This window comes from Ovis aries, chromosome 2 (genome assembly GCF_016772045.2).
Source record: "Ovis aries strain OAR_USU_Benz2616 breed Rambouillet chromosome 2, ARS-UI_Ramb_v3.0, whole genome shotgun sequence".
Lineage (NCBI taxonomy): Eukaryota > Metazoa > Chordata > Mammalia > Artiodactyla > Bovidae > Ovis > Ovis aries.
The window spans coordinates 90072556-90124844 of record NC_056055.1 but is presented as its reverse complement, the minus strand read 5'-3'; the positions used below and the strand labels follow the sequence as shown (position 1 = coordinate 90124844).

The following is a 52289-nucleotide window of genomic DNA, read 5'->3' as shown; positions in this document are numbered from 1 at the left end:
CACAGGCGCAGGGACCTCACAGCACATGTCATCCTCCCTGAGCGGGGCTGGGACCCAGGTCCCCTGCACTGGCAGGTGGGTTCTTAACCACTGGCCCGCCAGGGAAGTCCTAGACTTTAATCCTTTTGAATATAGCATTGACAGGCCCAATTACCTTGCCTTTTGGCCTCTAAGGACAAGTGTAGAATTGAAATTTGATTCAGATTAGATGGCCAGAAACTAATGAAGAATCAAAGGTTTCTCTGTTACATTGAGATTGTCTTTTTTTCCCTCTTGATCATCAATAAGGATTAAGCAACTTGCCCAACTAATTCTTCTTCTGAGTGAGCAAAAGACATGTAAGCATGTGATGAGGTGGTCAGCATCCGTGAGAAGGGAATACAGAGTCTACAATAGGAGACTGCCAAGGTCGCCTGCTACTGAGACTCACACAGTCTGTCATTTAGTGAGCAAGTATTTAGCAAATGTTTCTTAACCACTTCATGAACAAAAGAAGCAAATGCTGCCAATTTAGAGCGTGTCTTCCCACCTTCGAGCTGCGGCCTCGCTTTCAACCTCTCTCAGCACCTGAGGCTGAATCCGCCCAGGCTGGGGCTGCCCTGTGCTCACAGCCAACAGCTGGTGGGCCCAGAGCCCCTTCTCAGGCCTCCCACCTGGTATAGAGAGGGACAATGTGCAGAGCATCTAAGTGCTCCTGGTTGCAGTCTTCTCTCTTGCCCTTTCTCACACCCTGGACATCTTGTCAAAAGTCTTGGATTGACTCATGCAGTTTTTTTCTAGCTCACTTCAGGATGCAGCTGGAACTAGGACCTTGGCTGAAGGCCTCTTTGCCTAGCTCTCCTAACACCTCCAGAACATACCCAGACAGAAGATCCCACACTCTGCACCCCTGTCACTCTCAGAATGCTCCCATCGGAGGGTCAGTGGCCCAGGACCAGGCAAGAACAGCGCAGGCCTTGTTTTCACTGTTTGCTGCCAGGACCCGCTGCTGCTGGACACTCAGACTGGCCCTTTCAGAACATGCCCGTCTGCATCAAGCCTGCATTTACTTCAGATCCCAGGCCGTTCTCTGAGCTGGACTTTAATTGTCAAAATCACTATCAGGGGTGCAGTGAGTCAGGCTAACCCAAGGTTGAGAAAACGGTTAAAAGGGACAACACATTGGCTGCAGCTGCTGAACAAGCCTCAGAGGCCGCCCTCTGCTGACATGTGAGCAAGTCCCACTGTGTGGGTGCTGGGTTAGTTTCCTGTCTCTGAGGCAGTTTCTGAATCTTCCTTAAAGTGAAACAGCCCAAAGCAAAGCCATCTACATACTCAAAACCAACAAGTGCCTTGAGTTTTGTTACATCCTCAGAGATTGTGTCATGAACCCCAGAAGGCAAAAATAGCAAGGAAGTTGATGCAACAAGTGAAAAGGAAACTAAATGCAAGCTGCCAAAAGGGATTTCAGGATCCAGCCTGGGAATCCCCTCTGGCCTGGCCTCCTGGCTGAGTTGAGTGCTCAGAGCAGAGGATCCTCCTGACTGCCTGCCAGATGCTGTCTTCCTGACTGATTCTCTGAGGTCCTAAACTCTAGGAGGACCAAGAATCCAGTGAGGGTGGGGGTGAGTCTTGTGGACAGCTGGCCTGTGTGCCACACAGGAATGTTTCCGTCTTGAACTCTGGGTATTGTTGCAACCTTCTTGGCCTCCTCATCCCAGTGAATGGCTATTTCTCTTCTCACTCGGGGGTGGGTGAGCTGCAGAAATATGTCTCTGAACAGCTCTCTGGGAACTGCTTCATCTTCCTGACCACAGATCCAGAACCTCAGGAAATAATCTTCTAACCAGATTCAAATAAAAGAGTTAATATGTAAGGAGCACTTGGGAAGTGTCTGGTACCATTCTGAGCATGTGCTATAAATTAAGGCAATTAATCTTACCACACTTTCAAGACAAGTTATTATGATTATCTTAGTTTTGCAGTTAACACATAAGGCAGCAATTTATAACTAGCAATCCATTTTTATGTACTGCTGCTGCTAATGAAGAAAAATCTCAGAGATCTATTTGCAAGGGACCTGCCTCTTGAGAAACATATATGCAGGTCAGGAAGTAACAGTTAGAACTGGACATGAAACAACAGACTGGTTCCAAATAGGAAAAGGAGTGCATCAAGGCTGTATATTGTCACCCTGCTCATTTGACTTATATGCAGAGAACATCATGAGAAACGCTGGGCTGGAAGAAGCACAAGCTGGAATCAAGATTCCCGGGAGAAACATCAATAACCTCAGATATGCAGATGACACCACCCTTATGGCAGAAGGTGAAGAGGAACTAAAAAGCCTCTTGATGAAAGTGAAAGAGGAGAGTGAAAAAGTTGGCTTAAAACTCAGCATTCAGAATACAAAGATCATGGCATCTGGTCACATCACTTCATGGGAAATAGATGGGGAAAAAGTGGAAAGATTGTCAGACTTTACATTTTTGGGCTCCAAAATCACTGCAGATGGTGACTGCAGCCATGAAATTAAAAGATGCTTACTCCTCGGAAGGAAAGTTATGACCAACCTAGGTGGCATATTCAAAAGCAGAGACATTACTTTGCCAACAAAGGTCCGTCTAGTCAAGGCTATGGTTTATCCTGGGGTCATGTATGAATGTGAGTGTTGGACTGTGAAGAAGGCTGAGCGCCAAAGAATTGATGCTTTTGAACTGTGGTGTTGGAGAAGACTCTTGAGAGTCCCTTGGACTGCAAGAAGATCCAACCAGTCCATTCTGAAGGAGATCAGCCCTGGAATTTCTTTGGAGGGAATGATGCTGAAGCTGAAACTCTAGTACTTTGGCCACCTCATGCGAGGAGTTGACTCATTGGAAAAGACTCTGATGCTGGGAGGGATTGGGGGCAGGAGGAGAAGGGGATGACAGAGGATGAGATGGCTAGATGGCATCACTGACTCGATGGACATGAGTTTGAGTGAACTCCCAGAGCTGGTGATGGACAGGGAGGCCTGGCATGCTGCAGTTCACGGGATTGCAAAGAGTTGGACACGACTGAGCGACTGAACTGAACTGAACTGATAAATAAATGAGAAACTGAAGTATATGACAAATGGATACAAATGTATATTTCTTTGGTATACATTAGTATGTCCATATGTATAGATTTGTTAACTACATATGAAAATCTCTAGAAGGATACCCATTAAATTGTTAACGATATAGGATTACGGTGAATCCTCCTAGAAGTCAAGGGTAGGCATTCCTTTGTATGAATTATTTAAAAGTTTAGCGATGACATGTGTGTTTAATATATATAAATAAGCTTAAGAAACCCTTTTACTTCTTTAGAGTCATATTGATCATGGCAGCTACTGGTTCTCACATCTCTTAGCTGTCTCTGCATTCCCCAGCCTGCCTTGGTCTTCTTGCCTCCATTTGAACAGTTTAGGAAGACTCTTTTCTCAGGAGTGGCCAAGTGTAGAAAACTTCCTCTCCCTTCCTCACCCTACTCCAGGACCCTAGACTCCACACATGCAGATTGACCTCCCACGATATATGTGCTGCTGCTGCTGCTGCTAAGTTGCTTCAGTCATATCCGACTCTGTGAGACCCCATAGACGGCAGCCCACCAGGCTCCCCCATCGCCAGTGATTCTCACTGTCCTGATGATTTCTGCCAGGAGCGCTTGATGCCTCTTGTGTGATATGGACTCACTGAATCCAAACAGTAATTGTATGAAAACCACTCTTACTGTCCTCATATTAAAGATGAGGAAACTGACCTGTTGTGTTTGTGAGATTTTTCAGGGTCACACTGTTGGTAAATAGCAGAGCTGGGATTCAGAGGTTTTGGAATTTCTAGAACTCTCCTCTCACTTGGGCTCTCTTCCTGGGGCTTCCACTCTGACTACATCATGCAGCTAGAAACCAGCACAGAACAGAGCTCGTGTGTGGAGGCAGTGAAGTTACTGTGGAAGGGAATGAATTGCTCAGTAAGGCAGTCCTGAGGAGAAGGCGGGAGAGAGAGCAACAGGACTCAGGAGCAGCCAGTCAGCAGGGCATGTCCTCAGCTTTCCCGCAGAGGGTGACTGCTTCCCTCAGATACGTACATCAAGCATTCTTTAACGAGTGGGTATAAATTAGTTATGCCTGTGACATGGAGACTAGCCATTTTCTACAATTCATAATCTCCTTTCTACCTTTTTTCTCTTTGGCACCCTCCACAGCTTATAGGATCTCAGTTCCTCAACTAGGCTCCCTGGAGGAAAAACTCAGAGTCCTAAGAAGTGCACCACAGAAGAGTCTCAGAATTCCACCTTTTGACAGACATTTCTTAGAAAGTGATAGAACTGTTTCACCGTATAAAGTGAACAAATACCATTTTGTGATAGGTATTTGAAGACAAAATAAGGATTTAGGTTTTCAAAATAAAAACTCAGGAAATGTATCTTGATAACTATTTAATAAATAAACCAAATAACAATTTTAATAAAATAGAGAAATATATCTTCTAAATTTTAATACAATGTAAACATACACATTTTTATATGAAAATATAAATATAAAATATTCCATTACCTAAATAAATAAAGAATAAATAAATAACATCAGGGAGGTCATTGCTTATGGATTGATACCCCTGCAGTTGATTTCCTTTATATCTACGTGCTTATTACTACAGACATGTATTAGCTGAGTTAATTCAACAAATTTGGTGGCTAAAGCAGAATTCAGAGTCTTCTGAAATGACCCCAGGTGAGTTTCCAAGGATGACGGGGCATCTTCATCAGAAAGAGTCATGTCAAGGTGAGCTCAGATCTCCATCCATCATTCTTAACCTTTCTTGCAAGCTGACTGATGAAGACAAGGATCTCATGATTTCCACTCTGACGGTTTCCCAGGCACAGTCGCTGTATTCCTTCTCTTTCAGGTAGACATGGATGCCCTGGAAGTACCTCTTCAGAGCCAGGGTGGGTCCCCTCCTTCCCAGGGCAGAGTCTTCCTCTCCCATCACCTGCCCCAGGCAGGCGTCCAGGTCGTCCAGCTGCTGATGGAGTCCAGTGCGGAGCTGCTCCAGGAGGGTGGTGTCCCAGGCAGCAGAGGCGCGCTCTGTGTGGAAGAGGTTGAAGCTCTGCTGGAGCATCTCATGGAGCACAGAGATGGCCTGGGCCTCCTGGAGCTGGCCGCCCTCCACCATCTCCTGGGGGAAAGCGAAGTCTTTTCTGTCCTGCAGACACAAGCGAGGGAAGATTCTCCTCATTTGGCCCAGGAGTCTGAGGTTTTTCCTGCCAATGAGAACATGGTTCTGAGACAGGTCACAGCCCAGGGATCCTCCCGGGCCGTAGCTGACCAGCAGCAGGGCCATGAGTAGAGAGAGCACGAAGGCCATGGGGAAGACGCAGCTGCTGATGGCCTGGCTGAGACGGTGTCTGGTGGAACCTTGAGGTAGGTTCTCTGATGCCAGGTTTTCTAAGCAAGGCCATTAAATAGGGAACATGGTAATTTTCATTTTCTAGTCATTTCTATGCACTTTTACTTCCTTTTTTGGTTTTCTGTTATGTATTCTCAAGACAGTCAAAGAAATGTTCTTCATTCTAGACTATTAATTTTGCCTTTTCCTAGTCACTTCAGATGTGCCCATCCAAATGGATGTTTTTCAATCAAATGAGAAAGTCTTTCTCTTAAGTCAGAATTGATGGACATCTGTAATTACACACTTTATTGCCCTCCATCTCTCATGCATAAGTGTTGCTCTCCTCTCATCCAAGAACATATTTTTGGCTTGCTCTGAAGCTCCATTTTTCCCTCTTAGGTTCCTTAGGAAGCCAGGCTCTGTCTGCTCTATGGATTCCGTATATAAGGGATTTACCAGATCAGTCTGGCAGTTGAGCTCTTGGAAACAAATGATGAGTTTTCTTTAGTGTTTGATTTAGAGAAGAGGCTGATTATTATCAGTCCTTGAATTCCTCCCACATTTCTCTTCCTTCTAGAACATGTCCTGCAGATCCCTGCCCTTCAGGGAACCATGAGGGCAGCACTATTACAGACATCATCCTCTTTCCACCTTTTTCTTGCTGGAGACCTGTCGTCCTCCACAGACTGGGCCAATACCCCCACCAGAATCCTGGTTCTTCTCAGGGAACATGGGTGAGGAGACTCTGCATCCAGGATAACTGTATTTTCCCAGCAGCACCTCACTCACAAGGGAGAGATCACATGGAGCCACCCCTGTCCTCTGGAGTGACTGAGTCCCCTTCCTCACCTGCTGGACTCTCTCCCTCCCTGAGGGCAGGCTCACCACATCCTGAGGACTCGAAAACCTCCTTTCTGTGGAGGGCTTATTGACTGGTTGGGAAAATAAATTGTCTTCCCGAAACCCCAACCTCTCCCCTGGAGTTTTTGTGTGAAGGACCCTAGTGCTCAGTGGTGACCTCCTCTTCTCCTGACCCGTGTCCCCAGGTGTCTAAAGTGTCAGCAGTGCTCAGATGCTGAGGGCAGAAGTGTGTTTGTGCAAGTTAGTGGAGGAGTTTCCAGTTGCAATTATTTTCCTTTTAGTAGATCAATAATATTGGCTTTGCCAAGTATAGGTTTTATTATTCAACACGTTTACTTAAACTCTTCAACTCTTGTTCTGCTCAGAGTTTCTGAGCTGGAGGAAGGAGATTCAGTGATGGGGTTGTCTCTTATTGGAAGCTTATGTCTCAGAATCTAATGAGATTTGGTCATTGATTCAGGCAGTTGATTCTACTGGGCATCTCTGTTCCTCTGTTTCTGTCTCCTCTGAGATTGCAGGGCAGTGAGGTCCGGGGCACTAGATCAGAAGAAATAGCCTTCTTTCCTTTACTCGAGTGTAACTTTTCATTTAAACATTTTATATACACACTTAGTGACTTATTGGACAATGTTGGTATTCCTGCCTCTGCTCTGGTTCTATTTCATGATGAGGTGAGAACAAGAAAGGGAAGTAAAGAAGCCAGAGAGGCTGCATCTCTTTCACTTTCAAGACGTTAGATTTCTTTTTTGTTTCTCTTTGCAACTTTCCTAGAAAGTAAACTTCCACAGTTGTTTTGTGGGCAAGAAGAAAACAAGGGTGAGCCTCAATGTCCTGAGTATGAAAGAAGGGAAGGGGTTTTCCCCTGAGGTGATGATGTATTATTCTGAGTTAGCAAACTGCAGTGCAGCACAGCTGGGGAGCAGGCTGTGGCAGAGGGGAAGGATGAGGCCAACATGAACAACAGAAAGACTGGGACAGGGCTGCTTCTTACAGAAGCTCAATGAAGGCCAAGTCCTGAGTCAGTTGCCTGCTCTCAGCTTTGTAAGACCAGCTAGCTGATTTTCCTTTCCTTTAATCCACATGTCATCAGTATAAGCGGAGAAGGAAGAGAGACGGGCACTCAGAACCCCATTTGCTAGAACACAAACCCTTTCTGGCAGGGTTTAGGAGACCAGCCTTGCCTAGCATCTGTGTAGTTGATAAATCCATTTGGGTAATGAGAAGATGCTTCGAAAAAACTAGAATGACAGGGAATGAAATAATTCCAAAAGATCCTGATCTTAATCTGGGTAACAGGAAAATTATGATATTAAAAGTAATAGCTAATTTTATTGATTACTAAAATTGAAAGACGCTTACTCCTTGGAAGGAAATTTATGAGCAACCTAGATAGCATATTCAAAAGCACAGACATGACTTTGTCAACAAACGTCCGTCTAGTCAAGGCTATGGTTTTTCCAATAGTCATGTTTGGATGTGAGAGTTGGACTGTGAAGACAGCTGAGCGCCGAAGAATTGATACTTTTGAACTGTGGTGTTGGAGAAGACTCTTGTGAGTCCCATGGCCTGCAAGGAGATCCAACCAGTCCATTCTAAAGGAGATCATTCCTGGGTGTTCTTTGGAAGGAATGATGCTAAAGCTGAAACTCCAGTACTTTGGCCACCTCATGGGAAGAGTTGACTCATTGGAAAAGACTCTGATGCTGGGAGGAATTGGGGGCTGGAGGAGAAGGGGACGACAGAGGATGAGATGGCTGGATGGCATCACCAAGTCGATGGACATGAGTTTGAGTGAACTCCGGGAGTGGTGATGGAAAGGGAGGCCTGGCGTGCTGCAATTCATTGGGTCGCAAAGAGTCGGACACGACTGAGTGACTGAACTGAACTGAGCTGTACCCTAACAATCTCCCTAATATTCCAGTTTGTGATATGATCATATTGATGGGTTGGGTTTCTGTGGGTTTTTAAAAATTTTTTTTAATATTTATTTTATGTGCTTATTTGGCTGGGCCATGTCTTAGTTGAAGCATGCTGGATCTTGGATCTTCCTTGCTTCGTGCAGGATTTTTACTTGGGCCATGGGAAGTCTTGCTTGCCACATGCAGGATCTAGTTCCCTGACCAGAGATCCAACTCAGGCTCCCTGCTGTGGGAGCATGGAGTCCTGGCCACTGGACCATCAGGGAGTCTCGAGGGGGAGGGTTTCGATATATGAATTTGGGGAACACACACGCATTCATTCTGTGACATGGTAATAGGAAGATACCAAGGTATTGTGTTTATGGCAAGGATTCCTTAGGATGTATTTCATTCGTGGTATTTATTTGAGGAGAAAGAACACATTCCCTGATGCTACCCGCACTTTTTATGGCATATCCATCCTGGATTGTTTGCTCATTAAATGTTATAAATGTTATACTGTGAACCTAATTACCAAGGACCTACCAGGCTTCCCTGGTGGCTCAGATGGTAAAGAATCTGCCTGCAATGCAGGAGACCAGGGTTCAATCCCTGAGTCCGGGAGATCCCCTGGAGAAGGAAATGGTAACCCACTCCAGTATTCTTGCTTGGAGAATTCCATGGGCAGAGGAGCCTGACAGGTTACAGTTCATGGGGGTCACCAAATGTCAGACTCGACTGAGCCGCTAATACTTTCACCAGACAAATTCCACAGACACTCAGTCTTCATCAAAAATGACAGTGACAACAGCTACAAATTCCTTAGCCTCTAAAGGGACTCACTTAATCCTTCCAACATAGTGAAATGAGTTAATATTCTCCTTTCCAAGAGCTCCATGCTAAGACTTTATGTGAATGAACTAATCTAATAAGGAAGGTCAGATTCCAAACTCCCTATCCACAGCATAAACACCTGCGCCCACTGCATGTCCTGAACTCTCACTTATTTCCCTCTTTTGCCTCTAACACAAGCTGTCCCTTTATTGTTTCATACCTCAGTGTTACAAATCTCTTATTTCCATTAATGTCTCCCTCCAAATTCTCGATAAGCTGAGCGATTTACAAAGTATCCTGATTATTTTGTATAAGAAGCAAACTGAAATTATCAAGTGGTAGTTATTACTGAGAGTCTAACTGTGCTTGACAGAATTAATAATTCTAATAATTATAAAAGAATCGCATTTAACTGTCCAAGAGGACTCATAGATTGTCAAGTGATCCTCACCATAAAATTGAGATACATGATGGACAAGATCTTTGAGAGTGATGACCCCTGCTCAGATCGGATTACAAACGATTCAGTGAATCCTCTGTAGAAAACTCCAAGCTGATGGTATTTGTGGCTATAGGTAAAGCATACTTGCTGCTACCAAATTACCTGAATATGGGAAATGACTGGAAAAATAGAAGACGACGTCCGGACAGAAATCTGCCTGATACTGTGACCCTCCAGTGGGAAGGAAGACTTGGGGACAAGACTGAGGCTTAAAGGCGCCCCAAGGGAAAAGGAAAACTATTTCATTCACTATTAATATAAAAGGTAAATTTCTCCTGTAATGTTAATTGTCTGAAAAGTCTTTTAAAATATATACGTCTTAAACTCACATCAAGTTGAAATATTTTCCTTATGCCACAACAGTACTGGCTTTAAAGGAAGCAAAATCATCAGTACTGTTTTCAAAATTGCTACTTCGTATATATCTCTCTTCACTGAGGGAATGCCATATTTGACAAATTATGACACAGTCAGTTCATTTCAGTTCAGTTCAGTCGCTCAGTCATGTCCGACTCTTTGCGACCCCATGAATTGCAGCACTCCAGGCCTCCCTGTCCATCACCAACTCCCAGAGTTCACTCAAACTCACGTCCATTGAGTCAGCGAAGCTATCCAGCCATCTTATCCTCTGTCGTCCCCTTCTCCTCCAGCCCCAATCCCTCCCAGCATCAGAGTCTTTTGCAATGAGTCAGCTCTTCCCATGAGGTGGCCAAAGTACTGGAGCATTTAGCATCATTCCTTCCAAAGAACACCCAGGGCTGATCTCCTTCGGAATGGACTGGTTGGATCTCCTGCAGTCCATGGGACTCTCAAGAGTCTTCTCCAGCACCACAGTTCAAAATAATCAATTCTCCAGCACTCAGGTTTGTTCACAGTCCAGCTCTCACATCCATGCATGACAACTGGAAAAACCATAGCCTTGACTAGACGGACCTTTGTTGGCAAAGTAATGTCTCTGCTTTTGAATATGCCATCTAGGTTGGTCATAACTTTCCTTCCGAGGAGTAAGCATCTTTTAATTTCATGGCTGCAATCACCATCTGCAGTGATTTTGGAGCCCAAAAATGTAAAGTCTGACACTCTTTCCACTGTTTCCCATCTATTTCCCAGGAAGTGATGTGACCAGATGCCATGATCTTTGTTTTCTGAATGCTGAGTTTTAAGCCAACTTTTTCACTCTCCTCTTTCACTTTCATCAAGAGGCTTTTTAGTCCCTCTTCACTTTCTGCCATAAGGGTGGTGTCATCTGCATATCTGAGGTTATTGATATTTCTCTCAAATAACAAATCTCAACTAACAAATTCCTTTTTCCTCTCATGTCTTTTCATCAGGAATCATCTATCAAACATCCATTTTTTTATGTAGTCAGTTTTTCATTGGAGAGTTTCATTAACTTTTTTGAAATGTCAAATCATATGGATTAGTGGCTTAAACACGTGCAATCAAAATGCTTTTGATTTCAGCATAATGTGTGCTCAGTAGGTACCAGCTGTGAAATAGGCAGTTGGGGATATGATTCCAGCATGCATCTTCGAAAGGCATCACCATCAAGACAGATATTTAAAGCCCTGAAAACTAGAGCAGGTCATGACCTACTTCATGAGTTTGACCGGAAAACAGTTCTGGGCCCTGAACACAGGAAAACTACAAGTGTCTTTGTCACAAATGAAACTCAGACTGGATACCAACCAGATGGCAGGAGTGCAGTGTGAGTGTGGAGCCTGGGATCTGCTTGAGGACATTGCAATCTGTGTGTTTCTAGCTGGAGATCACGGAGTTTGAACATAAACGAACTATGAACTCCTTGGCTATTTCAAGTCCTGAAAGATGAATCTGTGAAAGTGCTGCACTCAATATGCCAGCAAATTGGGAAAACTCAGCAGTGGGCACGGGACCGAAAAGGTCAGTTTTCATTCCAATCCCAAAGAAAGGCAATGCCAAAGAATGTTCAAAGTACCAAACAGTTTTACTCATCTCACATGCTAGTAAAGTAATACTCAAAATTCTCCAATCCGGGCTTCAACAATATGTGAACTGTGAACTTCCTGATGTTCAAGCTGGTTTTAGAAAAGGCAGAGGAACCAGAGATCAAATTGCCAACATCCACTGGATCATCGAAAAAGCAAGAGAGTTCCAGAAAAACATCTATGTCTGTTTTATTGACTATGCCAAAGCCTTTGACTGTGTGGATCACAATAAACTGTGGAAAATTCTGAGAGAGATTGGAATACCAGACCACCTGACCTGCCTCCTGAGAAATCTGTATGCAGGTCAGGAAGCAACAGTTACAACTGGACATGGAACAAGAGACTGGTTCCAAGTAGGAAAAGGAGTACGTCAAGACTATGTATATTGTCACCCTTCTTATTTAACTTATATGCAGAGTTTCATCATGAGAAACGCTGGACTGGAAGAAACACAAGCTGGAATCAAGATTGCCAGGAGAAATATCAATAACCTCAGGTATGCATGACACCACCCTTATGGCAGAAAGTGAAGAGGAACTAAAGAGCCTCTTGATGAAAGTGAAAGAGGAGAGTGAAAAAGTTGGCTTAAAGCTCAACATTCAGAAAACGAAGATCATGGCATCCGGTCCCATCACTTCATGGGAAATAGATGGGGAAACAGTAGAAACAGTGTCAGACTTTATTTTTTGGGGGCTCCAAAATCACTGCAGATGGTGACTGCAGCCATGAAATTAAAGACACTTACACCTTGGAAGGAAAGTTATGACCAACCTAGATAGCGTATTCAAAAGCAGAGACATTACTTTGCTGACTAAGGTCCATCTAGTCAAGGCTATGGTTTTTCCTGTGGTCATGTATGGATGTGAAAGTTGGACTGTGAAGAAGGCTGAGCACCAAAAAATTGATGCTTTTGAACTGTGGTATTGGAGAAGACTCTTGAGAGTCCCTTGGACTGCAAGGAGGTCCAACCAGTCCATTCTGAAGGAGATCAGCCCTGGGATTTCTTTGGAAGGAAAGATGCTAAAGTGAAACTCCAGTACTTTGGCCACCTCATGTGAAGGGGTGACTCATTGGCAAAGACTCTGATGCTGGGAGGGATTGGGGGCAGGAGGAGAAGGGGACGACAGAGGATGAGATGTCTGGATGACATCACTGACTCGATGGAAGTGAGTGTGTGTGAACTCTGGGATTGGTGATGGACAGCGAGGCCTGGCGTGCTGCTATTCATGGGGTCGCAGAGAGTCAGACACGACTGAGCGACTGAACTAAACTGAACTGAACTTACCTGGGTAAAGTGACAATGCAAGAGCAGAGGGTTCATTGCCTATGGATCAGAAATTCACAGAAGAAACCTGCATTTCCAGTGGATATGACAGAGAAAGGCTGTCACCTCCTCTAGCGTCCTGGTCTTAAAATGAAAGTCTCAACTCCACAGCTCTTCTCACCTCTACTCTGGGATGCTGGGGCTCCAGTTGTTTTCAGTACAATTCTCCCTGCCTGCAGATTGCTTTTCTTTCAGAGTTCTCCGGACAGATTTCAAGAGATGGACGAGAAGGCTGGTGTATGACTGATGACAACCACCATCAATTAGGAAAAGGAAAACTAATGATTGCTGCTAGATGCTCTGTGTCACCAGTCAGATTGGCAAAAACTAAAAAGGATGATAAGATCCTGTTTTGGTCAATGTGTGAGAACATATAGGGACTTATATGGTCTTGAATATAGATTAATGTAGCCATTGTTATCATGGACAGCTGGCAGTATGCATGTGCAAGGTTTATGTGTTTTGACCAATAATATTGACTTCATGGCCCCTTGTTCAGAGAAAGACTCTCGCTTCCGTTATAAGACACCTGCATACACTTGTAGCAGTCTCTCCTCTAAAGGCACTGATTTCTGAGAAGGACCGACTCTAGGAGGTGACCCTGCCAGCACTTAGGGACTGAAGTCTTTATGGAAAACAACGAGGATCAAACCCAGGCCAGCCCAGGGCTGGAGAGCAGAACCTCACACTGCATGGCCCTTGCTCTTTTCTTCCTGCCTGTGCCTTGCTGCTGAAAGACGGACACCCAACAGAGAGTTGATTAGGTGATTTTAGAAATGTCTTCAAGAAGTAGTAGAGTAGTACTCACACTAAAGAAGCAAGAAACATGATTAAGGAGTAATGTGTGTGATTTTCTGCATTCATGGGAATGCAGAAATCTCTATGATTTCCCTATTATTCATTTTTATGGTAGATCAAAGCATTTTCTACTAATCCTTCTTTCTCAAAGAATTTCTGTGACTTCCTAAGAATACTTCTAGAAGTCTGAAACACAGAAATTGGAATTGTCTTCAGCATTGAGCACAGGAGAGTGCACACACTGAATATACTGTGAAACTAGCCCCCAAGTTAAATATTTTTACCAAAGACCTAGTATCTTTCCGGTATTGCCTTTCAGTCACTGCCTCAGGCCAGCGGACCAGTCTGCTCCCTGTGGGCAGCTACTCTGGGACTCTCACTGTCCTGATTATTTGTGCCAAGCACACTTTTTTGCTTCTTGTAATACGGACTTATTGATCCAAACAGTAGTCCTATGAAAAACTACTGTTATTTTCCCCATATTTCAGAAGAAGATCAAGACAGAATGCATGCCTGCATGCATGCTAAGTTGGTTCAGACAGGTCCAGCTCCTGTGACCCAGGGACTGTGGCCCACCAGGCTCCTCTGTCCATGGGATTGTCAAGAAAGAATACTGGAGGGGGTTGCCATATCCATCTCCTCAGTGTTTGTGATATTTTTCAGGGTCACACTGCTGTTAAACAGCAGAGCTGCATTCAAAGGTTTTGAAACTTCTAGAGCTCTCCTTTCCCTTGTGCTCTCTTCCAGTGATTTCCACTCAGAGAAACTTTGAAGCCAGAAACCATCACAGAACAGAGCTCCTGTGTTGGAGGCAGTGAAGATATGGTGTAAGGGAGTGGATTGTTCAGTAAAGCAGGACCGAGGAGAAGGTGGGAGGAAGAGTAACAGGTGTCAGGCTCAGCCACTCAGCACCACATGTTCTCAGCTTCCCTGTAGGAGGGGAGTCCTCCCCCCACATACTGACACCAACCATTCTCTGTTGATTGGGTATAAGCTAGTTATACTTGTGACTTCAGGACTACTCATCTACCACCGTTTCAGAGACTCCTTTCTACCTGTTTCTTTTGGGTGGAGGGGGCTGCACTCCACAGCTTGCAGGATCTTATTTCCCTGACCAGGTATCCATGGCACCTGAGCATCTCACACTGGAAGCATGGAGTCCGTCCACTGGACTGCCAGGGATCCAGAAATTCTACCTTTTGACAATCATTTCCTGAAAAGTGATACAACTATTCTGTAGTATAAATGGACAAATGCTATTCTACGATAGGTTTGTGTAGACCAAATAAGTATTTAGTTCTTCATAATGAAAACAGTAATTACTTTCATAAGAAATTAATAAATAAATTAGAAGATTAAGGAAATGAACATATTTTCTAAATTTTATTACAATGCAGAAAAACATTTGTACATGAAAATATAAATATGATGAGATAAAATAAATACATAAATAAACATAAATAACATCATGGCAGTCATCCCTTATGGACTGATCCCTGTGCAGTTGAATACTTTTTATATCTACTTGCTTATTGCTACTGAGAAAGTACTATTGATTGAATTCAGGAAACATGGTGGCTAAAACAGAAATCAGAGTCTTCTAAAATGACTTCAGGGGAGCGTACAAGGGTGATGTGGCATCTTAGTCACTGAGAGTCATATCAAGATGAGTTTAGGCCTCCATCCATCATTCTTAACCTTTCTTACAAGCTGGCTGATGAAGACAAGGATCTCATGATTTCCACTCTGACGGTTTCCCAGGCACAGTCGCTGTATTCCTTCTCTTTCAGGTAGACATGGATGCCCTGGAAGTACCTCTTCACAGCCAGGGTGGGGCCCGTCCTTCCCAGGGCAGAGTCTTCCTCTCCCATCACCTGCCCCAGGCAGGCCTCCAGGTCGTCCAGTTGCTGATGGAGTCCAGTGCGGAGCTGCTCCAGGAGGGTGGTGTCCCAGGCAGCAGAGGCGCGCTCTGTGTGGAAGAGGTTGAAGCTCTGCTGGAGCATCTCGTGGAGCACAGAGAAGGCCTGGGCCTCCTGGAGCTGGCCGCCCTCCACCATCTCCTGGGGGAAAGCGAAGTCTTTTCTGTCCTGCAGACAGAAGCGAGGGGAGATTCTCCTCATTTGGCCCAGGAGTCTGAGGTTCTTCCTGCCAAACAGCACGTGGTTCTGAGACAGGTGACAGCCTAGGGATCCTCCCGGGCCGTAGCTGACCAGCACCAGGGCCATGAGTAGAGAGAGCACGAAGGCCATGGGGAAGATGCGGCTGCTGCTGGGCTGGCTGAGACGGCGTCTGGTGGAACCTTGAGGTAGGTTCTCTGATGCCATGCTCTCTAAGCGAGGCCTTTAAATAGTGAACATGGTAATTTTCATTTTCTAATTGTTTTAATACACTTTCACTTCCTTTTTTGATTTTCATTTATGTATTCACAATATGATCAAAGAAAGTGTCATCAGTTTAAAGTATTAATTTTACCTATTTCCCAATAATTTCAAATGTACCCATCTGATTGTATATGTCAATTAAATGAGAGTGTTTTTATTATTCATCACTTTTATTTACACTGTTCAGCACTTTTCTGCTCAGAGGTTCAGAGCTGGAGGAAGGACATTCAGTGATGGTGTCTCTCACTGGAAACTTATGTCACAGAATCTAGTGAGTTTCAGTCATTCATTCAGGCAGTTGCTTCCACTGGGCATCTCTGTTCCTCTGTCTCTTTCTTCCTGTGAGAACGAAGGACGGTGAGAACCAGGCTACTCGTTCAGGTAATTCTATGGAATTGAATGAAAGGTTATTTAGAAAATAATTTGTTAATAAAATGGTATTTTTAGCAGTAATATCGGGATTTTTTTACTTGTTTAGGACCCTAATCCTCAAGAAGGTTTCCAAACCTCTCAATGTACTTAAACGTTCCCTGAGGGGCTTCCCTGGAGGCTCAGTGGTGAGGAGTCCACCTGCCAACAGGACCCCATGCGGTCCTAGAGGATGCGCGTGCTGCAGGACAGTGAGCCCGGGGGCACAGCTACCGCCCTGTGCTCTAGACCCCGGGCCGTCACCACCAAAGCCAAGTGCACTGGAGCCTGAGCTCCCCAACAAGAGAGGCTCCCACAGTGAGAAGCCTGTGCCCCACAACTAGAGAGGACCCACCTCTGCCACAACTAGAGAGAAGTCCGTGCGGCAGTGAAGACACAGCACAGTGAGAAATGAATAAATGGATAAAATTATTTCAAAAGTCCCTCTGACTTTACATATAGCTGCTGAGTGCGGTATGTCCCAACTGGAAAGAAGAGAAAGATGATTGATCCATCAATGTCCTGAAGATTGCCTACATTAAATACATGAATTTCCACAAAGATCTTTGTTGCTTTGAGAAATTGTATTCTTCCAGTGTTCACTTTACTAACATATGTCCTGTGAGGAAAGCTCTGTCCCCCTGTTGCTAAATGTATTAAATGTATTAAAAGCCCTGCACATGGAATAACTTAGGTGCACGGTCAGAGGAGCCCCTGGTGTCTCCACCATTGTTCACTGTGGGGCGGGGTTCCCTCTATTCACTATGTTTCTCTGGGAGGCTGGACAGTCTGGACCTGCAGTGCTTGGCAGGCAGAGCAGGTGAAGTCATAGGAGAGTGTCTGACAGAGCCAGAACTTTCACTCTGGTTCTGCTTTGAGTTGGTGGTTTGCAGTCGTAAGGGGAAATTGACAACCAGAAACCGTAATGGAGAAGGACACAGCTGTATGAATGGAGAGGACGCCTTCATGCAGAGTGAATGAGGAGAGCACGCTGGGGATTTCTGCACTGGGAGGAAGTGCTGAGGATTCCGGTGCATCCTCCTAGAAGTCAAGGGTACGCATTCCTTTGATTGAATTATTCAAAGTTTAGCAATGATATATGTGTTGAATATATATAAATAAGCTTGAGAAACCCTTTTACGTCTTTAGAGTCACATTTCTCATGGCAGCTACTGGTTCTGCATGGCCTCTCTTAGCTGTCTCTGCAGTCCCCAGCGTTCCTGTTTTTCTTGCCTCTGTTTGAAGAGTTCAGGAAGACTCTTTTCTCAGGAATGGCCAAGTGTAGAAAACTTCCTCTCCCTTCCTCATCCTACTCCAGGATCCTAGACTCCACATATGCAGATTGACCTCCCATGATGGATGTGCTGCTGCTGCTGCTAAGTTGCTTCAGTCGTGTCTGACTCTGTGCTACTCCATAGACGGCAGCCCACTAGCTCCACCGTCACTGGGATTCTCCAGGCATGCACACTGGAGTGGGTTGCCATTTCCTTCTCCAATGCATGAAAATGAAACGTGAAAGTGAAGCCACTCAGTCGTGTCCGACTCTTAGCGACCCCTGGACTGCAGCCTACCAGGCTTCCGTGTCGCTGAGATTCTCCAGGCAAGAGTACTGGAGTGGGGTGCCATTGCCTTCCCAGCATGATGTATGTGGTTCTCCACTAATCCTTGAAGGCGCTCCGGTTCTTCCAGGACCCAAGCAGGCACCTGAGTCCATGACCTGGGCTTTTCTCCACCCATCTCCCTCCCACCTCTAGTCTATGTCTCAAGAATCACATTCAATCCCCCCTCAAATTTTCCATTGTTCCTTCTATGACCCAGGGTGGGTGACCCTCTTCCCTCTTTATTAAGGTGAATTCAATGTAGGTTTAACTTGTAGGATCAGGCTTTGGGTCAGGTTTTATTCAAAGATGTGTGCAAGCCCGTTTGTTTTTTTTGAATTACTTTTATTTTCTCTACTGAAAAACAAGAGTAGTCTTGTACAAAACATAGTACAAAGCAAGTATCTTATGAATGATAAAGATTTAAACTCTATGAACATCCTAAATATTTCTGATAATTTAAATAAATAAATAAATATTACAACTTTTTATGATATGGAAAATGGATTCTTAAATCTGTTTTAAACAATTATGGTAACTAAACCTTTAACATACATTTAAATAAGCCCATATATTAGCTATTACTTATGTTTCATTGGACACAAAAATAGAGTTAAATGTTGCACTTTGAGTCTTAGAAAATAGCCATTTAGTTGACCAGATGAACTGTTTCAGATTCAACGCCTTCTTCATTTCCTGAGTTTTCTGATGAGCTTGTTGGCTAAGACCAAGCACCTTCTGATTTCCATGCTGACAGCCTCCCAGGCACAGCGGCTGTATTCTTTCTCTTTGAGATACACACTGATTCGCTGGAAGTAACCCTTCACAGCCAATCTGGAGTTCTCACTGCCTAGAGGTGACTGTTCCAGTGTCCTTCCCTCCCTCAGACATGCGTCCAGGTCCTCCAGCTGCTGATCAAGTCCCACGAGGAATCTGTCCAGGAGGCTCTCGTCCCGACCTGCAGAAGAGCCCGTGGTGCTGAAGAGCTGGAAGGTCTGCTGGAGCAACTCGTGCACAACAGCTGTGGCTTCTGTCTTCTCAGGCCTGGTCCCGTGCACCAGGGTCTGAGGAAATCTGAAGTCAGTCCTGTCCCTCAGACAGGACACAATGGGCACTCTCTCCATCTGACTCCAACGTGTGAAGCTTTCCAGATAGCCATGGCTGGCAGGCAGCTCGCAGCCCAGGGAGCACGTGGGGCTGGAGCCGAGGATCACCAGGGCCAGCAGCATGGAGACGGGAGGGCCACTGAGATGCTGGGGGCTTGCAGGACTGCCTGCAGGGAGGTCTAGGCAAGTTCTGAGGGCTTGGGGTGATGGGTGGCTCTTAAAGAGTGAGTAGAGAAACTTTCATTTTCTGGGGTTTTCCACATTTTTCCCTTTCCTTTCTTTTTCTACTCTTTGTAATGAAATTAATAAAAGCACTGATTTTTGCCATGAGTGCCTATTGGGGAACATCAAATCATGCGTGCCACTGTGGTTGATAGCTACACAGACATATATTATGCTTTTCTCACCTCCTTAGTTGCTTCTGGGAGAAGAGTCTGATCAAAGTCAGAGAAGGGACAAATATTCATACAATTGTGGCTTTTCCAGGTCACCAAGAAATGTTCAGTATGAAAACAGCTTATAAGAGAAGCTTTTGATATTTCTCATTTGTCCCTCATTCACCCTTTTCTCCCTTCTTTAAAAAATTTTGGTTCTGTATGTACCTTTATGATATCGCCTGAGTAGGCCTTAAGCTCCCTGGAGACATTATAGGGAACAATATCACCAATATCATTTGTTAAAAATGAGTTATTTTGCAACTATAATCCACAAGGCACTTTTTAAGGTGCTGGTTGTCCTAAACAACTCATGTTTGCCTGTGTTTATTTCTCTTTCTCCTCTACCACTGCAATATTTCAGAGGATATTTTGCTTCAGTCTTTGTGTGATCGTGCAGCTAATCTCATCTCCTTAGATATTTCACAGGGAAGTGATAATCTACCATGCACTCAGGGATACTGAGGTTGCAATTACATTTCTCCTTGTAATGCATGTCTTTACCAATTCTGTAAGGTACAGATAATTTTTAATAATATTAATGACAGAAATTTTTGCATGCAGCCTCTCAGCAAAGTGTTTTTAATAAACATGAATTAATCTTCACAGCTTTCCTATGAGATAATTAGTATAATTATTGACATGTTTGCAAATACTGCTGCTACTGCTGCTAAGTCGCTTCAGTCGTGTCCGACTCTGTGCGACCCCATGGATGGCAGCCCACCAGGCTCCCCCATCCCTGGGATTTTCCAGGCAAGAGTACTGGAGTGGGTTGCCATTGCCTTCTCCAGTTTGCAAATAAGGAAACTGAAAACTCAGAGAGATTACTTAACTTGCTAACAGTCAAGAATAACTGCATAAGTGGTACTTGACCACTGTACTCTTCAGCCTCCACATTATTCCTCATTAAACTTAAGCATTCTCCTTTAGCTACATAACATACAGTTGTAATTAAGTAATCCCTCGAATTATGTAACATTTGACTGCTGTGAGAGATTGTAAGCTCCCTAAAGGCAGTAATGGCACATGTGGAGAATCCAGGAAGGTGTCTGTCCCAGAGGAAGTGCACAGAGGGGTCTCTGTCCCATTGTTTTTCATCACTAAGGCATGTCCACTCTCTTTGATCCCACGGATTACAGCACGCCAGTCTTCCCTGTCCTTCTCTATCTCTCAGAGTTTGTTAAAATTCATGTTCATTGAGTCAATCCAATGCGATCGAATCATCTCATCCTCTGTTGTCCCCTTCTCGTCCTGCCCTCACTCTTTCCCAGCATCAGGGTCTGGGCTCTTCCCATCAGGCGGCCAAAGTATTGGAGCTTCAGCTCTGTCCCAGAAGTAGTTCTAAGAGAACTATCCACACCAAAGTTTGAGTAGACCTAGGATTTGAAGACTGTTTCAGAAAATGAAAATCTTCTGAAAACAAAGATAGAGAAATTTAAATGGATTTTTTAACTTTCTGGATAATTTCTCAAAATATTATCTCAGGTGGAGACTGAGACTCTCAGAGTTGTTGTTTAGTTGCCATAATCTGCCAGGCTCCTCTGTAGAGCTCAACAAAACACCACTTAACAATTGGAACTTACCAGGTGCAAAGGGAACTGTGTACTCAGCTGTCATCTGATGATTGTATCATCCCTGGGACGAGAGAATGGCACTCTTGTGACAATGAAGAATAGGAATTGGAAAGGAAGACCTTACTTAGTGTTCCTCTAAAATAGGAAGCACCTTGTCAGAGCAGACAGCTCGGCCCAGGGCATGAGACAGTGGACATGGGGCAAGATCCCTGGGTTGATGTCACAGCTCCAGCCTGCACTGCCTGTGTGACCTGCGGCACTATGGTTTCTCCTCTTAAATGGAACTGATCATCATAGAAGTTTCACTGGATTTTCTGAAGATTGTAGGACGTAACGTACTTCTGACAATGCTTGGACATATAAGCTTTCAGTGTCTGTTAACTGTTCCCACGAGGCAGAAAATTCGCACATCCATCTACGGAAACTGGACAGAATTTCCCTGAGATGACCTGCTTCCTTCCCTTAATGTTCAGCTCACCGGTCAACATTATCACATCTAATCTCATCTCTGGTGAACGTGGTGTGCTGTCCAAACACTACATCTAGTAGCTTCCAGGGAACAGCTGACCTCTCACGCATGAATAGGGGGACTGTGCACTCGGTATCCCAGTCTCTCCTCGGGGTGAGTTAATAGGTTTACATCCTCAGAATCCAATAACCTCGACGAAGAGTGAGAAATGTAAACAGACACGTAAAGATAAATAAATAGATACTGGGAGTTAGCAAAGCGGTCCACTATCCTTTTAGGTAACACTGTGCCTAAGAGCCTGCCACCCTCCTTGGCTCTGTCTGCAGCTAAACAGTGTCACATAAGCTGCTCTGAAATCTGTCATCTGTAGAGCTCTGCATCCCTGTTTGTGTAGTTAAGTGACATTTTGTCATTTGGCAGAGATGTCACTGTAGGTTTTTCAACTACATCAATTCATTTCTCTTTACCTTTGTGCATTACTTCTTCATTCACTGCTTACTTTTAATTTCTAGGAATGTTGAATGAGTGGAAAATTTGGATCTCTTGAAAAATCACGGAGGAAATACATTAACTGTTCCATTCATTTCTGTTTTCTGTTCCTGCTTTTGCAATAAACCTCAAAGTGGAAATAGAAAAGACTGTAGGAGCATTAGCACAGCTTTTACAAACTGAAATACAAATGACAAAGAAAAGGCAGCAATATGAAAACTGCATAAAAGTACCTAAGGAAAAAGCGGGTTCCCTGACGTGGCGGGACAGTGGCCTGGACTAAGAAGGCACATTCTAACCACTGAACACTTGGACAGCAGCGGTGGTTACACTTTATTTCCATGAGAGTGACTTTGGAGGACTCATCATCTTGGTATAAGCTTAGTTTGTAACCAGGAAGAGTTAATTTTGAATTTATACTGGTTCTGCTTCTGTGACTTCAACTCTTTTCATCCCAGAAATTCACATTTGGGAAGACCAGAATCACAGATAGATATGACATCCTTGTTGACATGACATGAGATGTTCCATTTCACACCACCCATGAAATGACTGTAAGGTAGTGCAATCAACACATCCTCCTACCTGGGGCTTGCTTGCTATTCTGGGAGATATTTTTGGGAACTAAAAGTCTTTTACTTTATTTCCTCACCTCCCGCCATCTCTGATTGAAAAGAGAGTCTGACATCCAGGATCCCCACAAGATGGTTAATTTGAGGCACTGGCCTTTCATCTTCTCAGTCAGCCACTTCCCGAATGAAGTCCTTTCCTGATCCCAACACCTCGTCTTGGATTCACTGATTTACCCTGCTGCAAGCAGAGCCACCTGGCCTCTGTAACAAGCTCAGCATAGTGATTGGCACCTAAGAAGTGTTTAGTAATTTTCTCAGTTATGGAGAGTAAATAAAACCAAAATTGGCAAATTAAAAGCTCTGCTGCAGAGAAGAAGGTGAGATCCGTGCATATAAAGTGAGATATTTTTCACATCTGATCAAATCCTTCAAGAGGAATATGCAGAGGAGCAAAAAAGATTTGAAAAAGAAGTCTAACAATGTTTCCCGAAAAGTTGATCTTAGTATCAGGAAGAAAGATCCAATAACTCTTAATATATCACTAGTTCAAAGTTACTGAGATGATAAGCATTCCATTGACTTAGAACGTCTACTTTTTAATGAATACATTTTACTTCAACGTAAGGATACAGAAGAGCAGACACTCATGACAGATTTCCAGGCTCTTGAAGTGAAAGGCAAGCCCAAAATGAGGTAGTTCATGAATCTGGGTAAACTCAGAATGTGAAAACTTTGGACTTCATATATAAGAGGCACACAGCAGAAGATCCTTAGATGAAATGAAGATGAAACAAAGCTCACAATCGCTCATCTCAACCGGAATGCTTCCTTGTGGAACTGACCAGTGGCTCTTCATCTCCTCAGTGGTGACACTCATGATGCTCGTCTCTACCTGCATCTCTTCCTCTGAGTCTATGAACTGCCTCAGAGCCTTGACTTGGAAAAGCAGGAGACCTTCACATTTGGATCAAATAAACACAATCTCTCTCTTTCCTGTCTGGGGTACAGGAAAGACTTCAGATTCCCTCAGGAGCAGGTGAGTGGCGGCCAGCTCCAGGAGGCCCAGGCCATCTCTGTGCTCCACGAGATCCTCCAGCAGAGCTTCAACCTCTTCCACACAGAGCGCCTCTGCTGCCTGGGACACCACCCTCCTGGAGCAGCTCCGCACTGGACTCCATCAGCAGCTGGACGACCTGGACGCCTGCCTGGGGCAGGAGATGGGAGAGGAAGACTCTGCCCTGGGAAGGACGGGCCCCACCCTGGCCATGAAGAGGTACTTCCAGGGCATCCATGTCTACCTGCAAGAGAAGGAATACAGCGACTGCGCCTGGGAAACTGGCAGAGTGGAAATCACGAGGCGATTTCTGTATCAACAAGTTCCTAAGAAAACTCAGGAAGTAGAAGGAACCTGATCCTCAGCGACTCGTGTCCTAGCTCAGACTCTTCATTGTTCAGTCATTTCCAAAACTCTAATTTCTGCCTCAGCTATGAAAGAGTGAATGACAATCGATATTGGCATTAATGTTGAGAATATCAATACCAGCTGCTTTTAGAATTAGAGGTAATATATCTGATGCCCTGCAGCTGAATCTTATGGAATAACATGTTTTTGTATGAATGTAACTCATTTATTTATATTCATTCATTTATTTTCATGGCACTTGCCTTTCTATGTTCTGTTTATTACATGCATGCGTGCTATGCATGCTAAGTCGTTCAGTCGTGTCCGACTCTATGCGACCCTATGGACAGCAGCCCAGCAGGCTCCTCTGTCCACAGGATTCTCTAGGCAGGAATACTGGAGTGGGTTGTCATTTCCTTCTCCAATTTGTTCCATAAGAATACATAATTTTCTTTAATAAAATGTACCTTTTACTTACTCATGACATTATCTGAAGACACGTTTCCTCCTCTTCCTTCTGGGTCTCTTCCCAGAGCCCGAATGCTGTGACGCGACAGAGAGAAGGTGCTGAGCCGCTCCTTCGTTTGTCTGCGGGCCTTGTGCAGAGAGTCTCGAGTGTGAGAGGCAGAGGCCCCGACCGCACAGAGCTCACACTGGAGCAAGGACACTGCCGTGAAAGAAGTAGGCGTAAGATAATTAGGTGTTTACATCTGGGCGCTGGGCTACACAGAAGAAGTATCAGATGCTGATGGCAGTGAGTATCCTGGGAAGCTCATTTAGACCACGTTTAAGCGACTTAGCAGCAGCAGCACCAGCCGTCTCCCTAGGGAAGTAATCCGAAGTATGAGACTTGAAGAATGAGCATGAATTTGCCAAGTAACTCATGAAGAGCAAAATAAGAAAACAATAATACACAACCAAGCACAGCACGTAGAGTGTCCCTGCAGCAGGAATGGCTCTGGTGCTTTTAAAGGCGTGAACAAGACCGGAGTCCGTAGACTGTACTGATGCCTGCAGGGGGTAGCATGGCATGGCCCTGGAGACATGGAAAAGGGCCCAGCGATAGACTTTTGAATGATGTCAGATTTTATCTTAGGAACCAAGGAAATTACTTGCGAATTTAAAGCTACAGAGCCACTGGGACCAAAGCAGAGGCAGGGAAATTCCTGAAACCAGCAGTTCGCAAAGTGTGGTCTGTGGGCCCCTGCAGATCCCCAGGACACTCTACAGGGATTCATGAGGTACAATAATTATTAGAGTGATATCAAGATCTTATTGTAGTGATATCAAGACTCCAGTGCTGTGGTGTGGATCAAAGCAGTGGCACTCAGTGCCTAGTGATTGTCCTGTTTTTCCCTATCATATACTTGAAGTTTTAAAAAAGGACAGTTTCACATAAGAAGATCCTTAGTGAAACAGCAAGATGATGAATTTTATGAAATCTTCACTTTGGAGTACACATTTGAAAAATCCTCTCCGTTGTAGTCTTGTTGACATGCTGTGTGGCAAGCACGTCCGCTGCATGCATGGTGACTGTTCTCAGGAGAAGCCCTTGGATGACGATTAGAGTTATGAGCTAAACTACCACTCCATTTTCTCTAAGGCAAACCATTCAATACCACAGTTATCCAAGTCTATACCCCAACCAGTAACGCTGAAGACAAAAAAGTTGAATGGTTCTCTGAAGACCTACAAGACCTTTTAGAACTAACATCCAAAAAAGATGTACTTTTCATTATAGGGGACTGGAATGCAAAAGTAGGAAATCAAGAAACACCTGGAGTAACAGGCAAATTTGGCCTTGGAATGTGGAATGAAGTAGGGCAAAGACGAATAGAGTTTTGCCAAGAAAATGCACTGGTCATAGCAAACAGCCTCTTACAACAACACAAGAGAAGACTCTACACATGGACATCACCAGATGGTCAACACCGAAATCAGATTGATTCTATTCTTTGCAGCCAAAGATGGAGAAGCTCTATACAGTTAACAAAAACAAGACCAGGAGCTGACTGTGGCTCAGATCATGAACTCCTTATTACCAAATTCAAACTGAAATTGAAGAAAGTAGGGAAAACCACTAGACCATTCAGGTACGACCTAAATAAAATCCCTTATGATTATACAGTGGAAGTGAGAAATAGATTTAAGGGCCTAGATCTGATAGAGTGCCTGATGAACTATGGAATGAGGTTGGTGACACTGTATAGGAGACAGGGATCAAGACCATCCCCATGGAAAAGAAATGTAAAAAAGCAAAATGGCTATCTGGGGAGGCCTTACAAATAGCTGCGAAAATAGAGAGGCGAAAAGCAAAGGAGAAAAGGAAAGATATACGCATCTGAATGCAGAGTTCCAGAGAATAGCAAGAAGAGATAAGAAAGCCTTCTTCAGCGATCAGTGCAAAGAAACAGAGGAAAAGAACAGAATGGGAAAGACTAGAGATCTCTCTAAGAAAATTAGAGATACCAAGGGAACATTTCATGCGAAGATGGGCTCGATAAAGGACAGAAATGGTACGGACCTAACAGAAGCAGAAGATATTAAGAAGAGGTGGCAAGAATACATAGAAGAACTGTACAAAAAGATCTTCATGACCCAGATAATCACGATGATGTGATCACTAATCTAGAGCCAGACATCCTGGAGTGTGAAGTCAAATGGGCTTTAGAAAGCATCACTACACATTTTGCCGGAGCCTGCGACCGAGTGGGAGTGGAGTGGAGCGGCCGTTGTTGCCGACTCTTTCCTCCTCCCCACGGCCCAGTCAGCGGGTTGATTAGGCCATCGGCCCTCAAGCCGAGACTTGTCTCTTATTTAGTTCTGGGGAGCGCCTGGCCGACATGAGTGATGTAGAGGAGAACAACTTCGAGGGCAGAGAGTCTCGCTCTCAGTCAAAATCTCCAACGGGAACTCCTGCTCGTGTAAAATCGGAGAGCAGGTCAGGATCTCGTAGTCCATCAAGGGTTTCCAAACACTCTGAATCCCATTCTCAATCAAGATCAAAATCCAGGTCAAGGTCAAGGAGGCATTCTCATAGACGTTACAGTCGATCCAGATCCCATTCTCACTCTCATAGGAGACGATCTCGAAGTAGGTCATATACACCCAGAATACCGGCGTCGAAGGAGCCGTCATTCTCCAATGTCTAACCGGAGAAGACATACAGGCAGCAGGGCAAATCCTGATCCCAATACTTGTCTAGAGTGTTTGGCCTCAGTTTGTACACAACAGAGAGATCTTGAAGTATTTTCTCGATATGGACCGTTGAGTGGTGTCAATGTGGTTTATGACCAGCGAACTGGACGGTCACGGGGATTTGCTTTTGTTTATTTCGAGAGAATAGATGACTCAAAGGAGGCTATGGAAAGGGCAAATGGAATGGAACTGGATGGTAGAAGAATTCGGGTGGATTATTCTATCACCAAGAGAGCACACACACCAACACCAGGCATATACATGGGCAGACCAGCTCATGGTGGTGGTGGCGGTGGCGGCGGTGGTGGAGGTGGGGAGGTGGCAGACGTCGAGATTCTTACTATGATCGAGGATATGATCGTGGGTACGACAGATATGAAGACTATGATTACCGGTACAGAAGAAGATCACCTTCTCCTTATTATAGTCGATACAGATCACGATCAAGATCTCGATCCTACAGCCCAAGACGCTATTAATAAGCAGAGCAGTTGCAGTTGAGGACATCTTTTTCTCTTTTTTAATTCTGGATTTCCCCAAGCTTCTAATCCTTTCTACTCCTCAAAAGAGCCCTTAAAAATCTTTGGTTTGTTTAGCATCTACACTTTCTCAATTGTATTGCTATTTTCCACCCCTTTTATTATATTCTTAAAGATGTAATTGTCATTTTGAGTAGTTAAACATCTTGAGTAAAAGGAACCCCCCCCCGTGTTATGCTTTGTAAATGATTTTTTGTTTGTTTTTTGCTTTTATGGAAAATTCACTCCTAGCTTATCAAAATGAGGAAAGAAATGATCTTTTTAAAGCTTCTTTTGTGTTAGATATTGTATTAGACATTGTATTAGAAGTCTGCATTTACTACAAACTCCTTTTTTAACTTTCTTTTGGGGAAGTTAGTAGTAGTTCAGTCAGGTCAAGTTTGTCTGGGGTGGCATGGAACAGTCAAATAGTTGAGTATAGAAAGTTTGAAGCTATAGAAGAAAATACTTACTTGGTCATTTCTTTTGAAGAACATAATTTTGAACCCTAAAAATTACTTCTTTTTTAGAAATGAAAAGCTTGTGGACTCCTATAAAACATGTTGTATTTAAAATACATTTGTTGAAACTTAAAAAAAAAAAAAAAGAAAGCATCACTACAAACAAAGCTAGTGGAGGTGATGGGATTCCAGTTGAGCTGTTTCAAATCCTGAAAGATGATGCTGTGAAAGTGCTGCACTCAATATACAAACAAATTTGGAAAACTCAGCAGTGGCCACAGGACTGGAAAAGGTCAGTCTTCATTCCAATCCCAAAGAAAGGCAATGCCAAAGAATGCTCAAACTACCGCACAATTGCACTCATCTCACACACTAGTAAAGTAATGCTCAAAATTCTGCAAACCAGGCTTCAGCAATACGTGAACCATGAACTTTCTGATGTTCAAGCTGGTTTTAGAAAAGGCAGAGGAACCAGAGATCAAATTGCCAACATCTGATGGATCATAGAAAAAGCAAGAGAGTTCCAGAAAAACATCTATTTTTGCTTTATTGACTATGCCAAAGCCTTTGATTGTGTGGATCACAATAAACTGTGGAAAATTCTGAAAGAGATGGGAATACCAGACCACCTGACCTGCCTCTTGAGAAATCTGTATGCAGCTGAGGAAGCAACAGTTAGAACTGGACATGGAACAACAGACTGGTTCCAAATAGGAAAAGGAGTCCATCAAGGCTGTATATTGTCACCCTGCTTATTTAACTTCTATGCAGAGTACATCATGAGAAACGCTGGACTGGAAGAAACACAAGCTGGAATCAAGATTGCCGGGAGAAATATCAATAACCTCAGATATGCAGATGATACCACCCTTATGGCAGAAGGTGAAGAGGAACTCCAAAGCCTCTTGATGAAAGTGAACGGGAGAGTGAAAAAGTTGGCCTAAAGCTCAACATTCAGAAAACGAAGATCATGGCATCTGGTCCCATCACTTCATGGGAAATAAATGGGAAACAGTGGAAACAGTGTTAGGCTTTATTTTTGGGGCTCCAAAATCACTGCAGATGGTGATTGCAGCCATGAAATTAAAAGACACTCACTCCTTGGAAGAAGAGTTATGACCAACCTAGATAGTATATTCAAAAGCAGAGACATTACTTTGCCGACTAAGGTCCGTCTAGCCAAGGCTATGGTTTTCCTGTGGTCATGTATGGATGTGAGAGTTGGACTGTGAAGAAGGCTGAGCGCTGAAGAATTGATGCTTTTGAACTGTGGTGTTGGAGAAGACTCTTGAGAGTCCCTTGAACTGCAAGGTGATTCAACCAGGCATTCTGAAGGAGATCAGCTCTGGGATTTCTTTGAAGGAATGATGCTAAAGCTGAAACTCCAGTACTTTGCCCACCTCATGCGAACTGTTGACTCATTGGAAAAGCCTCTGATGCTGGGAGGGATTGGGGGCAGGAGAAGGGAATGACAGAGGATGAGATGGCTTGATGGCACCACCAACTTGATGCACATGAGTTTGGGGAACTCCCGGAGTTGGTGATGGAGAGAGTCCTGGTGTGCTGGGATTCATAGGGTCGCAAAGAGCAGACACGACTGAGCCACTGTACTGAGCTGAACCACTTCCTTGATAAGATCAAGTTTTACTCTAGAGAATGACAGACAAATCACAGTCACTCAGAAATGGGCATTTGACAGATATTTTCTTATACTATTTCTATTAATGTATGAACATTCTTGTTGACTTTAATGAATGAGGCCAATCTATTTTCAATTCATGTTTCCAGGATATGAATCCATCTCAGTGTGTATCTTTGCTTCTGAAAATTTGAAGAGTAGTGATTTAATATCCATGAGTTTCAAAATTTCTAATTCTATGGTTTAATTTTGACTTGACATAATTTATCAGGATGATACATCTTGAAATGATGCTTTAAATAATATTAAAATTAATTGCAGGCATTGTGATCTGGGCACACAACTTATACAAATATTTTTCCCCTGGAGGAATTATGGATATATTCTGTGAAGTCTAATGTATGATAATGTTCATGGATGGTTTATAGATATTTGAATCAAGTTATATTTCCTATTGTAGATTAAGGGCCCAAGAATGTTAATCACAAAATTCGTCCTGTAAATCATAGTTTCAGTACTTCTCTTTACTACTTTATAGATGGTTTTTTAGAAACTAGTAGCATTGTCCTGGGCTTCCCAGGTGGAGCTAATGATAGAGAACTTGCCTGCCAATTCAGGAGACAAGAGGAGACACCAGTTTGATGCCTGGGTGAGGACGATCCCCTGGAGGAGGGCATGGCAACCCACTCCAGGATTCTTGCCTGGAGAATCCCATGGACAGAAGAGCCTGGCACCTATGGTCAACAGAGTCACAAAGAGTCAGACACGACTGAAGCGACTTAGCTCGAGCACAGCATTGAGGGGAAACTTCACTGCTCTGGTGTTTCTGTTCACATTGCTATATAATGTTATATTTTTGCTCATTGTTTTATACCATTTGAAATTTAGCTCAAGCATTTTAAAAATTTAATTATAGATTCAGTGTGTTTCTTAGGTATATTGAACTTCTTTCTCATGAAGAATAATTTCTTTCTCATGTGTTTATTTCTGGAATTCTCAAGTGTATGAATATTGATATTAATGACAAAGATCTCGTTGATATTAACATTGCCACCTCTAATTATTTCCTACATGATACTTTCTAGCTCTGTATTGGCCCCCTTCTGTGTTGCCCTTGTTTTGCTATTAAGTATGTAGTGTTATTTGATCTTAGGTTTTTCTTCCTCTTCCAAGTAATAATGGAGTTTATGTATTAAATCAATCAATAGAACCTTTTATGATTTAGCAGATTATATTAATTTTTAAAATTATGTTAACCTTCATCAGTTTGGGTCTCAAATGTATTGGATTTATGCCTTACTTTTAACATGACTTTTACATGGTTTTTGACTCTTGTCATACTCCATTCAGTTCTCCAACAGTCATTTCTTTTAGTAAATATATAATGTTAAAACAATTTAGAGTTTCTCTGAATCCTTGAATGAAGAACTGAACAACTAAAACTGCAAAATTTGAAGTAATTTGAGACTTCCTTGGCCGTTCAGTGGTTAGAACTTAGTATTTTCACTGCTGTGGGCCTGGGTTCAATCCCCAGTCAGGAAACTAATGCCTCTTAAGCCACGTGGCACAGCCAAAATAATAACAAACCCTTTAAAGTAACTTCCACTGATGTGACTATTCACTTCTAGTTCTTACTAGGACTATTGCTTTTAATCAACACAGTAAATGCTCCCAAGAGACTTGATAGGAACAGAGATGCATGTGAAGCTATGTTCAAGTGTAAACACAGGGAATGTCTAAAAGTTAAAGGAAAACACATTGTTCATTTAAGAAAATGAAAACACATTAATTTTGATGCTGTAAGAATGATGGAAAGTTGCAAAATGAGTGTCATGTATTCTAAATATGATGATTGGAAATTTTGGAGTCCTGTGGTTAGTAAGGCCCTAATCAACTTGAATGAAACAATTCTCACTGTAAGGGGAAGCATATGAGAATATAGCAATGAGTTTCATATTCTTATCTAGCTTGTAAACTTGCTCTGAAGTCCTTCTCATCCTGGGAGTCAAAATCTTTTTGAGTGATGACGATGCTGTTGCCGTCATTAGACATCACGTCTCCTGACCTGTTCTTCAAGACTCCTATCAAGACTGCATCCAGGTACACGTACAACTAAGGAAACAACGGGAAAATCTACACTCAGCGTCACATAGACTCTCTCATAAAACTACCCCGCAAGCTTTAACCAAGGAAGCAGGTGACCAGGTGAGGTCTGAGAGAAGAGCTAGCGGCAGGGCTTCCTTCATCACACCAGGCTCTCCACCTGTTCCTGGAAGTCTCTCGTGGCCTTTCTTCAGGGATCCGTTATCCAGCGTTGGACTAGAGCAAGGAGCAAGCTACAGGACTGAGAGAATGAGGATCTGCGGCACCTCCGTCTGTGCTCTAGGTCCTCAGGCTTGCGGTCTTGGTGGACTAGTGAGTGATGCCGTCATGAACAAACAGGAGCTGGAGTTACACTTCCACCTATGGGCTGTGGTCAAATACTGGCTTCAGTTCAGTTCAGTCCTCAGCCCAGTCATATCCGACTCTTTGCAACCCCATGGAGGGCAGCACGCCAGGCTTCCCTGTCCATCACCAACTCCCGGAGTTTATGCAAACTCATGTCCATTGAGTCGGTGATGCCATCCCACCATCTCATCTTCTGTCGTCCCTTTCTCCTCCCTCCATAAATCTTTCCCAGTGTCAAGGTCTTTTCAAACAAGTCAACTCTTCACATCAGGTGGCCAAAGTATTGGCGTTTCAGCTTCAATATCAGTCCTTCCAATGACCCTTCAGGACTGATTCCTTTAGGATGGACTGGTTTGATCTTCTTGCAGTCCAAGGGACTCTCAAGAATCTTCTCCAACACCACAGTACAAGCGCATCAGTTCTTCAGCACTCAGCTTTCTTTTAGAGTTCAGGTCTCACATTCATACATGACTACTGGAAAAACCATAGCTTTGACTAGATGGACCATTTTGGCAAAGTATTTCTCTGCTTTTAATATGCTGTCTAGGTTGGTCATAACTTTTCTTTCAAGGAGTAAGCTTTTTATTCCATGGCTGCAGTCACCATCTGCAGTGATTTTGGAGCCCCAAAATATAAAGTCTGCCACTGTTTCCTCTGTTTCTCCATCTATGTGCCATGAAGTGATGAGACCGGATGCCATGATCTTAGTTTTCTGAATGTTGAGGTTTAAGCCAAATTTTTCACTCTCTTCTTTCACGTTCTCAAGAGGCTATTTTGTTCTTCACTTTCTGCCTTAATGATGGGGTTATCTTCATATCTGAGGTTATTGATATTTCTCCCGGCAATCTTGACCCCAGCTTGTGCTTCATCTGGCCCAGTGTTTCTCATGATACACTCTGTATATAAGTTTAATGAGCCAGGTGATAATTTAGAGACTTGACGTACTCCTTTTCCTATTTGGAGCCAGTCTGTTGTTCCATGTCCAGTTCTGACTGTTGCTTCCTGAGCTGCATACAGATTTCTCAAGAGGCAGGTCAGGTGGTCTGGTATTCCCGTCTCTTTCAGAATTTTCCATAGTTTTTGTGATCCACACAGTCAAAGGCTTTAGCATAGTCAATAAAGCAGAAATAGATGTTTTTCTGGCACTCTTTTGCTTTTTCGATGATCCAGTGGATGTTGGCTATTTATTTTCTGGTTCCTCCGTCTTTTCTAAAACCAGCTCGAACACCTGGAAGTTCACGGTTCATGGATTGTTCAAGCCTGGCTTGGAGAATTTTGAGCATTACTTTACTAGCATGTAAGATGAGTGCAATTGTGCAGTAGTTTGAGCATTCTTTGGCATTGCCTTTCTTAGGGATTGGAATGAAAACTGACCTTTTCCAGTCCTGTGGCCACTGCTGAGTTTTCCAAATTTGCTGGCATATTGAGCTTGCTACTGCTGCTAAGTTGCTTCAGTCATGTCCGACTCTGTGTGACCCCATAGACAGCAGCCCGCCAGGCTTCCCTGTCCCATATTGAGCTTAGAGATTGGCTATATTGGTTTCCTCTGAACTCCAGCTGGGAAGAAAGCAGGAAATAAGAAACCAAAGAACAGTTAGCTGTCCTGCCAATTTGGAGAAGGCAATGGCACCCCTCTCCAGTACTCTTGCCTGGAAAATCCCATGGACGGAGGAGCCTGGTAGGCTGCAGTCCATGGGGTCACGAAGAGTCAGACACAACTGAGCGACTTCACTTTGACTTTTCACTTTCATGCATTGGAGAAGGAAATGGCAACCCATTCCAGTGTTCTTGCCTGGAGAATCCCAGGGATGGGGGAGCCTGGTGGGCTGCCGTCTATGGGGTCCCACAGAGTCAGACACGACTGATGCGACTTAGCTGCAGCAGCAGCAGCAGCAAATGCAGAAGTGAAGAAAAAACAATTCTCATTCACAGTAGTGATTCTAGAAACGTGAAACGTATGTTCATTAGACGCACATATTCATCTTCTTTTTCAATAATGGGAAAAAATGGATTTTCAGTATTACATGCATTTGCCATTTTCCTTTATTTTTATATCCTTAGCCATGGACATTTTATGACCATATCATTTTTTCCAGTGTATCAATTTCATACATTAAACCTATCCATTTTCACTTCCATATAGTGAATTCATTATTTTTCTATTGTTTTATTATTTTTCTTGATGAAACATACTTGACTCATATATTTGTTGTTGATGAGCCACAAATGATGTACAATGTAAAAAATAAGGTAAAGTACTTTTCTCATGTTCTTGACAGTATTTCAGATCTAACATGGTTTCCAAGTAGGATTATACATTTTTTGAGTTTTATTACACATATAAGACACTGAGTCATTTTCATTGTTATATTTTAACTAAATGTAGAAACATGCCAGCATTGGGACTTCCAGTGATAACTTGTGAACTCCAAGAGGTATACTGGTTTCTTATGTGAAACATAAGAACATCTAAAATCACACACAAACATTCCTTTGTGTTTCTCTAGTTTTATGGTTTTCTGCAGGGTGGTTGTTGTTTAGTCCATCAGTCATTTCTGACTCAGGGTCCTCTGCAAAGAATCCTGGAGTGGGTTGTCATTTCCTTGTAGAGGGGATCTTCCCAACCTAGGGATGGAATCCTCATCACCTGTCTCCTGCAGTGGCAGGCAGATTCTTTACCACCAGTGCCATCTCATCTGTTAAATTGGAAGTTCACAGAGAGTTTCATTAATTTTAACTGAGAAAAGCATTAGGTTTAACATGGAAATGTTGTTGTCCCAAATTCTATTTAAATGTTCTAATTGTTGAAACACTTCTTTTGTATTTAGAATATTTCATTCTGTGTATCACAATTCAGATTGTATCCATGGAAAACAAAGCAGAGAGGATTTTTTGGAATGAATATGCCAATCTCAGTAAATAAATTTTCCATTATAATAGCAATTTCAAAAATTCAAATTTTGAAAATCTTCAGCCATCACGAAAAACAGAATCCCTATAACATCTATTATTTCCTGACCTATTAACCACCTTTTTAGAGAACCAATTTGAGGCACAGCTAAACCAGACCGCCCCCCAAAAAATAATTGTATGTATACATATATAGTTACACCAACATTCAAAAAAAAAGAAGATCATGACACACAGTCCCATCTCTTCATGGCAAATAGACGGGGAAAAAGTGACAACACTGTCAGATTTCATTTTCTTGGGGTCCAAACTTACTATGGATGGTGACTGCAGCCATAAAATTAAAAGACTCTTTTAAAAGATTAAAATTAAAATTAAAAGATTCTTGTCATTCTCCCCAAAGCTGAACTTTGACAAAAAGCATTTGGTTCAGATTGTATTTTAATGAAGTGTGTGCAAGCAAGAACAATCCTTGTTTCCCTCATCCCCTACCAGAATTTCATTTGAACAAATAGTACAAACGTGAAACCTGGCCTCATGCCCTGTCAAGTACAAACTAGCATGTGCCATTGGCACTTGCCATCTACCTACAGGGATTAAATCATGTGCTCTTGCAGTTGCTGATTTTCAACACCCCTGGAAAGGAATCTCGGGTGGAAAGCAGAAGTGAGGGAGGCTGTGTGCAGGGAAAACTGGCAGAGCAAGTCTTCAGAAGGTGAGCTGTTGTCAGGAGCCCATTTTAAGAACTCAAATGTTCTTCTATCTCCTCATAGCTAGAAAAGCATGGAAACCCTTCATGGTGACGACTGCTTCTTGTGACTGCAAGAATCCATAACGATACTGGCAGAAAACGTCCACAAAAACTAGGCACCTGATTGCATGTATTGCCCCTTCACCAAAATCACACATATCCCTCTGTGTGTCTTTGGAACAGCTTCTCAGAGCTATCTGAGGTGCTGTCTCCTGGGCTACAGTTCTCATTTTGCCCCCCAAACACTTAACCTGCAACTTTCGTGTTGTGCATTTTTGAAAGTCAGCACCCTGAACTTATCTCTTCATCCATTCGTCACCCAATAGTTTCCCAGCTTGCTTGCACTGTGATTCCCATGAGGATAAATCCAGGCCACGGAACGTGAGAGGAAGGGCTCTCACCCTGTATAGTCCTGGTGCTTGGAAGCATCCCCTGTGAGCCACCAGACTTCATCCCTTTACTGCCGGGTGTACTAGATCCAGGTACCACAGACAAACATGGAGTCACATATTGACGATGGAAAAAGCCACAGAACAGAAGGTACCCATGTCCCTGAAACACCCTTTGAATGAGAGCAAACCAGAAGGTTCACCTGATCTGGAAGGCCTGCATTGTGCTCTTCAGAGAACGAAAGATAAGTTTCTATGATGATGAAAATCCACACAGTTTATTCTTTATCTCTATAGCACCTAGACTTAACTGAAAAAGATATTGAAGAACAGAGGATCCTGGAAACCTGTCCATGGGAAAGAAACTATGAACGCTGAGTATAGAAAATACCAGCCCCACAGACATCAAGAGATCTTTTCAATGATGATCAATAGATCTTTATACAAGGAAAGACATTCTGTTCTGCTGTTCACACTTGCTTCTGAAAAATCATGATTTTCATTTCAGTTTTCAGTGCCTGAGAAAGTATGAGCTGCAATCGCTCTGGAACAGGAAGCAAACAATGATGGAATTCATTAGCGAGTGTTACAAATATAAACACCCTTATCGTTGCCATTTCTTTCAGGATTCGTACATGAGGAATTCGTACAGGATTCGTACTTTTCATTTCCACTCTGACAGCCTCTCAGGCAAAGTGGCTGTATTCCAGCTCCCTGAGGTAGAGATGGATGCCCTGGAAACACTCCCGGGCAGGAAGTCCCGTGAGAACAGCACAGATTGTCTCCTTCCATCGGCTCCAGTTGTTTCAGGCTCTGATCCGGGCTGCAGAGTAGCACGGCTGTCCTCCGTGGTGAAGAGTTGAAAGCTCTGCTGGAGCATCAGATAGTGGTTGCAGGGGCCCTGAGTCATCTGCACTGGAGTGATCATCTCTCTTTTCCGAGGAAATCTGAAGTGGCTTTGTCCTTTAGGCGCGACTGAGAGCGGATCCTTTGCATCTGTTTCAGGTGTTTGAAGATTTCCCTGTGTTTCTGGCGGTGGATCCCAGGCTCCTTCCAGCGAAGAGAGCAAGCAGGGATGCAGCAGCTCCTTCCACCAGCAAGTGGATGTGGGCCATAGAGAGTGTCAGTGCTTCTGCTGACGGCCGGCAGGGGGCTCGCGAGCACCGCGAAACGATGAGAAAGAGCGCTGAGATGGACCCGCAGACCGCCTGCTTCTCCAGGCGAGCGCGAAAGCGCGCACGCTGTGGATCCATCGTTTTTGCTTTCGGATCGCAGTCATGGGATAGTTTGCAGTTGACTCTCGTGTGGCTGCTGGAGAGACAGGACACAAAGTTTCCACAGAGCTTTTAATAGGAGCACTGATTCAAGGGTGCGCATATCATTAGCTCTCCTGTGGGAAAAGCCTGGTTTCCGCTGTCCTGAGTAGGGAGAGAGAATATTGCATTTTCGGAAAGATCCCCTGAGTAGTGGCCTTTCTTCCACATGTCAGCTCGAACTGGCCATGTTTGAGGAAAGGAACCCCGAAGGTGGGGTTTCTGAGTGAGATGAGGCTGATTTTACAGATTGGGGCTCACTTCTGGCGAAGGGAACCCCCAGCTCAGAGAAAGGGACCCGCAGCGGTGATGGGATTATTGGCGATGCGAGGATGGACAGCGTTGTGCCCTAAAGTGAAACTAGAGGGTGAGAAAGACACTACTGGCTGCCGACTCATACGGGCCGTTGCTGACCTAGTGAAACACAGTGTCCGGGAGGAGACAACCAGCTGTGCCGTTGATGGGGGGTTGGGAGGAGCGCGGCGTTGGAATCCCGCGTTGGCTTAAAGACCATAAGCTGAGGAAGGATGGGAGGGGGTCGTGCACCAGGTGAAACACCGGGGAGTGGGCGTTGCGCACACGGAGCGCGGCGGCTCAGAGACTATTCGCTGTGGGACCTGCTGGGGCGTTGCTCACACGGTCGAATCCCGCGGTGGCTAGGAGGCGCTCTGCTGTGGGATGATGGAGAGCGTTCGGCACCAAGTGGAACACAGTGGCCGCGATGCGACTATTGTCTTTACCACGATTGGGGGGCGGAGTAGGGGCCAGGATGGACGGTCGATCCCGCGGTGGATCCAAGACTATTCCCTGTGGGACTATGGGAGGGAGTTCGGAACAAAATGAAACACAGTCGCGGCAATGATACTATCGGCTACGGGGCGATACCCGGCGGTGGCGATGAGCCCATTTGCTATGGGACAGTGTCAAGAGTTGAGGGCCAATTTAAACCGGGCTGTGGGGATGAGGCCTTGGGTGATCTGAGTACCGGGCAGCTTTGAGGAAAAGTGAACCACCGCGGGGGAGATGGGATTCTTGGCGATGGGAAGGCAGGACAGCGATGTGGTGCACAAAGGGGAAACCGGCGGCGGCCGTGAGCCTACAGGCGATGGCACCACGGGCGGACGTTGGGCATAAAGGGGAAAGTGGTGGTGGCTCTGAGAAGAGTGGACGGCGCTGCGGACAAAGTGAAAGGCAGCATCGGCGATGAGACATTTGTTACGGGAACTATGCAAGGGCGTTGCTCATGTAGGGGAGCCTGGCGCTGGCCAGGAGACTCTTCCCTATGGCACGATGGGAGGGCGTTATGGACAAAGTGAAACGGCGGTGGGATGAGACCTCGGGCGATGTCCTTGGGGTTGAATTGAAACACCGCTTTGCCGATGAGCCTATAGGCGCAGGGACCATGGGAGGTCGTTGGGCAAAACGGGGAAGTAGGCGGTGGCAAGGAGTCTTGGTTTCCAGAGGATACATAGCAGTAGCGGACAAAAGAAAAGCCAGCATGGGCGTTGAGACAGACATCTTTGAGACTATTGGCTTTGGGAAGACCTTGTCAGAACATCGCAGACTATTGGCTGTGGGGTGATGAGAGGGCGTTTCTCACACAGGGGAGCCCTGCTCGGCTTTGAGAGGAGGAGTCCGCGTTGTGGACAAAGTGACCTGGACGGTGGCGGAAAACTGCTGGTGGTGGGACTATGGACAGCTCTGAGACAAAGTTAAACCCTGCGGAGGGATGAGACCACCGGACGACGGATGGGTGTGGTCCACACAGGGGACCCTGGAAGTGGGGACAAGACTATTCGCGGAGGCAGGATGGAAAGGCGTTGGGCACACAATGAAACACGGTGGCAGCGCTGAGGCTTTTGGCTTTGAGTTGATGGGAGGGCTTTGCAGACAAAGTGAAAGCGAGCACAGGTGATGAGACAATCGGCTTGGGGCGGTGGCACCGCGGTGTGGACAGAGTTAAACCGGGCGGTGGGGGTGAGACTGTGAGAGATGGGATGATGGGAGGACCTTGAGCACAAAGCGGAGCCAGGGGGAGTCAGTGAGGCTATAGGCTTAGAGCCATTTTGGACAACGTGAGAAACAGCCAAGGCGATGGGACTGGCCATGGGACCCTGGGAGTGCGTCGCAGCCAGAGAAGTCAGCGGTGGCCAGGAGACAGATAAGCATGGGACGGTTTGGGGGACTTTCTGGGGCTGAGAAGGAACGCGGCCACCACCTGGGTCAGGGACCAAAGAAGTGTGCGCCTTGGAATGCTCTGGAATTTTCAGGGTCTCTCAAGGATTCGGCGTTGAAGTGGGGGAGTTTAAGTGTTGAATAGCTGAAAACTAGGAATATTTTAAAAAGCAGAGCACTTTATTTGTTTGAATTAATTTTATATTGAATTATTTACTTATTTTAAAAGAAATATCTCACGTTTCCAACTATATTATTAATTTATAGAAGGTATTTTAACTATTAAGCATAGAATATTAAAATATATTTTGTATATAACAGTACATTTTAATAAACTTTATTTAAACTATATTTTCTGTGTACTAAAACAAATGTTTAATATCGTTTTACTTTTTATCTTTCATGGATGTAAACTTAATATTTTCAAGATGACTTTTCTCTTATTTTTAATTGAGTGAATTACCATCTTTGACAATTTGTAATGACACTCAAGACAGTCTTAAGTAGTTTTCGACTCATGTTCCTGAAACCTCTTTCTGAGGACTGCGTTGTTGGAAATAAGGGTTGGAGTATACAAGAACTGAGGACATTTAGAAGGTCAGAATTTTTCATTTACTGTAGTAAGAATGTTATAAATTAATTGGAATTTGCCCAAATTTTATTGGTTTAAAGAAGTCTTACCTTGTAAGACTCTCAAATGTAAGGTGGTGTACATCATACCCCAATTGAAAAAAAAAAAGAGAGGAAAAAACCCCCACATCATATAGACGGGCCCTCTGGCCTGAGCACTTTGGTACATTTAAAGAAGTGAACAAGACAAGCACAGCTAGACTGTGTGGATACATGGAGAGCATGCATATAACTCGGACATTCCACAGGGCTTCCTTGTATTTTTAATTCCTCAAAGGCAGGGGCCAGAAACTCTACTACTCTGCAGGCTTGTTTGGCAATGAATGTCTCCAAAGTGCTCTGCAATTTTTAATATGTGTTGTCACAAATATCAAATTGACATTGAAACTGCAACATTGACTTTTGTTTCATAAATAATTTATTTCTCATATAAAAGTTTAAATAAATAAATAGTGCATAAATCAATTTAAAAACAGCTTAGTCTTTAACTGTCCATTGAAATCAGTGCCTTGCATCATCATTTACTTCAAGAGCCTCTGCTGCTGAAGAGTCTCACCTCAAAGTCACATTGTCCCTTCCCAGAGCCACAGGTGGGAGATGTTCAGTCCCGGAGGTAACCTGTTAGGCTCTTCAGGAAAGAAAAGTTCCTGAGCAATTGCACTTGCACGACTGTCCAGGCACACCTGTTGTGCTCCTTGGACTTGAGGTACTGCCCGAGGTTGAAGTAATATTTCCTCAGATGAAGATCGGTCGTGTCTCCCATAGTGGAGGTTTGCTTCTGCATTATTTCCTTCTGGATTGGCTCCAGACGATTCATCTGCCCATAGAGTTCCTCACGGAGGTGCTCAATGATGGTGTCAGACCAGCCAGTGCTGGAGAAGTCTCTGGTGAGAATATTGAAGATGTGCTGGAGCATCTCATACATGACCAATACGGCATCTTCCTTCCGGAACTGCTGTGCTTGCTTCATCTCCTCAGGCATCTGGAAGTCCATCCTGAACTCGAGGCAATGTTGAGGAGTTGAAGGTAACTGCCACAGGAGGTTCTGGCACACCGCAAGGCTCCGTCCTTGTTGGAATCGAAGCAAGCTGTAGCTCCTGCAAAGAGCTGTGGTGGAGAGACACAGCAGGAGAACCATCTGGAGGAGGCACCGGTAGGTCATGGTGAAATCAGACCCAGGGCTGCCCGTTCTGCTAGAAGGTCCTGAAGCTGAGTCTCCAAGAGTTTGCAGAGTGAATGTCCTTCCTCCTTGAGTGTGGGCTACTTATAGAGGGTGGCCCTCCATTCTTTCTATTTGAGAGGAATTTCCCACTTTCAGGTCTCCCTTTCACTTTTCTCGTGTCATTTAAATTATTCTTTGCCTCTAAAACTCTTTTTCTTTAACTCCTTGCTATTTTAATTTATATATACCATGGGGAAAAAAGATATAGAACCTGAGAATTTCTAATGTATTTTAAAGTTTCAATGAATTGCTGAAGAAAAATATAAGCCAAATATTTGAACTAGATTATTATACGATTCCTTCATTCTGAAAAGATTTTTCTTTTTCTTTTTTTTTCACATTATGAGATTTGTGGAAAGGGGGCCTTGTTTGTAAGAATTTTCTTTTTCGTAAGAATTAGGTTTAATTCTCAAATCTGCTATTACCTACCAATAATTCTTGCAGTTTATGATTTTTAAACAGATACCTATTTTTTCCTTTCTAAAAGAGAATAATGTTAAGTTGATGAACAATGAATACATGATATATCTATGATTTAAATATAATACATGCAGTTTATGATTTAAAGAAAGACACCTATTTTTTTCTCTCTAAAATAGAGTGATGGTCCTAGAGGGGTGGGAGAGGTTCCAGAGGGACGGGAGATATGTATACCTGTGGCTGAGTCATGTTGCTATATGGCAGAAACCAACACAATATTGTAAAGCAATTATCATTCAGTTAAAAATTAATATATTTAAATAAAAAGAAATAATAATGCATATAAAAAGCAAAATAGAATGTTGTTAAACTAAGTTGTTCTGAATTGTTTTGGAGGCCTTAGCCATAAGGAGCAAGACATCACATAACGTTATCAACCTTGATGTTTTCCAGTTACTAAGTCGGGTCTGACTTTTTGCGACCCCATGGAATGCAGAATGCCAGGCTTCCCTGTCCTTCAGTACCTCCCAGAGTTTGTTCAAACTCTATCACTTCATGGTAAATAGATGGGGAAACAATGGAAGACTTTCTTTGCTTGGGCTCCAAAATCAGTGCAGATGGTGACTGCAGCTAGGAAATTAAAAGACCACTTCTTTTTATATGAATGTGCAATTTAAATTTTTCTGGAGGTCACATCAAAAGAGTAAAAAGAAAAAAGTTAATTTTAACAGTATATTTTATTTAGTAATATATCTATAAGTTATCATTTCCACATAAACCAATACAATATTAGTAGTGAGGTAGTTACATTCTTCTTTTTCATAGTGCCTTCAAAATAGAGTACACGCTGTTAGTCATAGTACAGCTCAGGCTGGACTAGTCAAGTGCTCAGCTGGCCACATGGGGTTGTCGCTCCGTGGTGACCAACACAGCTCAAGCTGGAGGGAGCAGTAGGAAAACAAGATCAATATTAAAAATCAACCACTTCTTTTTATATGAGCAATTAAAAGTTGGAAAATGACATTTACAAATGATACCATTGACAATAACATAAAGTGTCTACTACTGAGAAACTGTCATAGCCAGAGGTGGCTAAGAAGACGTGGCGATTACAGGTAACGGGGCATCCTAAATGACATCCCAGAAGAGAAAAAGAACATTAGGTAAAAAACGAAGGAGACCTGGGAATTCCCCGGAGATCTAGTGGTTGGGACTCTATGCTTTCAGGGCAGGAGGCCCGAGTTCCACCCCTGGTCAGAGAACTAAGATCCCACAAGTCTCAGAACCAAAAATAAGAAACTAAATAAAAAGTTGCTACAACCAGGGTGTGTGTGGGAGGGGGCCGGGGGAGGGAGAGGCATTAGGAGCTCTTCATAAAGTGTAGACTAGGTAATTTTTAATAATAGTTTGTGACTGGACTGGCTCTTTGTGGCAGCAGGCGGGCTTTCTCCAGTTGGAGCAAGCGTGGGCTGCTCTCTGGCTGAGCTGCTCAGGCTTCTCCCTGCGGAGCTCTCTCCTGCTGCAGAGCACAGACTCCAGGGCCCAGCTCAGTAGTTGTGGGGCACAGGCGCAGGGGCCTCTCAGCACATGTCATCCTCCCTGAGCGGGGCTGGGACCCAGGTCCCCTGCACTGGCAGGTGGGTTCTTAACCACTGGCCCACCAGGGAAGCCCTAGACTTTAATCCTTTTGAATGTAGGATTGACAGACCCAATTACCTTCCCTTTTGGCCTCTAAGGACAAGTGTATAATTGAAATTTGATTCAGATTAGATGACCAGAAACTAATGAAGAATCGAAGGTTTCTCTGTTACATTGAGATTGTCTTTTTTTTCATCTTGATCATCAATAAGAATTAAGCAACTTTCCCAACTAATTCTTCTGAGTGAGCGAAAGACATGTGAACATGTGATGAGGTGGTCAGCATCCGTGAGAAGGGAATACAGAGTCTACAATAGGAGACTGCCAAGGTCACCTCCTACTGAGACTCACACTGTCATTTAGTGAGCAAGTATTTAGCAAATGTTTCTTAACCACTTCATAAACAGAAGAAGCAAATGCTGCCAATTTATTGGACTATTTTAAAGATTGTCTCAATAACTTTACTACTGGCTTGATTATATATTCTTCATATTCTTTTTCAGGTTTTTTCCCAACATGTTTATTATTTACTGTTCTTGCAAGAATGAATGAAACAGTTTTTTCATTACATTTCTAGTTTTTAATGGACTGGGTTTTCCTTCCATTTTCATACACAAACACATAACAAAATAATTTTGGTTTTTACTCTGGCTGACTTTACAAATGCTATATCTAAATGTAATTGGTTGGATTCTCAAATTTTTAACTTAATGTATATTGTCTGCATATAGAAATTTTAAAGGATTGAAAATGTCAAAGGTGATGTTCATATAGAGCAACTGCTATTTGGTATATAAATTTGTACTTTAAAAACATTTTGTACCATAGTTGAAATATGCATAGCCTATGATCTAGTAACTCCAGCAATCACCCTGGGAAAAAAATCAAGTGGATATGCATCAGGATATGAGAAAAGAATATTTATACCAGCACTATTAATAACAGTACTAAACACCAAATGACATAAAATCCCTGAAAATGGCATAAATAAATTAATTGTTGTCTATGCTTCTAATAGGGTTGTTAATAACAAGATGTAAGAAGCACAATAAATGCACAAACATAGTGGTGAGTAAGAGAAACTCAGTTCAAAAGAAAACAGAAACCATTTGTATAAATGTATACAGCATGTAAAAATAGGCCAACCTAAACTGGAGACATTTTGCTCAGCAACCTAGAGAGCTCCTGTGAAGCTTCAGGACCACAGTGGAAAGTCTGTCTCCACGTTGAGGGAAGAGCGTGTCTTCCCACCTTCCAGCTACGGCCTCGCTCTGGCCCTCTCAAAGCACCTGAGGCTGACTCTGCCTAGGTTGGGGTTGCTCTGTGCTCACAGCCAACAGCTGGTGGGCCCAGAGCCCCTCCTCAGGCCTCCCACCTGGTGTGGAGAGGGACAGCATGCAGAGAGATCTAAGTGCCCTTGGTTGCAGTCTTCTCTGTTGCCCTTTCTCACACCCTGGACATCTTGTCACAGGCCTTGAATAGACTCATTGCGCGATTTTTTCCTAGCTCAATCAGGATGCAGAGGCAACTAGGTACTTGGCTGAAGGCCTCTCTGCCTAGCTCTCCTACCTCCTCCAGAACATACCCAACCAGAAGATCCCACACTCTGCACCCCTGTCACTTTCAGAATGCTCCCATCAGAGGTCGATGACCCAGGAACAGGCAGGAGCGCGCAGGCCTTGTTTTCACTGTTTGCTGCCAGGACCCACTGCTGCTGGACACTCAGACTGGCCCTTCCAGAACATGCCCGTCTGCATCTAGCCTGCATTTACTTCAGATCCCAGACCGTTCTCTGAGCTGGACTTTAATTCTCAGAATCACTATCAGGGGTGCAGTGAGTCAGGCTAACCCAAGGTTGAGAAAAGAGTTAAAAGGGACAACATATTGGCTGCAGCTGCTGAACAAGCCTCAGAGGCCGCCCTCTGCTGACATGTGAGCAAGTCCCACTGTGTGGGTTCTGGGTTAGTTTCCTGTCTCTGAGGCAGTTTCTGAATCTTCCTTAAAGTGAAACAGCCCAAAGCAAAGCCATCTACATACTCAAAATGACAACTGACTTGAGTTTTGTTATCATCAGAGATTACGTCATGAACCCCAGAAGGCAATAGCAAGGAGTTGATGTAACAAGTGAAAAGGAAACAATGCAAGCTGCCAAAGGGATTTCAGGATCCAGCCTGGGAATCCCCTCTGGCCTAGCCTCCTGGCTGAGTTGAGTGCTCAGAGCAGAGGATCCTCCTGACTGCCTGCCAGATGCGTGTCTTCCTGACTGATTCTCTGAGCTCCTAAAGTCCAGAAGAACCAAGAATCCATTGAGGGTGGGGTTGAGTCCTTGTAGACAGCTGGCCTGTGTGCCACGCAGGAATGTTTCCGTCTAGAACTCTAGGTATTGTTGCCACCTGCTTGGCCTCGTCATCCCAGTAAATGGCTATTTCTCCCCTCACTGTGTGGTGGTTGAGCTGCAGGAATGTGTCTCTGAGCAGCTATCTGGGAACTGCCTCATATTCCTGACCACAGACCAAGAACCTCAGGAAATAATCTTCTAACCAGATTCAAATAAAAGAGTTAATATGTAAGGAGCATTTGGAAAGTGTCTGGTACCATGCTGAGCATGTGCTATAAATTAAGGCAATTACTCTTAGCACACTTTCAAGATAAGCTTTTATGATTATCTTAGTTTTGCAGTTAAGACATAATGCAGCAGTTTATACCTAGGCAATCTATTTTTATGTACTAATGAAGAAAAATCACAAACACCTTTTGCAAGAAAATATAAATAAATGAGAACCTGAAGTATATGAAAAATGGATATTAATATACAGTAGTGATATACATTAGTTTGTCCATATGTATAGATTTATTAACTACGTATAAAATGTCTAGAAGGATACCCATTAAATTGTTAACAGTATAGGATTATGGTGCATCCTCCTAAAAGTCAAGGATAGGCACTCCTTTGTATGAATTATTTAAAAGTTTAGCGATGACATGTGTGTTTAATATATATAAATAAGCTTAAGAAACCCTTTTACTTCTTTAGAGTCACATTTCTCATGGCAGCTACTGGTTCTGCATGGCCTCTCTTAGCTGTCTCTGCAGTCCCCAGCCTGCCTTGTTCTTCTTGCCTCCATTTGAAGAGTTCAGGAAGATTCTTTTTCTCAGGAATGGCCAAGTGTAGAAAACTTACTCCCCTTCCTCATCCTACTCCAGGATCCTAGATTCCACATATGCAGATTGACCTCCCATGATGTATGTGCTGCTGCTGCTGCTAAGTCGCTTCAGTCGTGTCTGACTCTGTGCTACTCCATAGATGGCAGCCCACTAGCTCCACCGTCACTGGGATTCTCCAGGCATGCACACTGGAGTGGGTTGCCATTTCCTTCTCCAATGCATGAAAATGAAAAGTGAAAGTGAAGCCACTCAGTCATGTCCAACTCTTAGTGACCCCATGGACTGCAGCCTACCAGGCTCCCGCGTCGCTGGGATTCTCCAGGCACGAGTACTGGAGTGGGTCGCCATTGCCTTCCTCGCATGATGTATGTGATTCTCCGCTAACCCTTGAAGGCGCTCTGGTTATTACAGGCCCCAGGCAGGCACCTGAGTCCATGACCTGGGCTTTTCTCCACCCATCTCCCTCCCACCTCTAGTCTATGTCTCAAGAATCACACTCAATCCCCCTTCAAATTGTCCATTGTTCCTTCTATGACCCAGGGTGGGTAACCCCATTCCCTCTTTATTAAGGTGGATTCAGTACAGGTTTATCGTGTAGGATCAGGCTTTGAGTTAGGTTTTATTCAAAGGTGTGTGCAAGCCAATTTTTTTTTCAAATTACTTTCATTTTCTCTACTGAAAAACAAGAGTAGTCTTGTACAAAATATAGTACAAAGCAAGTATCTTATGAATGATAAAGATTTAAATGCTATGAACAGCCTAAATATTTCTGATAATTTAAATAAATAAACACATGTTACAACTTTTAAGATATGGAAAATGGATTCTTAAATCTGTTTTGAAAAGTTATGGTAACAAAACCTTTAACATACGTTTAAATAATCCCATATACTAGCTATTTCTTATATATCATCTGACACAAAAATAGAGTTAAAGGTTGCACTTTGAGTCTTAGAAAATAGCCATTTAGTTGACCAGATGAACTGTTTTCACATTCACCGCCTTCTTTATTTCCTGAGTTTTCTGATGAGCATGCTGGCAAAGACCAAGCACCTTCTGATTTCCACGCTGACAAACTCCCAGGCACATCGGCTGTATTCTTTCTCTTTGAGATACACACTGGTTCGCTGGAAGTAACTCTTCACAGCCAATCTGGAGTTCTCACTCCCCAGAGGTGACTGTTCCAGTGTCCTTCCCTCCCTCAGACATGTGTCCAGGTCCTCCAGCTGCTGATCAAGTCCCATGAGGAGTCTGTCCAGGAGGCTCTCGTCCCGACCTGCAGAAGAGCCTGTGGTGCAAAGAGCAGGAAGGTCTGCTGGAGCAACTCGTGCACAATAGCTGTGGCTTCTGTCTTCTCAAGCCTGGTCCCGTGCACCAGGGTCTGAGGAATCTGAAGTCAGTCCTGTCCCTCAGACAGGACACAATGGGCACTCTCTCCATCTGACTCCAACGTGTGAAGCTTTCCATATTGCCGTGGCTGGCAGGTAGCTCACAGCCCAGGGGGCACGTGGGGCTGGAGCAGAGCATCACCAGGGCCAGCAGCACAGAGACGGGGAGGGCCATTGGGATGCTGGGGGCTTGCAGGACTGCCTGCAGGGGAGGTCTAGGCAAGTTCTGAGCGCTTGGGGTGATGAGTGGCTCTTAAAGAGTGAGTAGAGAAACTTTCATTTTCTGGTTTTTTCCACATTTGCCCTTTCCTTTCTTTTTCTACTCTTTGTAATGAAATCAATGGAAGTGCTAATTTTTGCCATGAGTGCCTAGGTGGGAAACATCAAATCATGCGTGCCGCTGTGGTTGATAGCTACATAGCCGTCTTGGGAGAAGAGCTAATCAAAGTCAGAGAAGGGAGAAATATTCATAGAAAAGGTGGCTTTTCCAGGTCACCAAGAAATGTTCAGTATGAAAATAGCTTATAAGAGAAGCTTTAGATTTTTCTCATTTTTTCCTCATTTTCCCTTTCCCCCTTCTTTAAAAAATTTCATTTGTGTATGTACCTTTATGATATCACCTAAGTAGGCCTTAAGCTCCCTGGAGACATTATAGGGAACAATATCACTTGATATCATTTATTACAAATGGGTTATTTTTCAACTATATTCCACAAGGTACTTTTTAAGGTGCTGGTTGTCCTAAAAAATTCATGTTTGCCGGTGTTTATTTCTTTTTCTCCTCTAGCACTACAGTATTTCACAGGATACTTTGCTTCAGTCATTGTGAGATAGTGCAGATAATCCCATCTCCTTAGATATTTCACGGGAAGTGACCATCTATCATACACTCAGGGATACTGAGGTTGCAATTACATTCAATCCTTGTAATGGCATGTCTTTACCAATTCTGTAAGGTACAGATAATTTTTAATAATCTTAATGACAGAAATTTTTACATGCAGCCTCTCAGCAAAGTTTTTAATAAACATGAATTAATCTTCAGAGCTTCCCTATGAGATAATTACTATAATTATTGACATGTTTGCATATACTGCTGCTACTGCTGCTAAGTCGCTGCAGTCGTGTCTGACTCTGTGTGACCCCATAGACGGCAGCCCACCAGGCTCCCCGTCCCTGGGATTTTCCAAGCAAGAGTACTGGAGTGGGTTGCCATTGCCTTCTCCAGTTTGCAAATAAGGAAACTGAAAACTCAGAGAGATTACTTAACTTGCTAACAGGATTAACTGCATAAGTGGTACTTGACCATTATATTCTTCACCCTCCACATTATTCTTCATTAACCTTAAGCATTCTCCTTTAGCTACATAACATACAGTTATAATTAAGTAATCCCTCTAATTATGTAACATTTGACTGCCCTGAGAGATTGTAAGCCCCTAAAGGCAGCAATGGCACATGTGGAGAATCCAGGAAGGTGTCTGTCCCAGAGGAAGTGCACAGAGGGTCTCTGTCCCATTGTCGTTCGTCACTAAGGCATGTCCGACTGTCTTTGATCCCATGGACTACAGCACGCCAGGCTTCCTTGTCGTCTATCTCTCAGAGTTTGCTAAAATTCATGTTCACTGAGTCGATCCAATCCGATCAAATCATCTCATCCTCTGATGATCCCTTCTCGTCCTGTCCTCAGTCTTTCCCAGCATCAGGGTCTTTTTCCAGTGAGTGGGCTCTTCCCATCAGGCGGCCAAAGTATTGGAGCTTCAGCTCTGTCCCAGGAGTAGTTTTTAGAGAACTATACACACCAAAGTTTGTAGTAGACCTAGTATTTGAAGACTGTTTCAGAAATGAGAATCTTCTGAAAACAAAGATAGTAAAAGTAAATTTAAATGGATTTTTACCTTTCTGGATAATTTCTCAAAACATTATCTCAGGTGGAAGCAGAGACTCTCAGAGTTGTTGTTTAGTTGCCATAATCTGCCAGGCTCCTCTGTAGAGCTCAACAAAACAGGATTGGACGTTATCAGGTGCAAAGGGAACTGCGTACTCAGCCGTTGTCTAATGATTGTATCGTCCCTGGAATGGCAAATGGCACTTTTGTGACAATGAAGAATAGAAGTTGGAGAGGAAGACCTACTAAGTGTTCCTCGAAAATAGGAAGCACATTGTCAGTGCAGACAGCTCGGTCCAGTGCATGAGACAGTGGACATGGGGCAAGATCCCTGGGTTGATGTCACAGCTCCAGCCTCACTGCCTGTGTGACTTGCGGCACTACGGTTTGTCCTCTTAAATGGAACTGATCATCACAGAAGTTTCACTGGATTTTTCTGAAGATTGTAGGACGTAACATACTTCTGACAATGCTTGGACATATAAGCATTCAGTATCTGTTAACTGTTTCACGAGGCAGAAAATTCACACATCCAACTATGGAAACTGGATAGAATTTCCCTGAGATGACCTGCCTCCCTTCCCTTAATGCTCAGCTCACTGGTCAACATTATCACATCTAATCTCATCTCTGCGTGAACATGATGTGCTGTCCAAACGCTACATCTAGTAGCTTCCAGGAAACAGCTGACCTCTCACACATGAATAGGGTGACCATCCAGTCTGTACCCCAGTCTCTTTTCAGGGTGAGTTAATAGGTTTACATCCTCAGAATCCAATAACCTCCATGAAGAGTGAGAAATGTGAACAGAAAAATAAAGATAAATAAATAGATACTGGGAGTTAGCAGAGCGGTCCTCTACCCTTTTAGGTAACACTGTGCCTAAGAGCCTGCCACCCTCCTTGGCTCTGTCTGCAGCTAAACAGTGTCACATAAGCTGCTCTGAAATCTGTCATCTGTAGAGCTCTGCATCCCTGTTTGTGCAGTTAAGTGAGATTTTGTCATTTGGACAGAGATGTCACTAGTTTTTTCAATTACCTCATTTACTTTCTCTTTACCTTTGTGCATTACTTCTTCATTCACTGCTTACTTTTACTGTCTAGGAATGTTGAATGAGTGGAAAGTTTTGATCTCTTGAAAAATCACGGAGGAAATACATTAACTGTTCCATTCATTTACATTTTCTGTTCCTGCTTTTGCAATAAGCCTCAAAATGGAAATAGAAAAGATTACAGGAGCATTAGCACAGCTTTTACAAACTGAAATACAAATGACAAAGAGGCAGCAATATGAAAACTGTATAAAAGTACCTAAGGAAAACATGGGTTGCCTGGACGTGGCAAGGAAAATGGCCTGGGCTAAGAAGGCACATTCTAACCACTTGAACACTTGGACAGGAGTGGTGGTTACACTTTATTTTCATGAGAGTGACTTTGGAGGATTCATCATCTTGGTCTAAGCTTAGTTTCTAACCAGGAAGGGTTAATTTTGAATTTACACTGGATTTGCTTCTGTGACTTCACTTATTTTTGTCCCAGAAATTCACATTTGAGAAGGCCAGAATCACAGATAGATATGACATCTTTGTTTGTTGACATCACATGAGATATTCCATTTCACACCATCTATGAAATGACTATAAGGAAGTGCAACTAACACTTCCTCCTACCTGAAGCTTGCTGGCTATTCCGGGAGATATTTTCAGGAAATAAAAAGTCCTTTTCCTTTGTTTCCTCACCTCCCCCATCTTTCATTCAAAAGAGAATCTGACATCCAGGACCCCCACAAGATGGTTGTTTTGAGGCAGTGGCCTTTCATCTTCTCAGTCAGCCACTTCCGGAATGAAGTCCTTTCCTGATCTCAACACCTCGTCTTGGATTCACTGATTTACCCTGCTGCAAGCAGAGCCACTTGACCTCTGTAACAAGCTCAGCATAGTGATTGGCACCTAATAAATGTTTAGTAATTTTCTCAGTTATGGAGAGCAAATAAAACCAAAATTGGCAAATTAAACTCTCTGCTGCAGAGAATAAGGTGAGATCGGTGAATGTAAAGCTCAGATATTTTCACATCTGATCAAGTGTTCCAAGAGGAATATGCAGAGGCAGCAAAAAAAGATTTGA

The 52289-nt window shown here is 43.6% G+C and overlaps 4 protein-coding genes and 2 pseudogenes across 4 annotated transcripts; 1 reads left to right on the top strand and 5 right to left on the bottom strand.

Moving 5' to 3' along the window:
- Window positions 1-4784: 4784 nt before the first annotated feature.
- LOC114113019 (interferon omega-1-like) lies at window positions 4785-5379 on the bottom strand. The gene has a single exon (XM_060411000.1). It carries the CDS (start codon window positions 5370-5372, stop codon window positions 4785-4787), a length of 588 nt encoding a protein of 195 aa, XP_060266983.1. The 5' UTR covers window positions 5373-5379.
- A 5752-nt stretch (window positions 5380-11131) lies between these two features.
- On the bottom strand, window positions 11132-16115 carry LOC114113147 (interferon omega-1-like). Its single transcript, XM_060410999.1, has one exon. The coding sequence runs from the start codon at window positions 15902-15904 to the stop codon at window positions 15284-15286; it is 621 nt and encodes a 206-aa protein (XP_060266982.1). The 5' UTR covers window positions 15905-16115; the 3' UTR covers window positions 11132-15283.
- A 2541-nt stretch (window positions 16116-18656) lies between these two features.
- Window positions 18657-21660, bottom strand: LOC101103872 (interferon alpha-2-like). The gene is made up of 2 exons (XM_042242699.1): window positions 21560-21660; window positions 18657-19287 (listed from the first exon to the last, which is right to left on the bottom strand). The coding sequence occupies exons 1-2, from the start codon at window positions 21658-21660 to the stop codon at window positions 18657-18659; spliced, it is 732 nt and encodes a 243-aa protein (XP_042098633.1).
- A 5039-nt stretch (window positions 21661-26699) lies between these two features.
- On the top strand, window positions 26700-28176 carry LOC114113205 (transformer-2 protein homolog alpha-like; annotated as a pseudogene).
- Window positions 28177-40931: 12755 nt separating this feature from the next.
- On the bottom strand, window positions 40932-41607 carry LOC114112883 (interferon beta-2). The gene has a single exon (XM_027963972.3). It carries the CDS (start codon window positions 41605-41607, stop codon window positions 41047-41049), a length of 561 nt encoding a protein of 186 aa, XP_027819773.1. The 3' UTR covers window positions 40932-41046.
- A 6290-nt stretch (window positions 41608-47897) lies between these two features.
- LOC114112884 (interferon alpha-2-like) lies at window positions 47898-48453 on the bottom strand (annotated as a pseudogene).
- Window positions 48454-52289: the final 3836 nt, after the last annotated feature.

Excerpts from the sequence above, each read along its gene's own strand:
- LOC114113019 (XM_060411000.1), bottom strand. The coding sequence starts at position 5,372 with ATGGCCTTCGTGCTCTCTCTACTCATGGCCCTGCTGCTGGTCAGCTAC.
- LOC114113147 (XM_060410999.1), bottom strand. The coding sequence starts at position 15,904 with ATGGCATCAGAGAACCTACCTCAAGGTTCCACCAGACGCCGTCTCAGC.
- LOC101103872 (XM_042242699.1), bottom strand. The coding sequence starts at position 21,660 with ATGCGTGAGAGGTCAGCTGTTCCCTGGAAGCTACTAGATGTAGTGTTT. Across the intron at positions 19,288-21,559 it reads AGATGTGATAATGTTGACCG|CCACCCATCACCCCAAGCCC; the intron begins GTGAGCTGAACA and ends ACTCTTTAAGAG.
- LOC114112883 (XM_027963972.3), bottom strand. The coding sequence starts at position 41,607 with ATGACCTACCGGTGCCTCCTCCAGATGGTTCTCCTGCTGTGTCTCTCC.